The sequence below is a fragment of the Haliotis rufescens genome, unplaced genomic scaffold (assembly GCF_023055435.1).
Source record: "Haliotis rufescens isolate VD_foot unplaced genomic scaffold, xgHalRufe1.0.p SCAF_49, whole genome shotgun sequence".
Taxonomy (NCBI): domain Eukaryota; kingdom Metazoa; phylum Mollusca; class Gastropoda; order Lepetellida; family Haliotidae; genus Haliotis; species Haliotis rufescens.
The window spans coordinates 2,203,887-2,264,834 of record NW_025964212.1 but is presented as its reverse complement, the minus strand read 5'-3'; the positions used below and the strand labels follow the sequence as shown (position 1 = coordinate 2,264,834).

Genomic DNA, 60,948 nt, shown 5'->3' with positions numbered 1-60,948 from the left:
CTAGGGATCTTATCTGACTCAGAATTGCCACCTTAAAAAAAGTACTTTAAATGTTTAAAGATGCAATATCAAGCTCTTTCTTTTCTTGGTTAACCAGTCAGGCACAGTTAAGTCGAGTGAGTGAGTCAGTCAGTCAGTGAGCGAGTGAGCAAGCGACAGAGAGTATTTTTACACCGCTTATATTCCAGCAATATCACAGCTGGGGACACCAGAAATGGACTTGACACATTGTACCCATTTTTGGAATCAAACCCAGGTCTTTGTAACGCGCGAACACTTTAAACCACAAGGCTGCCCCATCACCCCTGAGGTAATAATATGACTGTTGCTTTTAATTATATATGAATTGATAAACGTCACACCAGAAAAGCATTGTCAAAGACTGTTATTATGGTTTAATCATGGAATCAATAGAATCATATATATAAATATATATAAACATATATCTTCATTAATAGCAAATTAACAAGACAACTCCAACTAAAACAGTGAGTGAGTGAGTGAGTTTAAACCCGCTTGGAAGGGCATTTCAGGTCAGAGATATACCAATTTGATTAAACCCATTAGAAATGGTATGGCAAACCAATGATAATAATCTGGGTGACTCTGCGTTTCAAACCCACCATCAGTGTGTCCTTGTCAAACTAAGGGAAGTAACTCCCCACAGGTAATTGCTGTGCCTTTAACCACTCGACTATCACAGATTCCTTCTTTGTCAAATAGGACCAAAATAAATTAACCAAAGTATTTTGTACCTAAATTTCAAACATTTCAATCCTGAATAACAGTAAATCTAAAATTAAACTGAAAGTTCCAAAATGATCCCAATGCCATAAATACATAAAAACATGTAACTTTGATTGACAATTTACCACATAGAAAAAATCTAATTCCTATATATGACCATTAAGACTCAGAAATGTAGAATTTCAGTGAGAAAAAGTAGACCAAAATAATAACGGTAAATACTTTCAAACATTTATAAAAGCAAAGAAATTGTTACAACAGATCATAAAGTGACATCGACAATGAAATGATGGAATACAGCCAGCAAAACTGACATCACAAATATAAATATGATATATTTGCAACAAATATAAATAACAATATCAACAGTCGTCCCTGTTAAACATACTTCATAGAAACAAGTCATGAAAACCAAATTGACATACAGCAGATTAGAAGACAATGAACTGCAATCACCATCTGGCAGATGGATATAGATATACCTACAATTTAAACTTTTTACAAAAATGTTCATAAAAAAGCTATGATTCTTTAAGTATAAAAGTGTATACAAATGTACATGATTGAGCAAAAAATCCCTGAAAAATCCTCCTCAATAATGTCTCCAAGAACTGGGTTGTATCAGCCTGTTCTCTTTGAGTCCAATAACTGACTCGATATGTAAATCACAATTATCTTAGCTATATATTTGGTATAGTTAGTAGAGACAAAACATTCGAAAACGTTCTTCCAATAGAATTCCATTCCCTTCTAACTCTACAAAATTATATATTCAATATATATGACAAGTTCCTCACTTGTGCGTATCTCCATTCTATTATTCTGTATCTTCAAGATAATTAAGTAAATCTTTCAAAGTCCGAATAGTAATTTGATCCACCCCAACATTATCAGTCTTGGAAGCACTTTTAATCTCAGCATCTCTCCCTTCATCTCTCAGATATTGTCTTGTATCTTTTTGCTTCAGCATCTTGCGAGCCTCATTCAGGAGTCTGTCCAGATTGTCATTTGGCTGACTGGCCATCTTACTCGTCAGCACCCAAGCTGCCTTCTGGTCTTCTTCCTGTTCCTTCTTCACCTCCTCCAGGAGTTTCTTCAGGAGTTGCTGCTGCTCCTTGTCCTCTTCCAAGTTCCTTTGTTGAGCATTCTGCTTCATCAACCTTCTCTCCAGCTGGAGTCTACGTTTGACCTCAGCCAATACATCCTCCAGATCATCTTCAGTCCTCAGAGCTTCTGAAGTCCTTTTATAGCCATCAGAACCTGTACCAAATTCCTTTTCCATTGCATCAACCAGTTCGTCCAAGACACCATCATCAAGCATCTGGTCAGGGTTGTATGATTTCTTTACTTCTGTAACATAATCTCCTCTGTTCCAATTACTGAGATATGTCTTTCCCAGTTTTCTTTTATCCGGTGACTTAGTTTTGCCTGAAGCTCCACTGCTTCCTTTGGAGTCCTGTAAAGCTTTGATGAGGTTTTCCACAAACTTACTATCTTCCAGCCCATCAGACTCGTTCCTTTTCACAGGAAATGACTCGTATGGAGTAAGGGTCACCTTGTTAGTCCTGACCTGTTCTTCGTCCATGTGAAGTTTTACCTCCTTCAGAGTTGGAACAAAGGTTTTCCTTGCTGTTTCGGAATGGGAATCCATCCTGTTGACTCTTGAATCTGCCGTGCCATAGAGAATGAGACTCCACTCCAGCAACTCCCCTTCATTGTTCCTTGTGGGTTCCCCTGGCTTGTCCTCGACAGAAAGCTGCCATATTCCTATGGGGTCCTCGGACCAGGAGTGGACGGTCATGAAGGTGAAACTTATGCCCTTGTCGCTGTCATCGTAAGGACGTGGTGACAGGAGCTTCGACCAGGTGCCAGATGGTGACCGGAGCTTTATCAGTATGTCGCCACGGCGACTGTGCGTCAGTTTGACCTTCACCTGGACATGTTCAAGGTTATGGATTCTGTTCCTTTCTCCTGTGCATCCAGTTACCTCAATCTCATCAATCACCTTCCCCTTTGATGTAATCTGTCTGAAATACACAAAAATGCTGGGTCATCATCAGAGAGAGTGAGTGAGTATGGTTTTACGCCGCTTTTAGCAATATTCCAGCAATATCACAGTGGGGGACGCCAGAAATGGGCTTCACACATTGTACCCATGTCGGGAATCGAACCCGGGTCTTCGGCGTGACGAGCAAACGCTTTAACCACTAGGCTACCCGACCGCCCCGGTCATCATCACGTGCCTGATTTTCACCCAGAATCTGAATACCTTAGATCCTGATATTATTCAGACCCTAGATGAGTTAAATGACACTATATTGTCAACATAATGAGATCTTAACAAATGTTTAGGATGTATTATGCAATAACAATTTTGCAAAATGACGAAGCCTTCTTGAAACAGCAGCATGGCCAAAGTCTCTAGGACCAATGTCCCTATTCTGGTTAAACAGTAGTGATTTTCAGTAAAATTACTTATTTGTCAGTAATGCCCCTAGCAACCCAGCAAAGTTAGTTAGTCTTTTCTGTTTCACATTTCCTTGTAATTAATTCATAAGTTGCACTGTGGGTAGTCTTGTCACTGCAATCATGATAACAAAGTCTTTTCAGAACTTTGTTTGTTTGTTGTTGTTTAATGCCGCACTAATCAATATTCCAGCTATATGTCAGCGATCTGTAAATTATCAAGTCTGGACCAGACAATCCGGTGATTGACATGCTGACATCAATCCGCACAATTGGGAAATGATGACATGCATCAACCAAATCAGCGACCACATCAATCGTGTTAGTTGCCTCTTGCAACAAGCATGGGTTGCTGAAGGCAAATTATAACCTGGATCTTCACAGGGCCCTTCCAATATAGATATGTCACGTTAACAATAGGAAACAGTTCCTATCTATGGGTGATTTAGGTTAAAACAACTGTCATGGCCAATATAATAACTGCAAAGAAATTTCAATACAGTGACAGAAAGACTTTGTATCTTTAACAACTAATGTTCATTTCAAGGCGAGTTCATGGCGTATGATTTCCTGAACAGTTCGTACACAATTTCGCTGAAATTAATGTGAACAAAATTGAATGAAATCTTGGATAAAAGTAACAATGGTTTATAGCATTAGTCCATTTACACAATAAAGACTTTGATCATGTTGATAGCCAGATAGGGTAATAACAGGACTACCGTTAACTTGCCCACTTCAGTACAGATTTGTTGAAATACTTCTTTCAGTGTTGTGTGCTCACAATTAGGTTTTCGCATGTATTATGCACTAGCTAGTAGTCCAACGGTAGTAAAATACTGTATTCCAGTATTTTACTCATCAAGGAATTCATTTATGTTGGGAGGCCCTATCCTGGGTTGATTGTACGCAACTGTTAATTTGATCAACAACAACAAAAAACAAAACAAACAAACAAAAACAACACCGCCTACCCACACTATTTTTTCAAAAGCCATTGCCTGAGAACCAATTTTCATTTTTTTAATTCTTATCATTGTTATTTTCAAACAAAACTAACCAACACAAACAACCTGATGCCAAATAAGATAAAAATATATATATATTGACCCACACACCCTTGTATATTTTTGTTTGTATTTTGAAGAACCAAACTAAATGGTTATCCAAAAGTCAGTAAACACAAATAAGTGACCATGTTCTTTACTCACTTATTGACACTCTCCTGGTGGTATCGACAGACATGCTGCTCTGGCACCGTCACCCAGTTTTGTGCCAGCTCCACCATCCGACTGGCATCAAGAACACCGAAGCCGAACTTGTGACTGACGTGGAGGCCGGCGCCGTTCACCACCCAGCTGTGGTCGACGGAGGGGATGCGTGAGCTGTGCACCACGATGTGCTGGACATCACGCCAGGTCAGGGAGGGACTGGAAGAGAACAAGAACATTTACCAAGGGAATAAGAACATTTAACAAGGGAATAGGAACATTTACCAAGGGAATGAGAACATTTAACAAGGGAATGAAAACATTTAACAAGGGAATAGGAACATTTACCAAGGGAATAGGAACATTTAACAAGGGAATAGGAACATTTAACAAGGGAATAGGAACATTCAACAAGGGAACAAGAACATTTAACAAGGGAACAAGAACATTTAACAAGGGAATAGGAACATTTAACGAGGGAATAGGAACATTTAACAACGGAATAAGAACATTTAACAAGGGAATAGGAACATTTAACAAGGGAATAGGAACATTTAACAAGGGAACAAGAACATTTAGCAAGGGAATAGGAACATTTAACAAGGGAATAACATTTAACAAGGGAACAAGAACATTTAACAAGGGAATAGGAACATTTAACAAGGTGAATATGAACATTTAACAAGGGAACAGGAACATTTAACAAGGGAACAAGAACATTTAACTAGGGAATAACAACATTTAACAAGGTGAATATGAACATTTGACAAGGGAATAACAACATTTAATTGATGGATAGGGGTGGTGGGCTAGCCCAGTGGTTGAAGTGTTCGTTCATCACGGCAAAGGTCCTAGTTTGATTCCCCACATGGATAGAATGAATAATATTTCTGGTGTACCTCTCCATGATATTGCTGGAGTATTGTTAACTCAGCCTACTCACCAATCGATGCCAAAGGCTCAAAACAAGGGATGTCTTCCTCATTGTATACAACCTGAGCTGCCTGTTTAGTGTTAGCTGCTACAAGGTTATGTATTCATGTCATCATCTCATCCTACGGGGGCGCGGTGGCCCAGTCATCTTTGCTGTGCAGAGTTGCGTCCCTTGGGCACGCCAGAAACCTATGATTGTGGGTTCGAATCCCGGTTCGCCCCGATTATGTTTCTTGGTTTGTCAGCATCATACCCATGCTCATGGGTTTCACCAAAGTGGTAAACATCTGAGACCTGTATCACTTTGGGATTTCCTCCAACATTAAGCTGACACGCCGTGATATAAGTGGAATACTGTTAAGAGCTGCATGAAACCCAACTCACTCACTCACTCATCCTACCAGGTACCAATTTGCTGCTTGATGAACAGAGGTTAATTTTTTGCAACGTTACTGCCCTGAGGAGGTATAATAAGTTTTTTAATAAACTCTGTTACAGTTTGAAGCAGGACAGAAACCTTAGAACTCAGGAGTAAATCTTGAGCAGAGTCAACCATACATTTACCCCCGCCATCTGGATTGTGATGTGTGTGCACAGAACCACATAATGTCAAACAACAACAAGGCTACAACATGATAGAACTCCACAACATTTCAAAAATATATCACCAACTGGAGATACGGAAAATATCCTCCTGGAAAGGTGGCTTGTACTAAACAACTTCAGCGCTAAGGCTGTTGTAAGTCTATGTTAAGGTATGGGAGTTACAATCACCCTAGCGCTAAGATCGCTCTGTACAACAGCACCCAGTACTGGATGGTACTCACTTTGCCTGGAGCGCCAGCGCCACACACCCTGCTGCCAGAGGGGCTGCACTCGATGTTCCTTGGAAGTTCTCGATACACCCACCATTGATGTCTGTTGTTACCTGCAACACGGCACAGCACTTACACAGCTTTTCCTATAACAGATCTTGTTGATTATCCTTCCCTTGTGTAACGGTATTTAGCAGATCTGGTGCTACCTTCATTTGTCAAACAAGAATTGCCTGGAGTAGCTTTCCACGTCACTTCTATATCTCATTCCCACCCTACAATCCTCCAACAAACCTTACACTCCCATTAATAACCCTACAATCCTCCAACAAACCCTACACTCCTATTAATAACCCTACAATCCTCCAACAAACCCTACACTCCCATTAATAACCCTACAATCCTCCAACAAACCCTACACTCCCATTAATAACCCTACAATCCTCCAACAAACCCTACACTCCTATTAATAACCCTACAATCCTCCAACAAACCCTACACTCCCATTAATAACCCTACAATCCTCCAACAAACCTTACACTCCCATTAATAACCCTACAATCCTTCAACAAACCCTACACTCCTATTAATAACCCTACAATCCTCCAACAAACCCTACACTCCCATTAAAAACCCTACAATCCTCCAACAAACCTTACACTCCCATTAATAACCCTACAATCCTCCAACAAACCTTACGCTCCCATTAATAACCCTACAATCCTCCAACAAACCCTACACTCCCATTAAAAACCCTACAATCCTCCAACAAACCCTACACTCCCATTAATAACCCTACAATCCTCCAACAAACCCTACACTCCTATTAATAACCCTACAATCCTCCAACAAACCCTAAACTCCCATTAATAACCCTACAATCCTCCAACAAACCCTACACTCCTATTAATAACCCTACAATCCTCCAACAAACCTAACACTCCCAGTAATAACCCTACAATCCACCAACAAACCTTACGCTCCCATTAATAACCCTACAATCCTCCAACAAACCTTACACTCCCATTAATAACCCTACAATCCTCCAACAAACCCTACACTCCCATTAATAACCCTACACTCCTCCAACAAACCCTACACTCCCATTAATAACCCTACAATCCTCCAACAAACCCTACACTCCCATTAATAACCCTACAATCCTCCAACAAACCCTACACTCCCATTAATAACCCTACAATCCTCCAACAAACCCTACACTCCCATTAATAACCCTACAATCCTCCAACAAACCTTACACTCCCATTAATAACCCTACAATCCTCCAACAAACCCTACACTCCCATTAATAACCCTACACTCCTCCAACAAACCCTACACTCCCATTAATAACCCTACAATCCTCCAACAAACCCTACACTCCCATTAATAACCCTACAATCCTCCAACAAACCCTACACTCCCATTAATAACCCTACAATCCTCCAACAAACCCTACACTCCCATTAATAACCCTACAATCCTCCAACAAACCTTACACTCCCATTAATAACCCTACAATCCTCCAACAAACCTTACACTCCCATTAATAACCCTACAATCCTCCAACAAACCCTACACTCCCATTAATAACCCTACAATCCTCCAACAAACCCTACACTCCTATTAATAACCCTACACTCCTCCAACAAACCTTACACTCCCATTAATAACCCTACAATCCTCCAACAAACCCTACACTCCCATTAATAACCCTACAATCCTCCAACAAACCTGACACTCCCATTAATAACCCTACAATCCTCCAACAAACCTGACACTCCCATTAATAACCCTACAATCTCCCTGAAAACGCTACAGTCCTAAAAAAATCCTAACATGCCCCTAACAACCTTACAATCCCCCTAACAACTCTGCAATCCCCGCCCCAATATCCCTACAATCCCCCTAACAACCCAAAAATCCCCCTAACATCCCTGTAATCCCCCTTTCAACCCTAAAAAAACCCCAATATCCCTACAATCCCGGTAACAAACCTACAATCCTCATAAGAACCCTATAATGACCCTAACAACCTTAAAATCCCCCGAACATCCCTGCAATCCCCCCAATATCCCTACAATCCCCCTAACAACCCTACAATCCCCCTAACAACCCTACAATGCCACTTACAACCTTACAATCCCCCTAACAACCCTACAATCCTCCTAAGAACCCTACAATGACCCTAACAACCTTACAATCCCCCTAACATCCCTACAATCCCCCAATATCCCTACAATCCCCCTAACAACCCAAAAATCCCCCTAACATCCCTGTAATCCCCCTTTCAACCCTAAAAAACCCCCAATATCCCTTCAATCCCCGTAACAAACCTACAATCCTCATAAGAACCCTACAATGACCCTAACAACCTTAAAATCCCCCGAACATCCCTGCAATCCCCCCAATATCCCTACAATCCCCCTAACAACCTTACAATCCCCCTAACAACCCTACAATGCCACTTACAACCTTACAATCCCCCTAACAACCCTACAATCCTCCTAAGAACCCTACAATGACCCTAACAACCTTACAATCCCCCTAACATCCCTACAATCCCCCAATATCCCTACAATCCCCCTAACAACCTTACAATCCCCCTAACAACCCTACAATGCCACTAACAACCCTACAATCCCCCTAACAACATACAATCCTCCTAAGAACCCTACAATCCCCCTAACAACCTTACAATCCCCCTAACAACCCTACAATGCCACTAACAACCCTACAATCCCCCTAAGAACCTTACAATCCCCCTAACAACCCTGCAATCCTCCTAAGAACCCTACAATCCCCCTAACAAACCTACAATCCTCCTAAGAACCCTACAATCCCCCCTAACAACCCTGCAATCCCCCTAACAACCCTACAATGCCACTAACAACCTAACAATACCGCTAACAACCCTACAATCCTCCTAACAACCCTACAACCCCCCTAACAAACCTACAATCCTCCTAAGAACCCTGCAATCCCCCTCACAACCCTACAATGCCACTAACAACCTTACAATACCCCTAACAACCCCCCTAACAAACCTACAATCCTCCTAACAACCCTACAATCCCCCTAACAACCTTACAATCCCCCTAACAACCCAACAATGCCCCTAATAAGCCAACAACGGCCTAACAACCCTGCAATCCCCCTAATAACCCTACAATCCCCCCTAACAACCCTTCAGTGCCCCTAATAAACCTACAATCCCTCGAACAATCCTACAATCAACTTAACAACCCTACAGTCCTAAAAGAACCATACAATCCCTTACAATACCCCTAACAATCCTACAATGCCCCTAACAACCCTACAATTCCCCTAACAACCCTGCAATCCCCCAAACAACCCAACAAGCCCCCTAACAACCCTACAACAACCCTGCAATGCCCCCAATATCCCTAAAATCCCCCTTACAACCCTACAATACCCCTAACAACCTTACAAGCCCCCTAACAACCCTACAATCCCCCCCCCCCCCAACAACCTTACAATCCTCCCTAACAACCCTCCAATGACCCTAATAACCCAACAATCCCCCTAACAACCTTGCAATCCCCCCAATATCCCTACAACCCCCCTTACAAACCTGCAATCCCCCAATGTCCCAAAAGTCCATCTCAAACATTCAACACACTCAAACTAAACTTCAAGACAATCATGCAGTCCACACTGACAGCTGTCCCATCAGACTTATCTCCCTTACACCGTCATCCAACACTATGTTACAGCAAAGTTGTTATCTAAGGTAGAGTGACAGAATTAATTCCAAAAGGTCTTGCATGAGAACAAAACCCAAAACTTTGTGATATATACTTTGACCTTCATCTGAATACATCCAATACTTTGACCTTCATCTGAATACATCTAATACTTTGACCTTCATCTGAATACATCCAATACTTTGACCTTCATCTGAATACATCCAAACTGTACTCACCACCTTGAGCTTTGTGATATATACTTTGACCTTCATCTGAATACATCCAATACTTTGACCTTCATCTGAATTCATCCAATACTTTGACCTTCATCTGAATACATCCAATACTTTGACCTTCATCTGAATACATCCAATACTTTGACCTTCATCTGAATACATCCAATACTTTGACCTTCATCTGAATACATCCAATACTTTGACCTTCATCTGAATACATCCAAACTGTACTCACCACCTTGAGCTTTGTGATATATACTTTGACCTATATCTGAATACATCTAATACTGTGACCTTCATCTGAATACATCCAAACTGTACTCACCACTTTGAGCTTTGTAATTCCCATTTCCTGCTCCTCCCCCTTCACCACCTCACCACCAGAGGGCACTACCGCCAGCGTGGACGTGCATATCTCCATGAAATAGGGCCGTTCCCCCTTATCGGTTACAGAGCCGAATGACATGCTCTCGATGCTGGAGACGTAGCCATCAGCGCTGCAGTCATCCTCATACAGGCCCCCATTGCCTGTCGCCCACACGTAGATGCTGCCCAGACCTCCACGACCCTGCAGGAAGAAGGCAGGGTTATTTGAACAGTTTACACACATTGCAAACAAACAAACCTACTGAAGCCTTTTAGGGCCATTTTCATACATATATATTTTTTTATAAATTTTAAGATACTTTAAACTTGAAATTTCAAGATACTAACCTAATATTAAATTAGTTTCTAGAAATTTCAAGAAAAAGACAAAAAAAAACAAATGGCACTAAAAGGCTTCCATACAAACCATAATTGATATTGTGAACACTGATCCTTGCCATCGGGGTATGATGACATGCAATCAACCAGGCAATCACGAGCTTACCACAGATCTGTTAATTCGACTCATATGACAAGCATAGTTCTGAATCCCTTCAAGGGCAGTCATTTAAATCTTAAATGAAAGCCTTACAGTAATCTTTTTGACTGTCATGTGATTTCCAGGAGATGTGAACAACTGCTAAGTGTTAACCAAAGCCTTTGTAAATGAATATACAGTCGAACCTCATTGAGATAAACTCGGGGACCTGGGAAAATGTTTAAGTTACCCAGGGTTCCAAGCAGACAAAAAAGGGAATTTCAAAAAAACATCATGTTATGAGGGATTAGATGTAATCGAATCATCCTTAGTTTCATACTATGTCACAACATTGGTAACAATATTGTAACAAATATTACAATACATTTATCATGTAATACTGTTTTGAATAATTTAGTCACCCATGTGTAGCATTAAATATACGTGTGATTGATTTTGTACTTAAAAAGAATTAAAAAATCATGTCCCCAATTTGAAAAGGTGGAATTTAATATGGATTTGTTAACAACTGAGAAAAATCTGACATAACAGTCTGTTTTGAGTGGCAAAAAAGCAGCAACACTCAAAAACTCAAAATCATCGACTACACTGTCTCGATCTGGATAAGCGTTGTTGTATAAGTCAAGGTTCGAATAAAAGATACATTAACTGTACTCATTTCGCGATTTTCACGTGTCAACAGCAGCCACGTGAGAACACTTCAGTAACATGCTGTGTTTACAGTAATCAGCTTGCAGCTTTGATGGAAGGTGTGCTTGGTAAAGAGGCTTGATTGGATACTGGCATGTAGGGTATAACCAATAGCACAGCAACAGGCTACAGGATATAACCAATAGCACAGCAACGGCCAAAAGGATATAACCAATCACAGCATTTGGCTTAATGATATAACCAATAGAACAGTAACAAGCTAAAGTATATAACAAATAGCACAGCAACAGGCTAAAGGATACAACCAATAGCCTAGCAACAGGCTACTGGATATAACCAACAGCACAGCAAGAGGCTAAAGGATATAACCAATAGCACAGCGACAGCTAAAATGATTTGACCAAAGGCACAGCAACATGCAAAAGGATATAACCAAAAGCACAGCAATGGCAAAAGGATATAGCCAATAGCCTAGCAACAGGCAAAAGGATATAACCAATAGAACAGCAACAGGCTACAGGATATAACCAACAGCACTGCAACAGGCTACAGGATATAACCAACAGCACAGCAACATGCAAAAGGATATAACTGATAGCCTAGCAACAGGCAAAAGGATATAACCAATAGCACAGTAACAGACAAAAGGATATAACCAATAGCACAGCAACAGGCAAAAGGATAAAACTAATAGCACAGCAACAGGCTAAAGGGTATAACCAATAGCACAGCAACAGGCTAAAGGATATAACCAATAGCACAGTAACAGGCTAAAGGGTATAACCAATAGCACAGTAACAGGCTAAAGGATATAACCAATAGCACAGTAACAGGCTAAAGGATATAACCAATAGCACAGCAACAGGCTAAAGGATATAACCAATAGCACAGTAACAGGCTAAATGATATAACCAATAGCACAGCAACAGGCTACAGGATATAACCAACAGCACATCAACAGGCTACAGGATCTAACCAATAGCACAGTGACAGGTGAACTAGACCAACAACTGTAGTGTACCTCTGTCACTCCCTTCCGGAGAGCTTCAGAGGCCATAGTGCCTGGCCGAGCCATGGTGCGGCCATCGTCCTTAGGGCCCCATGATGCACTGTAGATATCGATGTACTCGTTGTTGAAGACCAGCGCCGCAGCCTCCAGGGAGTCGGTGATGTTGCCGTCCAGAATCCTCACACCTGCAACAGTGGTTGACTTTCATCATGTATTGGTATACATATAGTTGGTACTTAAGTCATATCATACAACCAATCTCATTAAAACCAGTTCTTAGTTCTCACTACCGCTAAACAAAGATCTGAGGACATCCCAGTATGGGTCACGTCAGACCGACCTTGCGCGAACCTTGACCGACCAATGGAATGACCAATCAGAAGACTGCTTTCTTGTGCTTTACGGCACTAATTTCAAATTGGCGACTATGCTTCGAAACATATTTTGACAATTTCTCGATTTAAAATTTGAAACATGAACAAAAGAACATTGTGGAATGGCTAATAGATAGTCCAGATTGTATGGATTCAGTTGTTAAACCCGTAACTATCGTTCGGAATACCCAGTGTTAAAGTTTTCGAGGTTGCATCATTAGAAATCACATTCCAACTATCACTTTCATGATCTGGTAAGCGACGCCCTGATTGGTTGGATGAAAGGCCGTTCAGACGTGACCCCTAATGGGATATCCTCAGATCTTTGTTTAAGGGTAGCGAGAACTAAGGTCTGATTTCAATGAGATTGATCATACAACAAGGGTGTGTTCTGTCAATGGGTTCATTGTTAAAGTGCCACTTGCAAATGTCAGTGTCATTGTCAAGGTTACTAGGGGTCATGGAAGTTGTAAATAGTCCCGCCCAAGAACGAGACCACTCATAGAGGTGCTGTAGGTCCCTAAAGATGCCTTGATGTCCGATCAAGGGCTGTTTTGGCTTTGACAACCCATGGGTTACTTTTACCGACACACTGGTCACATGGGTAACAATGCATGCTAGTAATCGGTGGACAGTTTGGACCTGCTTGAACTTGCTTTGGTGTTTTCTCCCATCTTAATTGGTATAGGACAGACAAAATTTGCCTCGACCATCTTTACTGCCTCGAACCGTGTTGCTCAAACCACATCTTCTTAAAGTCAATTTTGTTTCCATGAAATGGGAAAAACTACTTTTAGCCATTGCTCCCCAAAGTATGCAGATAATTTAATGAAACATGGCTATCTACAGGGGTCTAAGATATAGATTCCAATTTAGCCCCTACTTTACCTTGTATTGCACATGACAGTATTTTTTTCTTTGGTTACAACTAAAACTGTTTTCTGTAAAGATTGACTCAAGATAAAGATTAAAAATATTGCAAAAATGAGAAAAGTTTGGAAAAGATGGCCGACCAATAGCATTAATGGGTTTTTTGATGACATGTCTTAAATCAGATTAAAATTCTGCAAGCATTTTTGAGACACTAAAGAGAGGATCAGTCATACAAAGTTTCATGCAGTTTCAGAGAAGATTTCGGAAATGAAGTACAACGCTAGAAAATTGGGGGTGCATTAAAGTCAAATGTCGTAACTACATCTTGACGAAAAATCAAAACATGCCAATAATTCATTCCGAAAACCACATACATGCTGCATATATTGATACAGAAATGGCTGAGTAATGACCAAAATATCTTTTTTTCTCCAACAGGGACATCACAAATATAATCCATAAAGAATCGGATCGGAGCAGTGAGCATGTTTAAGAAACACCATACCCGGGACCATTTTTTCAAAATTTCAGCTCTATAGGCCATGATGGTTCAGAGGAGATGTCTAACATGCAAAAGGTAGATAGATGGACAACAGCTGCAAATGTTATGTGAAAATCTGTCACAAAAATATCAGACATACAATTTTCGGCTCAACAATATCAGACATACAATTTTCGGCTCAACAATATCAGACATACAATTTTTGGCTTAACAATATCAGACATGCAATTTTCAGCTCAACAATATCAGACATACAATTTTTGGCTTAACAATATCAGACATGCAATTTTCGGCTTAACAATATCAGACATACAAATTTTGGCTCAACAATATCAGACATGCAATTTTCGGCTCAACAATATCAGACATGCAATTTTCAGCTCAACAATATCAGACATACATTTTTCAGCTCAACAATATCAGACACAATTTTCGGTTCAACAATATCAGACATGCAATTTTCGGCTCAACAATATCAGACATACATTTTTCGGTTGAACAATATCAGACACAATTTTCAGGTCAACAATAACAGACATGCAATTTTTGGTTCAACAATATCAGACATGCAATTTTCGGCTCAACAATATCAGACACAATTTTTGGCTCAACAATATCAGTCATACAATTTTCTGTTATATTCTTGGTGCAGGTGTGTTGAAAATTGGTATATTCTTACCTCCAATTTTGGCGGTGAAAGCGACCCCAACCCCACAGTTGTCATTGTGAGCAGATGAAGCGATCTCACCAGCACAGCGAGTCCCATGGCTGGAGGAGAACAACAGGAGGAGATGTGTTACTCCAGCAGAACATGGTTACAATTAGACACAACTTCTTTACTTACAGTAAAGGCGACGTTTTGGTATGGATCCTTAAACCGTTGTCAAGCAAGACTGAATAATGAACATGATACAGAACGTATTCATATAGACATGGGCTTCACTCATTGTACTCATGTTGGGAATCGAACCCAGGTCTTCGGCGTGACGAGCGAATGCTTAAACCACTAGCCTACCCGACCAACCTGACTATATTTAGTACTTAAGGCCCTAGGCTCATAATACAAAGAAGATGGAAAAATAATAATCAAATGAACATGTTGACTACGAAATATTAACGGTTAAACAACCTATTTTAAAGTCCTGACTGCCTAACTATGTATTCTCCTGTATTTCATACGAGTTATAAACTTTAATAATGAATTAACGGCTAAAAAGAGATGCCAAAAACATTATTGTCTTCCGTGAGCAATAAATTCTCAAACTCAAATTTGCTGAATCAAACAAAACACATGTAACGACTTCTTTATGACCAACAGCTCATTTTATCAAGGTTTCTCAACTAAGTTTGTTTGTTTGTTTGTTTGTTTGTTTGTTTGTTGTTTAACGCTGCAGTCAGCATATTCCAGCTATATGATGGCAGTCTGTTAATAATCAAGTCTAGACCAAACAATCCAGTGATTGACATCATGAGCATCGATCTACATATTTGGGATGAGATGACATGCATCAACCAAGTCAGTGCGCCTGACCACCCGATCCCGTTAGTTGCCTCTTACGACAAGCATAGTCACCTTTTACGGCAAGCATGAGTTGCTGAAGACCTATTCTACCCCGAATCTTCACGGGTCCCTCAACTAAGTGCCCATGGCAGGCAAATAGTCAATTTGTCAAAAAGGCCTTAAAAATGTGTTAAACCTACCTAATATATAATGGTTATAATTGTAGAAAGAATCACCAAAAATATCAACATAAAATTCAGTTGCACCTACATGGCTTCTGTATATAAAATCATAAATATATGACAGACACAAGTCATGACATTTCCAGCAATAAAACCACCAAAGTCTGCTATACCAACACAAATATACATGTCACCACCACACAAATGATATCAATATACTCCCACCTAGAACTTCTAACACAAGCCACAGTTCATGCAGGTATTTCAAAGGTGTGACCTTTGAAATCAGTGTTCTGGGCATGGATCACGCAGTTTAAACAGGAAACAGCTACTGTAGAATGGGGATTTACAGGGATGAAAAAGCAGTTTTAAAGATGGCTAAAACTCGCCTTTATTTTATATGTGTGTGTGTGTGTGCGTGTGTGTGTGTGTATGCCTGTGTGTCTGTGTGTGCACCTGTCTGTGTGCATGTGTGTATCTTTTAAAATGATCTCTTAAAATTAAAATTCATGGGTCACCATGGCTACTACTCTTGCCATATTCACATACTACTTCTAAGAATTAATTGTGTGATAAAATTAAATAAATTAACTGGAAAGGGAAAAGATTTGTTTGCAAGATGTTTATTTAATTCCTCGTTTGCAGATCTGTGAACCAAGTAAATTGAAATAAATGTCTCATTTGCCATTTGTGTGTGTGTGTGAGAGAGAAAGTGAGTGTGTGTGTGTGTGTGTCTGTGTGTGCATGCGTGCGTGCGTGCGTGCGTGCGTGCGTGAGTGAGTGTGTTTGTGTGTGTGTGCATGTGTTTGTTTGAGTGAGTGTGTTTGTTTGTGTGTGTGTGTGTGTGAGTGAGTGAGTGTGTATGAGCGAGCGAGTGAGTGAGTGAGTGAGTGAGTGAGTGAGTGAGTGAGTGAGTGAGTGTGTGTGTGTGTGTGTGTGTGTGCGTGTGCGTGTGTGCGTGTGCGTGTGTGCGTGTGCGTGCTTAACAGAGCCTTCAGCAATTTTCCAGCAATCACAGCTTGTACAAGTCTGAACCAGACAATCCAGTGATTCATTTTATTAGCAAAGATCCACACCATGTGGGTAAGCTGACACACCACCATCAACCAAGTCAGCAACCCTGACCCCCTCATTAAGCAAAGGTTGCTGGGTACCAAGTCCAACCCACCCCCAGATTCCCCCACTCAGGTAAACCAGCAGGAGACACTGCACATTAGGCTTGACTTGGAACCCCAACGAGTGGACATGCAACAGAAACCAACACATTCATCCCCACAATATGAAACTGTAAATCTTGAGATTAATGCGTCTCTAAATTAATATTACTGCTGACCCCTAGCCAAAAATGTGACTCAGGGTTTATGCTACTTCTGTTGACTGGCATTAAGGATGCTCAAAGGCAATACAGTAATTGAACCAACAACTCTTCACTGATTGGTATGTGCAGAAGGTATCAACAAACTTGAAGGCAGATGACACGACAAAGACTGTAGGTCTGAGGAGTGTAGGGCTTGGACAGGTAACTCGGGTACTCGGGTTAGGTGGGTACTGAGTAGGACCAGGGTACCCACAGGACTACCCGGACCCGTAGTAAGTCACGTGATTATATTGTTTAATGCCAAAACATATTTAGAACACTATGGTTACACAATAAGTGACAAATATCTTTCTGACTGTACATACAATCCTTCTGACTTTATATGTTTGCATTATTCTATAACTTCAGTCAACTTCAGTGTATGAATGACCAGATTGGATTATACATGTATCTAAATTTATTTTGACAGGAGTACGGGCAAATGTTTCCCAATCAGACATTTTGTACCCCTCTCTTCAGTGTATGCATGACCAGATTGGATTATACATGTATCTAAATTTATTTTGACAGGAGTACGGGCAAATGTTTCCCAATCAGACATTTTGTACCCCTCTCTTCAGTGTATGCATGACCAGATTGGATTATACATGTATCTAAATTTATTTTGACAGGAGTACGGGCAAATGTTTCCCAATCAGACATTTCGTACCCCTCTCTTCAGTGTATGCATGACCAGATTGGATTATACATGTATCTAAATTTATTTTGACAGGAGTACGGGCAAATGTTTCCCAATCAGACATTTTGTACCCCTCTCTTGTGACCTACAGCGCGTACCCGGGTAGGGTCGGGTAATAGGGGGTTGGGTACCCGGATAGTAAATTTGGACTCGTCCCAGCCCTAGAGGAGTGTGGTAAACCTATCGGTGCGCGTTGGGTCGTGTCGGCTTTCCGATGCAGAGTTGTGTGGACTGCTGGAGTGGTCAATGATGCCTAGTTTGACGCGAGGGAGTAGAATTCTTGACCCCAGCAGTGATAATTCACCGGATACTCATTGTGTAATTTCTGTTCTTTGAATGACATTGTTATATACTTGTTACAACTGCGGCAATAGACCGTGATGTGGAATATATGGTTGTTTGTGTTTATATTCAAGTTGGTATTTCCGCTATCGAAAGTGTGCAGCGAGGACGTCTTATTGTTGATAGTCATTTTGGAGACATTAATGCGAAGTTTAGTTAATGCGTGCAAAGACCACTCGCATTTTTTGCATTTAATTCACGCTCGCGTTAATTTCAAGATTTACAGTAAATAAACACAGACAAAGAATACAGTAAATTTAACTAAATCACCAGCAGACTACAACAACAAAATCACATGATGCTGAACAGCCATGTAACCATGGTAACATACCCTGATATTTCATCAATATGAAAAATAACAAAACACATGTTAACCATTAGTAACATATAAATATGTTTCATAAAAAATATCAAATCAAGAATTACGAATTATTATCACACAAAACATACTCAGAGGCTTGGAAACTGTGATCACATGTTCATAATGATCACAGTGTTTTAGAAGCCCTCAACCACCTTTCTCTCTCGTCAATATTGAAAGTTTAATTGTGTTTAATTTGGCAAAATATGACCCCATTGGCATTTTTAAGATTTTTTACTTTTAAAAACATAAATCTAAACAATTTAGAAGTCAAATTCTACCCATCAATGTTTGTGTAATGTCAATAGTTATCTAAGAACTTGGACTTTGATACATCTACAAATACATGCTTACAGATACACACATGACCTTCACATGACCTTGGTTTTACCATAGACCTCCATTATAATTACCATAGATGCCAATTTTTTTATATTATTTGGTTTTAATGTAGGTAGTCAAAAAATTTACATTTTTTGTTCAGTTTCAACTTCCAGATTAGTGCTGCTGCTATAACTGATTGTTTTCTTGCTAGAATTAATATTTCAATACTTGGTATTCACCATTTCTTACGAACAGTGGTGATAAATTCTCATGGTTTGTCTCTCATTGCATTCAGTTGTAAAACTTTCATTTTGTTAATTTCAGGGCTTTTTTCAGTCGATCTTTTAAACAACTATTAAAAAAATATAAAGCCTTAATTATCTTGGTATCACACTTCATTCTGGGAATGAAAATAAAAAAATTCTCAATACATTAGGTGCAACATATCAATAATTGGGGAAATTGCTGAACATGATTTATCATCCAAAACTGGCTCCCACAGGAGATATCGCTTGGGTGAGATCGAGCGACATCTGCAGTGTAGATATCGCTGCAATGAAATTGCATCACAATGCTTTGCAGACCATTGTGACATCATTGGTTACCATGATGTCACAATCAAATGACATCACTAATGGCTCTGCTACTGAAGCTGTCAGCAGTACTTTTTACACTTAAGACACAACTTATTACTGTCTACAAACTGAAAAAGTTGGAAGAATGATGTTGGATGATAAATAAAATCTCACCCTCGTGTCTTTTGATATCAAATATATCAACGCTTGTTGATAAAAGTGGAAAAACTCCTTGACAAGCCTCGGAGTTTTGCCACTTTTATCAACTCGTATTGATATATTTGATATCAAAAGACACTCGGGTGAGATTCTCTATTTAAAAATTGTCTCAAAACAGTATAAATCTCAATCAGTATATATCCTGTGAAGAATGAATACCTTTGATTGATAATTCTTAGCTTCAGCATAAAAATTCCTTTTTCTCACACCAAGGACATGATTAATATACCGATGACTCAGCAAATATCACGGACCCTCACCTGTTTAAAGAGTTGCTTTTGTCAGGCATGGGGTCATTCTCGAGGTCATCCAGGTCATTTAAGTCTGTGCTGGCTGCAGGATCCTGAAGATGAAATACTAAATATGTAATATGGAGTTTTTCAAGCAGATTTCCTTGGTGTAGTGAAATGGGGTTTAACATTGCATTATCATACTTATATAGAGACGTGCATTCACGTGTGTGTGTGTGTATGTGGCTGCTTGGACTAGTCTAGACTCATGCCAGATTTATAGTGCCCGCCCACTGACTTAGCAAGTTGCAGTGAAACATGGATATCCACACTAAGGCTAAAAAAAATAATGGTCTTGGTTCTCAGGCACCGCCTGCATCATCATGATGTTCGCCGTTTCGTTTGTATTTCAATTTTAAAAAACCCCAAAACAATCCTTAAATATTCCAAGTCCAATGGTAGTCAAATACAGTATTCCAGCATTTTACTGGAGGAATACATTTATGTAGGGAGGCCCTTTCCCAGGTTGATTGTACACTATTTGGTTACATCCTAGTTTGAAAAACAAAACAAATATAAAAAGACACCACCCGCCCACACTATATTTTGAAAAGCCATTGCCTGAGATCTATTTCTTTTATTTTTTTAAGCCTAAGACACAGTATACAAACTCTGAGTCGACCATGACTTGTTCAGGATAACAACAAATTGAACCACCAACCTTCTACGCTCAGGGTAGGCCTCTAACCACTAGAGCAAGGAGGTGGCTGATTCTATTAGGGAGAGAGATGCTACAAGGCGATACATACGTAGTTGTCCCTGAGGTCCTCGTGTTGGTGGTCGATGCCGTCGTCCAGGATGCAGATGATGACGTCGGTCCCAGTGAAGCCATTATTCCATGCCGGGTCAACATTCAGGTCCATCCCGACCTTGCCTGCACTTTGGCCATAGTTGCGCTGAAATAGTGTTGCAAAGTTTAAGTAACTAAGAAAACTTGTCCCCTTTCTAAAAATGTGCCTGATACATGCATACTCACACAAATAATACAAGCAACACCCAATAGCACCCTCAGTCACAATGTGGATCTGTGACATCCCAATCCTTACCCTATGACATCCCCATCCTGAACCTGTCATCCCCATCCTGAACCTGACATCCCCATCCTGACCCTGACATCCTCATCCTGAACCTGTGACACCCCCATCCTGACCCTGTGACATCCCCATCCTGACCCTGTGACACCCCATCCTGAACCTGACATCCCCATACTGAACCTGACATCCTCACCCTGAACCTGTGACATCCCCATCCTGACCTTGTGACACCCCATCCTGAACCTGACATCCCCATACTGAACCTGACATCCTCATCCTGAACCTGTGACACCCCCATCCTGACCCTGTGACATCCCCATCCTGACCTTGTGACACCCCATCCTGAACCTGACATCCCCATACTGAACCTGACATCCTCACCCTGAACCTGTGACATCCCCACCCTATCCTGTGACATCCCCATCCTGAACCTGTGACATCCCCACCCTGAACCTGACATCCCCATCCTGAACCTGTGACATCCCCATCCTGAACCTGTCATCCCCACCCTGAACCTGTGACATCCCCACCCTGAACCTGTGTCATCCCCATCCTGAACCTGTGACATCCCCATCCTGAACCTGTCATCCCCATCCTGAACCTGACATCCCCACCCTGAACCTGTGACATCCCCATCCTGACCCTGTGACATCCCCATCCTGAACCTGTGTCATCCACATCCTGAACCTGACATCCCCATCCTGAACCTGTGACACCCCCATCCTGAACCAGACATCCCCACCCTGAACCTGTGTCATCCACATCCTGAACCTGACATCCCCATCCTGAACCTGTGACACCCCCATCCTGAACCAGACATCCCCACCCTGAACCTGTGACATCCCCACCCTGAACCTGTGTCATCCACATCCTGAACCTGACATCCCCATCCTGAACCTGTGACATCCCCACCCTGAACCTGTGTCATCCACATCCTGAACCTGACATCCCCATCCTGACCTTGTGACATCCCCATCCTGAACCAGACATCCCCATCCTGAACCTGTGACATCCCCACCCTGAACCTGTGTCATCCACATCCTGAACCTGACATCCCCATCCTGACCTTGTGACATCCCCATCCTGAACCTGACATCCCAATCCTGACCCTGACATCCTCATCCTGAACCTGTGACACCCCCATCCTGACCCTGTGACATCCCCATTCTGACCCTGTGACACCCCATCCTGAACCTGACATCCCCATACTGAACCTGACATCCTCATCCTGAACCTGTGACACCCCCATCCTGACCCTGTGACATCCCCATCCTGACCTTGTGACACCCCATCCTGAACCTGACATCCCCATACTGAACCTGACATCCTCACCCTGAACCTGTGACATCCCCACCCTGAACCTGTGACATCCCCATCCTGAACCTGACATCCCCATCCTGAACCTGTGACATCCCCATCCTGAACCTGACATCCCCATCCTGAACCTGTGACATCCCCACCCTGAACCTGTGTCATCCACATCCTGAACCTGACATCCCAATCCTGACCCTGTGACATCCCCGCCCTGAACCTGTGACATCCCCACCCTGGACCTTTGACATCCCAATCCTGAACCTGACATCCCCACCCTGAACCTGACATCCCCACCCTGAACCTGTGACATCCCCACCCTGAACCTGTAACATCCCCATCCTGAACCTGTGACATCCCCATCCTGAACCTGACATCCCCATCCTGACCCTGACATCCCCACCCTGAACCTGTGACATCCCCAACCTGGACCTTTGACATCCCAATCCTGTACCTGACATCCCCACCCTGAACCTGACATCCCCACCCTGAACCTGTGACATCCCCACCCTGAACCTGACATCCCCACCCTGAACCTGACATCCCCACCCTGAACCTGTGACATCCCCACCCTGAACCTGTGACACCCAATCCTGAACCTGTGACATCCCCATCCTGACCCTGACATCCCCAGCCTGACTCTGTGACATCCACATCCTGAACCTGTGACATCCCCACCCTGAACCTGACATCCACATCCTGAACCTGTGACATCCCCATCCTGACCCCGTGACATCCCATCCTGAACCTGACATCCCCAGCCTGACCCTGTGACATCCACATCCTGAACCTGTGACATCCCCACCCTGAACCTGTGACATCCTGAACCTGTGACATCCCCACCCTGAACCTGACATCCCCACCCTGAACCTGTGACATCCCCGCCCTGAACCTGACATCCCCATCCTGAACCTGTGACATCCCCATCCTGAACCTGACATCCCCATCCTGAACCTGTGACATCCCCACCCTGAACCTGACATCCCCATCCTGAACCTGACATCCCCACCCTGAACCTGACATCCCCATCCTGACCCTTTGACATCCCCATCCTGAACCTCACATCCCCACCCTGAACCTGACATCCCCATCCTGAACCTGACATCCCCAGCCTGACCCTGTGACATCCACATCCTGAACCTCACATCCCCACCCTGAACCTGACATCCCCATCCTGAACCTGACATCCCCAGCCTGACCCTGTGACATCCACATCCTGAACCTGACATCCCCACCCTGAACCTGTGACATCCCTACCCTGAACCTGTGACATCCCCACCCTGAACCTGACATCCCCACCCTGAACCTGAGACATACCCACCCTGAACCTGTGACATCCCCATCCTGACCCTGTGACATCCCCATCTTGACCCTGTGACATCCCCACCCTGGACCTGTGACATCCCTACCCTGACCCCATGACATCGCCATCCCGACCCTGTGACATCACCATCCTGAACCTGTGACATCCCCACCCTGAACCTGTGACATCCCCACCCTTAACCTGTGACATCCCTACCCTGACCCCATGACATCACTATCCTGACCCTGTGACATCACCATCCCGACCCTGTGATATCACCATCCCGACCCCGTGACATCACCATCCAGAACCTGTGATATACTCATCTGGTCGTCTAGTCGGTAATCATCCCCCAGACACATCCTTAATTCACTAGTCATGTAATAACGCCAGTTTCCACAGATCTATCTGCAAGCCTCATTATCTAACACAACCAAAGTCACCCCCTTGAGTGTTCCATCTTGCCACTTGACTGTTGTAATGCATGACTTCATATAGCCCAGCACTTGTGAGTCCCTGTCCAATCAGCCCAGAGGCAAAGAGTACCAAGTACACCAACCACATAGGAATTCAATGAATGCTTTTACACATACAATAAGACTTATCTACATATGTAGGTAACAGCTTTTACAGTTGTTGAGTGCAGCTTCTGCGTTTATTTTAAAATGTGTTCACTGAGTGTCATAACCTGAACAAAATTTATCCTCAAAGAGAAACAAAATAGTTTCATGAATTGATTTTGCTGATTTGGGGCTGAACATTTTATATTCCGGGGGCTAGAGATGTTTGTTTGAGGGAGATCATTTCAACAATCACTGCTCCAAAACACACAAAAAGAATTCTGTGAAAAAGAACAACATATTTACCCATGACACAATTTATTTTTTGGGTCCGGTGTACGGTTTATTTTGTTGGTAAATCGTAAAAAAAAAAAGAAGAAGATTTTTTTCAAGCATTCTCAAGAACAGATTGTTTTTAAAAAAAATCTCAGGCTCTTCCCCCACCAGAATATCAAATGTTTATACCCTTTGTGGCAGCTGAGAATCTAGAAAATGTTTTTACCTTCCCATGCTTACCATTCCATAAAATAAATATTTAATCCAACACATCTTTATAACAATAATAATTTGAGATATTAACAACAATAAAACTCACCAAATACCACTGGTCATGGAATTTGGGGTCAGTGAACTGTTCCACGTACTCCAAGCTTCCACTGCGTTCACTGAGTCGCGCCTCTTGTACGCGGTGGTAGACCGAGTCGTCCGTGATCTCGCGGATCGGCAGTTCAATTTGCTTGTCGTGTATTATCTCTCTCTTCTCTCGGATCAGCAGCTGCTCTTGCTGAGCATACAAAACCTGAACAACCACAAATTATATTTATATACACATATATCTATATTGTTTGATTAAATCTTTGCATTAAATCAGCATCAATCTATGCAATTGGGATACAATGACATGCATCAACCAAGTCAGCGAGCCTCGCCATCCAAATCTGTTAGTCACCTCTTACGCCATTAGCATGGGATGCTGAAGATCAACTCTTTCCACATCTCCACAGGGGGTAATTCAAAAATGGAGTCATCCCTTTCAAGACCCACCCTAACCAATCTGATGTGGCTTACCTTGGGGTGAGCGTTGAGAATGTCCACATGCGTGTCGGCGCTGCGTTTAGATCGATGATCCACTTCAGGGTGGCTCATCAGGAAGGCTTTGATGCTGCGCAGCTGCAAGGGAAAACAGAAAATAGTTTCCATGAACCAGTCAAACTCTGTTATCACGACACATCATTGAAGGGTGAGTTTGGTTTTACGCCGCTTTTAGCAATATTCCAGCAATATCACGGCGAGGGACACCAGAAATGGGCTTCACACATTGTACCCATGTCGGGATTCGAACCCGGGTCTTCGGCGTGACGAGCGAACGCTTAAACCACTAGGCTACCCGACATCATTGAAGATGTAAGCTGGTGTGTATAAAGAGTACTCCAAGATGTATATATACTCACCACCAAAAGAAACGCAAAGAAGAGAATCTTTAATTGATTCTCCAGAGATGAATGGCTTACCTCATGTTCCACCTTGAATCCCAGGCTTTTGGCGATCTCTTCAACTTCCTGTCTGTTTCCATTGACCTTGACAGCAAACTGGTTGATGAAGTCACTAGCATCAGACACACAGACACACGCACAGACAAGAAGGGCCAAGGTCACGACGACCCCTACACTCCAACTCATAACTACCTGGAACATAATGAACAAATATACAGCATACACGTCGTTTGTTTGTTTGTTTGTTTGCTTTTGGTTTAACGCTGCACTCAGCAATATTCCAGCTATATTATGGCAGTCTATAAATCATCACCAGTACCATTAGATGAATCTTTCAACAAGCATGGGTTGCTGAAGACCAATTCAAAGCCTGATTGTAATAGGCGTAAATAATCGAGTCTGGATCAGACAATCCAGTGATTGACAACAAGAGCATCAATCTACTCAGCTAGGATATGATGACATGCATCAACCAAGCCAGTGAGCCTGACCACCCAATCCTGCTAGTCACCTCTTACGACAAGCACAATTGCCTATTACAGCAAGCATGGGTTGCTAAAGACCTATTCAGCCCTAAGAAATATGTTTCTTAAACAGTATATCAAGTTTCAAACTGTAACATCTTTTACTGAAATTATTTCATCAGAAAACTTTGATGTTGTATATAACACATGTTTATATCTATATAAAGTCCAACGGCTAAGGGAAACTTAAATCGACTACTTCCTTGGCATGCGTAGTTCATGCAACCAACCATTGTCTGTATTATGGGCCTATGGCCTTCTTACTGAATAAACTGTCTGTCTGTCTGTCTGTCTATTCTACGCCGCATCGTCACAGGTCCGGTTGCATTTGAGATTGTACGCAGAGGGTAGGGCTGGGATGGGTTCTCGGGTACTCGGGTCGGGTGGATACTGAATAGAAGCCCAGTACCCACAGGACTTCCCTGTTCAATCGTTTAATGACAAAAATTCACTATGATACACTACAAGTCACTAATGTTTGCATTTCTTTCCGACAATGCACACATTCCTTCTGACTTTTGACTTTTATAGCTTTGAATAAAGATATAGCTTCTGTCAACTTCAAGGGGGCACGGGTGGTCCAGTCGTCTAAGGCGCCGCGATTCGCTGTGCAGAGTTGCGTCCCTTGGGCACGCCAGAAACCTATGATTGTGGGTTTGAATCCCGGTTCGCCCCGATTATGTTTCTAGGTTTGTCAGCACCATACCCGTGCTCGTGGGTTTCACCGAAGTGGTAAACGTCTGAGACCTGCATCACTTCGGGCTTTCCTCCCACATTAAGCTGACACGCCGTGATATAACTGGAATACTGTTAAAAGCGGCGTAAAACCCAACTCACTCACTCACTTTGGAGAATACATAGAAGAGCCGAATTCAGAAGTAGTATTGTATTATAATCTGCATCACAAACACATGTCAAGGAAACAACAACATGTCTTGAAAGATCCTTAATTTCATAGTATGTCTCCATTCCATTGAGCTAAATACCCTGGGGCCATTTGCCACGACAGCTTAGTTTTGAGTCTTGTTATACCCACACATCGCTGACAAACCTAGAAACATAATCGGGGCGAACCGGGATTCGAACAGGTTTCTGTCGTGCCCAAGGGACGCAACTCTGCACCATGAATCGCGGCGCCTTAGATGACTGGGCCATGTAACTATTAATAAAAACAAACAAACTCGCAGACGAGGTTGAAGTCGATGATTTTTTTGCGAGTTTGCTTATTATTATTATTATTAGTTACAAGGTCCTGTGGTATTCTCACTTCAGGGATACATCTCAGATTCCAAACCTTTCACCAAATTGGGCAACAAAATCATTATTTTCTTCCAAAATTGGGATTTTATAAAGTTCAATTTTCTTAATATCAGATGTATTTTAACACCGAGTCTTGAGATTGCATTTAATGCAAAATATAAAATAATTCTCAGTCCTGTAATCACTGAATTATAAGGTTACTTCTACAAAGCTTTACATATTAACATGAATTGGGAACTTCTTAATTACAATTTGGGAATATCTAAAGACACTTGATGCAGACAGGGCTGAATATCAGCCTCTGAGCAAGTCTAGATAAATCCGGGGCTATAGTCTGGGAGTTAATTTAAGGTACCGACGTTTACTACAATATCTGAAAAACTATTGGACCTACTCCAGTCAAAGTTGGTATGAGATTATTAAACAGTCATACATAACTGGATATTACATTTAAAGACAATCGGTGCATGAATAAAAAATCTGTCTATTTAGCTATCACTATATTTCATCAACAACCAGACCTGTTGGTCACGGGTGGAACGTGCATTCATTGTAACAGCCATCTGCATAATGCTACCCCTGCGTCACAGGGCCATATGACACAGTTGAACCAATCAACTCAACTCGAAAGGGTGCACGGGAATCATGCACGCACGAATACGGTGTTAGCATTAGATTTCATGATGTCTCAGCGCAAGCATCTTTCCGCTGACTATATATTTTCTTATTTGTAAGAAAGAATTCTATAATCATAAGCTTTTTCTAGTTTCATTCATGTCAGATCACTAATCAATCATTGATTGCTTTTTCAAACCAATGATCAATTTGAGATTTTACTTACTTCCCCACACTCAGTTGATCACACACTCAATCAGTTTAAGATGATCAGTACAATGACAATCTATGTTTAAATTACACGCTGAACAAGAACGCCCTCATATATCGATGTGCAGTGTACCACAATGACTGTCTCCCATGCTGAATGCAGGCCATCTCATACAAGCTAGTGATGGGGGAGCAGTATGACGTCATCATGTGAAAAAAAAATTCACAAGCTTTTCCAGTTAAGCTGTTTATTGCCAATACACCGGATGGTGTCAATAATTGCTCTTTTTTCACATGCAACAAATATCTAGACTGCTATGTCTCAAAACTTAAGGAATTAATTTTTTATCCAACACCGAATTTTGAACTGGTTGCTAAACTGACAAAAGTAAATTTCGATTTCATGTCAAACATTTTCATGTAACAAAACTAAAATCTCAAATAGACAGTTTTGCCAAATATATCATACTATATAATTCAAAGAGTTTGTCTCTCTGTCAAGATATTTTAACAATCAATATTTAAATCTGTTGATACCAATCAGTGGCAGAACCGTACGCACTGGTTGAAGGAGCACACTACCCGGCCCGACGTCCAGCGGTACTCCCAGTTTGGCTTCCAAGTCACTGTCGGGTGGTCGGGTAGCCTAGTGGTTAAAGCGTTCGCTCGTCACGCTGAAGACCCGGGTTCGATTCCCGACATGGGTACAATGTGTGAAGCCCATTTCTGGTTTCCCCCGCCGTGATATTGCTGGAATATTGCTAAAAGCGGCGTAAAAACCATATTCACTCACTCCAAGTCACTGTCAGGCATGCCTAGCTTGGTGTAGACAGTATCTGAGGTTCTGATGACAACACTTGGACAGTATTCTGTCAATTGATGAGTCAGGTTTCATCTGGACAGTTCTGGGGGTCGTGCAGAGCCCAGGAGAATGTTTTATCCACCCCTGTATCTCAATGTCGTCAGTTTTGCGGTGGAAGTGTAAAATATAGTATGGGGTGGCATCACAGCTCATGGGAGAACACAACTCATCCTTGTCAATGGCAATTTGAATGGGGTACGCTACCGGGATGACATTCGAGATCCTGTTCTACCCTTTGTGCAAATGCAGGGATGAAATTCACACTGAAGCTGGTTAATGCCCGCCCACACCTTGCACGTGTTGTAACAGACTTCTTGAGGCAGCATAACATTGCTGTACTGCCATGGCTGGCTGTTTCTCCAGACCTCTACCCCAGAGAACATGTCTGGGATGAGATGGATCGACACCTACGACAGGATCAGAACCAGCCGGTAACACTAGCTCAGTTGGACCAATCTTTGGTTGACATTTGGAACATCATCCCAGGCTGTTTTCAATCATCTGGTGTCTTCAATGTGCTGCTGCCTCGCCTGTATCAACGCAAATGGTGGTCACACCCAGACCAACGCAAATGGTGGTCACAACCAGATCAACGCAAATGGTGGTCACACCCAGACCAACGCAAATGGTGGTCACACCCTGTTTTGACATTGTTAATTGAGTTGTTACACCACCTCTCTTTTAGTGGGTGTAACTCTGTCTCCAGCATTACCAGGTATAGGGTTTGTCAATGAACTTGTTATAATAAACATTGATTAGACACATGACCAATTTGTAGGCTTAAAAAAGAAGAACTGGTTCTCAGGTAATGGCTTTTGAAAATATAGTGCAGGTGGGCAGTGTCTTTTTTTTTTTAATTTTTTTTTTTAGTGTCACTAAATAAGCAGTTATGTAATCAAATAAACAGTTGTGTACAACGAACCTTAATAAGGGCCTCCCTACATAAATGAATTCCTTGATGAGTAAAATACTGGAATACAGTATTTGACTACCATTGGAATATTTAAGGATTGTTTTGTTGTTGTTTTAAATGGAAATATAAACGAAACGTGCGGCAACCTTTATGATGACGGCGGTGCCTGAGAACCAAGACTATTATGTTTTTAGCCTTATGTTGATAATTTCTGTAACATTACATTTAAACCACTTTGTATGAAGTACAGTTATTTTTTTCTGCTAGTATATATACCAAACAACAAAAGTTCCTGTGACATTGAATAAGATTTAATGCAAAGTTATGTTTTTTACCAAATCTGAAACAATTTCGGTTTGCAACAGATAAAAGACTCCTGTAAGTGTTCAAATGGTTTAATTTGCCATACTGACTTCAGAAAATGCATGATTTTATAAAAAAAAACATGAACATGACAAAACGTCAATTTACAAATCAATAGCGTGTGTGCAAGCAACACATCTTCGTCTCATGGAATGGACCAGGCGCCCCAATGGCTCGCAGACGCTCATTTTTGGACAGGCGTGGCATTTCATAATGTTGAATAATTGTGTAATTTTGTTGTTTTTCTGAGTGGTTGTTGTCGGCACGATGGTAAACAATGCATATGGAATCCTGTTAATGCACATGTTTTTATACCCATTCTTTGGTAGTGAATTGCATGGGGCTTGCATAAAAGTCAACTTTTGCTTGGAATGCATGCTTTTCGGTAGCAGTTGCGTTTTTGTGACTTGATTCCATACATGTACTACAATTTTGAAAACCAAACTTTACTTGCTTAAAAAATACACTAAAATATTGGTGTCACAGGAACTTTTGTTGTTGAGTATATTAATAAAATGGTCTGTAGTCAGGCTGTTGGCCAGACCTCAACCCCTGACATGTACAAACTAGATCTTGTTTATTGTCACAAGGAATAAATGTTGTTTATCAGATCGAACCATGATAAATCCCACCATAAGCTTCACTGAGTTCTCCCAAAAGTGGCTATAATTAAAAGTCCCCAAATACACTTAACAACAGTCTCTGATCGTCAGCCTCCATTGATGTGCGTTGGCGTGTGACAACTCGGGGTCAGATGTTCTGACGCCATGGGTGACTGATCGGCTGAAGGTGGCTGGCCATACACTTATTGCCAGGTTACCAGATAAATAAACAAACATATAGATACAATATTGTTAAAATAGTTGGCGTAACATGTTTATATATTGCTACCTTAATCAACACGGAGAAAGATTATTAAAATCTATTCAATATATGTCAGTTAAGATGACATAGCCTCTTTTTATTGGTATGTTTTTGTTTAATGACTTACAATATTCCAGCTATATCATGTGTATATGAGACCCGTGAAGATCCGGGGGAAAAATATGTAATCAGCAACCCATGCTTGCTGTAAAAGGCGACTATGCTTGTTGTAAAAGGCGACTAACGGGATTAGGTAGTCAGACTCGCTGACTTGGTTGAAGCATGTCATCGATCCCAATTGCGTGGATCGATGCTCATGATATCAATCACTGGATTGTCTGGTAAAGACTCAATTATTTACAGACCGCCGTCATGTAGCTGGAATATTGCTAAGTGCGGCGTAAAACAACAAACCAATCAACATCTGTAATTATTTGTGTATGGACCAGACAATCCAGTGATTGATATCATGAGCATTGATCTACTCAATTGGGATATGATGACATGCATCAGCCAAGACAGCAAGCCTGACCACCAAATCCTGCTGGTCACCTCTTACGAAAAGCATGGGTTGCTGAAGACCAGTTCTACCCGGATCTTCACTGGGAACATCTTTTATCATAAATCAATCAGTGTCGAACAAATGGGTATTTAGTATACTAGTCAGAATGAGACATATACACAAGTGTTTTAGGTTTTTCACAGGACATTTTGAAGAAAGACTAAACTCTACAGCCTTGTACTCATTTCACAATCTGATCGCAGCACTATGACTGTCGTTACTATCCTTGTCAATATACACATATCATAGCCCTGTGATCACTTTACAAACTAGGTCAAGACGTTGTAAGCTTCCTGTGCGAAACTAAGATCTTAGCTCTGCGTACTGAGCAGGGATTTATCTAAGATTCCAAACAACGTGCCCCTGGCAGACAAATGAGGAAAAACATGTTATTTTCTTCAAAATTGATATTCGGTCCACAATCTGCAGTAAATGTCAGCAAAAATTCCCAAATTGGAATTATACCCTCCCCAGTTCATGCTGTTATAGTTACAACTAATGTTATGTCTTTGTAGATGTTCATTGATAACAGGATCAATTAGAGGATCAGCCTTAATGCCAAGTTCAATATTATTGCATTGAATGCAATGTTAAAACACAATGTTACCATGGTTAAAACACAATGTTACCATGGTTAAAACACAATGTTACCATGGTTAAAACACCTCTGAATGCAGGAACATAAGAAATCAGAAAAAAACAATTTTGAACAAAATATAGATTTTTCCCATTTTGTACTTAGTTTAGAAATTGGAATCCTAGAAAAATCCCTGTAGACACACATCCCTCAGTTTGTTGGTTTTTTTCATAATTTTTTCATAATAAAGAAGTTGACATCCATATATTCTCTTCCTTAAAACATATGTACATATCATAGAAAAAAGTCTAAACCACCTTATTTTGGACACAGATCTCCAAGGGGTATTATGAAAATGAAATCTAGAATATTTGTTATCAATTATTAATATATTGGTATTTTGTAGACTGGCTTACAGTCTATCTTGATATTTCATTTAACCTATTAACATGATTAACACACAAAAACAAAAGTGTTGAGTCTTCAACATGTTCAAGTAAACATATATTATGATATATATTGCAAATCTTTAAACATGTTCCACAAATAAATCTGTGAAAGGGTAATTCAGCTTAAACATGTTTTCAAATGTATAAAAAGAAGAAAATAATAAGAAAGGGAGACATCTATCAACACTAATACAACTAAAAACTGAGAAACACCCACACCAATTTCAAGCAAACGAGTGGGTACAATGTGTGAAGCCCATTTCTGGTGTCCCCCGCTGTGATATTGCTAAAAGCGGCATAAAACCATACTCACTCACTCACTCAAGCAAATGAGACAGAACCTAGTGTGACATATTGATTCCATATGCTTTAAGACATGATAATTCCCTAAGTGCACTTTGGGGATGGTTGATTGATATATTCTCCTGTCTTTAATAAAACCTCACCATCCCATATCCTCTGTCCCCATAGACTCTTACAGATCAAACACCAAGTAATGTCCAAGTGGGAGCTGTATACACAATGTTACACTACGATACTTTGGTTGATACAAAGCAATGTCATTAAAATCACATCTTTTACTCCCATATGACACCTCTGTGTGACATTCAGACAAGCATATCTATATCTGTATCTAGAAAACGAACTTAATGGACAGTTCTGAATGTAAGTAAGGGTTGTGTCATCATATTGATGGGGATAGCTAATACTCCCTGTTGGTTTTGAACGCCATGAATTCCACACAAAAAAGGAATACCATTGAAGGAAATTTGTGTCCTATATGGATTTTCTTTTGAAAAAATACCTCTCTAATAATCGCATTGGTAAAGAAATAAACTGAATTGTTTCACAAAGCTCACATCTGATTTGCACAAGAACCAATGCATCCTTCATATTGGGTGATCATCGTCACTCTGGGTTCAAAAGATGTGAGGGCCTACAGAGAGGTTGTCATATTACCTTTACATACAGAGGTATCATATCAAACCTGATTTTAAAGAGATGGAATCTATGATCTTTATATAATACATTAAAATACCTTCACAAGTTTAAGAAGCATGACGATGAAAGACTAGAGAATTTAAACTTTAATTAAATTTTAAACTTTAATTAAACTAGTCAATTTAACTAATAAGGGAAAATGTAGATTACAATATTTACATTTGTTATCCATGTAACATGACCTCTGTATATAAACTTTTGTATCACTATTTGGTAATACGCCCATATCCCCCCTAAAAAATATATTTAACTAAAAGGATTGAGCAGCTATGCATACATATACAACTTTAGGAGGGGGATACGGGCGGAACTCTTTAAAAAAATGAACAAAATATATATACTACGACCAGAAAAGTATTATTGTTATGAAAAAGAGTCGTGTTTTTAATTTCCAAATTAACTGATTAATATTCGTAGTCAGCGTTGTTATGTACGGACCGAGTTCGTTTCCTCAATTTCAACTTTTAACACTAACGTGAATCATAGACTGTACTTTTGATAAACAGAAGTTTTGCAACTATGTTTAAAGCGCTGTACGTTCCCACACACCCGACCGGTCTTACCTTGACAAACGTTCACGTTCACTGCATTGTAAACACGTCGTCCCTCCACGACAATAATCGTCCGTTAGTACACCTACACCTGGTAGAGCTGACCAAGCGAGCTGTTTCGACATAAATAAATCCACCCGGAACTTACGTCAAACTTCGTACGGGTACACTGACCTGAATAAGCCTTCAGAAAATATAACGAATCGAAAAATCCCGTTCAAAGGGAAGTAATTGGTGTTTGATGTCAATCAAATTAGCACTCCTTTGTAGAACATGTTTTGACAGGCGGGAGTTATGTCGAAATATACTCCGGTCAGCCGTTTTACCTACTCAACGGGTAGCCACATTTTAGGAGAATTACAGAGGTTTAATTTTAATTGCAACACCACCCGGAGAGTCACAAAATTAAAGTTACCTAGAGACAATGAGGGTGTCATTTTGTTCTTGTGTAAACACGTTTTCATGTTGTGTCAAGAATTTGTTTGTTTGTTGTTTAACGCCGCACGCAGCAATATTCCAGCTGTATGACGGCGGTCTGTAAATAATCGAGTTTGGACCAGACGATCCAGTGATTGACATCATGAGCATCGATCTAGGCAAATGGGATACGATGACATGTATCAACATATATATATGTATATGACATATATTTACAGATATATATTTATAACATACTGGCGCTTTTATAAAATATGCAATTTTGTGCAATATTCCACACGCACTTACGCACGAAAGAGATAATTATAATGTAAAGGGTATGAGAGACCTTTTTTTACATGAATAATAATATATTACATATACAACTACAATATTAAACCATCAATTCATACAAATACATGTAAACACACACACACACACACACACACACACACAGCAAACGCGCGCACGCACGCGCACACACACACACACACACACACACACACATACACAGCAAACGCGCGCGCGCAGGAGATGTAGTTGTATCGGAGACTCTTTGTGTATATATATTCCTTAATCGTTATGAAAACATGATTATCTAATGCTTCTTTGGTCAAATCATCTGTGTATTTGTGTTTAACTCAGTAGATCCGCGTTAGAATAGGCGTTCATCAACTCATGCTTGCCGTTTAAGGCGACTATGCTTGCCGTTTAAGGCGACTATGCTCGGGTGGTCAGGCTCCCTGACTTGGTTTATGCATGTCATCGTATCCCAATGACGAGGTTCGATGCTCATGATTTCAGTCACAGGATTGTCTGGTCCAGACTCGATTATTTACAGACCGCCGTCATATAGCTGGAATATTGCCGAATGCGGCGTTAAGCAACAAACAAACAAACAAACAAACATTATATAGATCATGCAGAAACTTTGAAGACAACATTTAATCTTAATTTCATGATGATAAAAAATCCCTTCGAAAAAGATAAGAAAAACAACGCAGTACCAGATGCAACTTTTACACATCTTCGCATCATACCGTAGTGTGCTGTATCAACGTTATCACATCGTTAGGATTTGCGTGGTCAAACTATATAATCGGATTATCAGATTAAACCAGCCAACATGGTTTTTGGTATAAAGGTGTTTTGTTGTACATGTAGTATCATCTGAACAATCAAAAACGAAAAAAGCTTATCCCCTTAACTAATGCCGATTTTATAGTGCTAGCCTCAAGATTATTGCACTTATATAGCGACGTGCATGCACGTGTGTGTGCAGGGTATGAAACTCCCAAAAAAATCAGCCAGACCACAGGACTGGCTAGCTGAAATACTTGCCAGCCCTGACCAAAACCTGCCTTCCCACTATAATCATATGTTTCTCAGGATAATTTAATTAAAAATATGAAAACTGATTGCTTGTAGCATAAGCGCTTCGCTAAATGTTAGGTTGTCTAATAGCTAACGGCGTTTCCTTTTGGTTACATTTTATGACTCATCTTTACATGTGAATTAATGCTTATCATCAGGAAATATTTAGAATATTTTCACCTATGAAATATAACCCGACCGTCGGGCAGGGGGATTTGAAAATCTGACAGCCCGAGTTGAAATCAACCCGTCTCGGACGGTCGGGCAGGCAGGTATTTCGAAAACTGGTGTGTGCCGATAATAGTGCTAGCCACTGAGATACCACGCCGCAGTTTACCATGGATACCCTTCTCAGACACAATATACCGTACAGTCCCGTCATTGTTTTAGCTCCTGTTTAATGTTGAACGCCAGGCAGAGTAACAACAAGTACCATCTTTCAAATTTTGGCATGACGCGGCCGGGGATCGAATCCCCGACCACTCTCCAAACAGACACGAGACCACGGAGGCTGTCTCCACTTATAGGAAAGTACCGTTTGCAACTTGCTTACTGCATTTCTTCATGGCTTAAGAAACAAAACAACTTATATCATATTACTTTATATGCGATTACAGACAATAAGTGTTTTCTTGCTTTATATTGGACACTCTTGCCTCGGAAAGATGATTGTACCCATATGGTGATTCGAACCAGTAACTTAAAACATATACAATGTACTTATATATTGTCTTAAACAATATACATGTACTAATATAATGGCCAATGTTGACATTCCTGTATCAAAATATGAATTTGATACGCAGCTAGTATGTGGTATAAGGTCCGGGGTTCGATCCCCAGCCGCGTCATACCAAAAGACGTTAAAAGATGGTACTTGTTGTTACCCTGTCTGACGCGCGGCATTAAGGGGGTAAAACAAGGACTGGTCGGCTCGGAGTCAGTGCACTGTGTCTGAGTGGGGTATTCATGTTAAACTGCGGCATGGTATCTCAATGTGCTAGCACTATAAATCGGCATCAGTCCGTACTAGTACAAGCAGCCACACACACATGTGCATGCACGTCGCTATATAAGTGCAATAATCTGGGTCGCGACGTTAAACCCAATTTCACCTCACCTCACCTTAAACAATATACATGTACAAATATAATGGACAATGTTGACATTCCTGTATCAAAATATGAATTTGATACGCAGCTTGTATGTGGTATATGCGCCATATATTTCTTTGACATTGCGATCCGCCGGTCAACTTTAAACGTGTTCCTTTTGAACATTTTACTTGAATTTTACGCCCCATTCCGCCATATTAAGGGAAGAGTTTGAACACCTAAACTGGTTCCATTGTTGGTTCGAGCAGCAAGCTTTGCGCTTCGTGTAGACAGGAGCCCAGTCACGGACCCGCCATAATTTTACGTCAACGCATTAAAACCATGAAATCACACCAAACACAAATGAGACATGATGAATATTATGGGATGAAATATACGCCCTACAAGTACAATAATTTACACAGACAAACATGAAATATATAAATAATTTTAATTGCGGATCTCCTATTACTTCGCTGCATGTATCGTGGAAACAGTTCACTGTCATGTCTAAAGGATTGGCCGATTAAATGATGTTACAGACACGAATACGCACATACGTTATGCTCTGAAGCCAACCACCGTCGCCGACAGACGTTTAATATAGCTCTCTGATTCCTTGGTGCCATGTCCTCTCGCGGGCAACACGATTGATGCATGTGGGCATATATAATCAATCATTTATCTGAATGTTTCAAGCGGGGAGTGGAAGTGGGAGGTCGGTTGCACGATAGCTATCAGTTTAACGGGGGAGGCTGAGCGACTGTCATTGATGAAATTGACGACTCTTCATCAGGTCTGCGAGTGGGGATATATACGGCAGAAGCATTAGAAGTTGAAATACGTTACATTTCGTCCCCACTATAAGCCCAGGTAAGCGTATTTGAAAATTACTTATATTTAATACTGTTTTGGAATAATGTTTATATATATTACAACACTCATTTGGTGCGTACATGATTTTGTCCATTTTTTCGATCAATCTTTAATACATTTTACAACCTCTACATATTTATATTATTTTTTTTTAAATGTTTCTTTTATGTTGTATATGAACTGCGGGCAAAATATAGTATACACCCATGTTCGATGATGGTTAAATGGGTTATTTGACGGTGGTGTACTTGAAACGGGTATCAATTGTGTTTTGAACCTTTGCAGTGTTTCGATGACTGTTTTCAGTCTTGCAACGTTTTGAAACCGTTTGGAATTTTTTGGTCACATTCAGTTTTCAAGTGTATACTCTTGCCCAACAGTTTATATAATCGAACTTCCGATTTGTATTAATTTGGAAAAATATGCTTGTTTCGTTTGTGTATCAGATTATGTGTATAGCGAGATTGATGCTTTCATGTCTATATTTAAACGCATTTTCATAAAACATGTACGTTTTCTTATGAATCAATTTGTTGCTTTTTTAATAATTCGAAGTGACAGACTACCCGTGGACTCTATGTATCTCTGTTAGTGTCTGCTTTCTTTAACGGTTTTTTTCTGACACTGATAAAACTATATTCATAGAGCCGCTCTTGTAAGGGCGTGTTTGGCAAAGCTCGATTAAGAAGAACCTGTATATACACTTCTACAGAAAAATATGCAATGATAATTAACAATAAGCTTATACTTTGTGTGAGATCAACGTGAGAACCTTCACAGAGTGAGGAACAAAATGAATAAACATCTGAGTTGAATTGAGTAATAACACAGGAATTTGAAAGTGCCGATTTTAATGATATTTGAAAGTAAATTCAGAATTTTAATTCATGTATAAATTCAACAAATATGTATGGTGTAAGTGAGTATGGTTTTACGCCGTTTTTAGCAACATTCAAGCAATATCATGGCGGGGCACACTAGAAATGGGCTTCACACATTGTACCCATGTCGGAAATCGAACCCAGGTCTTCGGCGTGACGAGCGAACGCTTTAACAACTAAGCTACCCGACCGCCCCTGTATGGTGAAAAGCAACCGCGGTTCTATGTCACTCAGGGGGCGGTCGGGTAGCCTAGTGGTTAAAGCGTTCGCTCGTCACGCCGAAGACCCGGGTTCGATTCCCGACATGGGTAAAATGTGTGAAGCCCATTTCTGGTGTCCCCAGCCGTGGAATTGCTGAAAATTGCTAAAAGCGGCGTAAAACCATACTCACTCACTCACTCACTCTCTGTCACTCAGACATCATAACGTGATGATCTCGGTGAATATATACTGCTTTAAGATAAAGGGTCCAGTGGCTGAACTATTCGTGCATGGCAATTGTCCATAGCCTAATATCAAAATACATCGAATAGCAAGGATCACAATCAGTGTCGCACTGTACTATCGATATATGTAATAAGACTATGTCCTACATGGGAGAATGGGGAACAACATAATATTTAATGAATTAAAAGTCATAAATTGTTCCACGGTCTGACAGACAGAAATGGTACATGCTCAAGGACATGTAATTGTCCACTGAAGTGAGTGGGGTTTAACGCCGCTTTTAACAGTATTCCAGTTATATCGCGGCGTGTCAGCCTAATGTGGGAGAAAAGCCCGAAGTGATGCAGGTCTAAGACGTTTACCACTTCGGTGAAACCCACGAGCACGGGTATGGTGCTGACAAACCTAGAAACATAATCGAGGCGAACCGGGATTCGAACCCACAATCATAGATTTCTGACGTGCCCAAGGGACGCAACTCTGCACAGCGAAACGCGGCGCCTTAGACGACTGGGCCACCCGTGCCCCCTAACCGACCCGTGAAGACTCGGGATAGAATAGACCTTCAGCAACCCACGCTTGCCGTAACGGGCAACTATGTATGCATCTTCCCGAGGCAAGAGAGTAAACTGCCTACAAAAGTCCACTTTCCACGCAAGGGTGGAAAGTGGACTTTTAAAGGGCAAGTTCACACGGAAATGAACCAATTTTTCTTGTACTTTTTCCACATTAAAAGTGTTAACATAGAAGTGTCATAGACAAAAATATAAAAACATCATATTTAATTAACATATTTTTTGCATTAAAACGATTTATATTTTTCACATTTACCAAGTGTTCTATTTCCATAACAAAAACACCATGGCTTATGCCCCTTGCAATATGACGTCATTGGTGCCAATTGATAAACATTATGACGTCATCATGCTTTGTTAGAGCCGCTTCACGTGGTGTAGGTACAGTTTTGTGATTCTAGCGTCTCAGATGCCAGCCAGAATTGTGTTATGCTGAGTCACCACTGCGCCGGAGTGTGTCGTAGACCATGTTGTTTTACCGCAAACTGGTCCTTGATATCTTTTGCGTTGAGAATAGACAGGGACCCAGTTGAATTGGCACCAATTACGTCATAATCTAAGGGGGATAACTCAGGCCTATTTCGCTCGTAAAACGAAGGCCTCATAACGACATATCATTTTAACACTATTGTGAGCTTCCTACTTTCACTGTGAAAAAAAATGAGCGTATATTTTCAAACACAGATACTAACTAATTCTAAAATTGCGTTTTGTTTTAGAAAAAGAAAGAAAGTGATTTTTGCGTGTACACTTCCCCTTTAAAGTCAGTTAACGTCTTGCCTTGGGAACATGGTATGCATGTCGTAAAAGGCGAATAACGGGATCGGGTGGTCAGGCTCTCTGACTAGGTTGATGCATGTCATCGTATCCCAAAAATTGCGTGGATCGATGCTCATGATGTAAATCACTGGATTGTCTGGTTCAGACTCGATTATTTACAGACCGCCGTCATATAGCTGGAATATTTCCGAGTGCGGCGTTAAACAACAAACAAACAAACATATCTCAACCTTACTCCAAGCAAGCTCTTTGTTCCACTGTTAACACTATACATCTTTAACATTTCACAAAAATGTCGAAAGCAAAATAGAGAAATTGATTTTTTTCTCATCCTACCGTACAAAATATTGAATCAAAGGTTTTGAGGAAAACAATCCTTAACCCAACGCATAAAAAGATCTAATCATGGAGCATATTGTATGGAGTTCATCAGAACGAGATCCGTAACCAGTCGGAAGGGAAATAGTACCATCTCTATGGCGCTCCCAGGACCGGTAATCTATCGCGCTGTATGTTCCAAATAGGGCCAAACACAAAGAAACGTCTACATAATACAGAAATAACTAGTTTGATGTGATACAAATCTACGTCTGTGAACCAAAACATTCATTCTGATGTCTGAACTGTGTCGTTAACATCCATCCATCTGATAAACCCTCGAGGGAGTCTGGAGTACTTCACGCACCCTTTACGGATCTACCCGACATACACAGGGTAGGTTATAATGTTAGGTACCCGGCACCATATCTTTGTTTTTTTTTAATGCAATAGAAGCCCTTTTTAAATATGAATTTGTTAAACGCGTTGATCGAAAATGATTTCGGATTATGCACCTTGTCGAATCTTTAAAATCATGCACTGTTGAAATTATTGTAAGAAGTACGGTATCCTGAAACGTTGTCGAGTTGGTAATATATTTACAATAGTTAGCTTAAATGTTTGAAATATATTTGTATCACATGTTATACACATATTTTGTTACAATGTAATTTCCAAATTGAAATGGTTCGGGTGGTCCAGTCGTCTAAGGCACAGCGATTCGCTGTGCAGAGTTGCGTCCCTTGGGCACGCCAGAAACCTATGATTGTGGGTTCAAATCCCGGTTCGCCCCGATTATGTTTCTAGGTTTGTCAGCACCATACCCGTGCTCGTGGGTTTCACCAAAGTGGTAAACGTCTGAGACCTGCATCACTTGGGGCTTTCCTCCTACATTAAGCTGACACGCCGTGATATAACTGGAATACTGTTAAAAGCGGCGTTAAACCTAACTCACTCACTCCAAATTGAAATGTAAACCAAGAAATCGGTTCGTACATAACTAAATTGATAAATCAGTATATGACCACATACGATCAATGAATAAGCTGTAAACACACAATATCAGGTTTACAGTCTCAAAAGCAATAAATTGGGTCATATACCTGGCAGTAGAAATAAATAGCATGCCACATATTGTTTATACATGTGCACTGCCGAATGCTAAGAATTCTGTCACTGTCGAACATCTTGAAACTGGCCTGTGTCCGTTCTTGAATAGTGTTGGAAGCTGACATGTTTTTGGGGGTTTTATTTGTTGTTTAACGCCGAAATCGGAAATATTCCAGCTATATGACGGCGGTCTGTAAATAATCGAGTCTGAACAAGACAATCCAGTGATTGATATCATGACCATGGATCCACGCAATTGTGATCGATGACATGCATCAACCAAGTCAACGAGCCTGACCACACATTGGTTCGACATGACATGTAAAACCACATCAAAATATTCCGTCAGCAAAATTGTTTCAGATTTCTCTTAGCAGGGAGGGAGCAATATTGCTTATTGGAATATAATTACTAGCATCCAAAAGAAAAAAATATCCCTGTCACATGTTCAGTGCAAAAGGTTGTTCAAATTTACAAAGTCTGTACTTGGAAAATAATAGATCCTCAACCAGTTTTGGAAGGATTACAAACTGGAACTAGTTTCGTCCACGTGACTATCACACGGTGGAACCCTGGCAACAAGTGATTCAAATATAAGTGTTCAAATTGTCCCCGTGTAGTTTTGTCTTCAAATCAAAGTGTAATCTTATGTCATATATTCTGCGGTGGGATATGGCGTTAAACGGTTTGCAGAGAATTCATGAAATATCACTCCTCCATTGCTCCACGAGGCCAGTCGTAACCACTCGCACCTTTCCGTAACCTCCGGAATGGCACGAGTTGGTTACGAATGGCCCGAGGTATTGTAGGTAGCGGAATAATCCGAGTTTATCCGAGTCATCCGTGGGCGGATCGAATGCCGTTGACCACTGTTATCCCTCTTGTTCTTCATAGAAAATGTTTATCACATCAAAAACACAAATGTTGTTTTAAGCAGATGTTGTTTGTTTACTAACAAGACACGGGACTCAGGAAAACACGTATCCCAGTGAGCGCTGTGCCATGAAAAGCGAAATAGACATTCACGAGTGAGTGAGTGAATGAGTTAGGTTAACGCCGCTTTTATCATAATTCCAGTTATATCACGGCGTGTCAGCTTAATGTGGGAGGAAAGCCCGAAGTGATGCAGGTCTTAGACGTTTACCACTTCGGTGAAACCCACGAGCACGGGTATGGTGCTGACAAACTAGAAACATAATCGGGGCGAACCGGGATTCGAACCAACAATCATAGGTTTCTGGCGTGCCCAAGGTTGCAACTTAGACGACTAACCCCCCCCCCCCCCCCACACACACACACACATATTCACGAGGCTGGATATGGAATTAAGGCTTTGATGCATGGGCTCGCGTCTACAGCTGAAACCTTTTACTATTTGATTTAAACGTTATCTCATTTCATAATTAGGAATGTGGGGGGAGGGGAGAATGTGGTTCTTAAAAACACGCCGTGATAGAAGTGGAATACTGTTTAAAGCGGCGTTAAACCCAACTCACTCACTCACTCACTCCACCTATCGGCACTAGGTGGTGTGTCAACCAGTGCAATCTTTTAACGTCTTCTGGCACGACGTACAATCCTGCAGCTTCCAATAAACTGCCATAAATAGGTTTGTGCGCAGAGACATCAGCAACCGACTCTACAAATTGCAACGATGGCAATGAAGCGTTCGCCCAATTGGATACAGAATTAAACCGCTGATTCTATATTTCTGTCCGCGAGTCCATTTCTGAAGTGTTGTTACCTCAATCAGGAATACTCCAGGATGCCTCGTGCAGTCATAATAGTGCAACAGTAATGGACGATATTTATATTTATTGCCAAATTGCGTGTAGCACAGTAGCTCGAGGGTCGGATGTACATATAGGATGATGATAGGTGGTAAACAAGAATGTAGAGTATTGAACCTACGGGTTTTTACTTGCCGTTAACGGCAATGTCAGAATCGTCAGAATTTGCAAAAAAAATTCTTGAAATACAAATATATACATAAATAGTAAACATTACTCCATTTTTTTCTAATATATATAGTTTTTTATATTTCTTTACAAGATAAGAACAAAATGCGAGTCGATCATCTTCGAAATAGTAGGCCGTCGGATAGCCTAGTGGTTAAAGCGTTCGCTCTTCACGCCGAAGACACGAGTTCGATTCCCGACATTTGTGCAATGTGTGAAGCCCATTTCTGGTGTCCCCCGCCGTGCTATTGCTGGAATATTGCTAAAAGCGGCGTAAAACCATACTCACTCACTCGAAATAGGACGCTCGCTGTAACGTACATTGCAGCATAATGCTTTTGCTGGTTTACGTCCAATATCTGTATATTCTGCGCGTCAACGTATGCCAGCTGCCGTGATCCGAGTAGGAAGACCTACAGCTGTGATGAGTGGGGATCTCCCCGATCCCAGGCGATCTGAAGTGGTGCCATGTTACCCAATACGTGCCCAAAGTCAGGAAGCTGCCCCTGACGAGAGGGACAACGTTAAAAAGCCATCCACTGATGATGATTGTTGGTTGGTTTGGTGTTGAGCGCTGCACTCAGCAATATTACAGCTATATGACGGCGGTCTGTACATAATCGAGTCTGGACCAGACCATCCAGTGATTAATATCATGAGCATCGATCCACGCAATTGGGATCGATGACATGATGCATCAACCAAGTCAGCGAGCCTGACCACCCGATCCCGTTAGTCGCCTCTTACGACAAGCATAGTCGCCTTTTACGGTAAGCATGGGTTACCGAAGACCTATTCTACCCCGGATCTTCATGGGTCTCTTGATGATTGTGATTCACCAGCTTCAAGTCAACAAATAGCGTTATTTCATGAATTATAACTGAGTATTGGCATAACGATTTACTTAATTTGTGAATAGAATTGCACAAGAAACCTATCACAAATTCCATGACTTCCAAGTGAAAAGTTTTTTTTCAGTTTCCAAAGAAACCGAATCATGCTTACACATGTCAAATGTCATCGATATTAACTTACCAAAACAACAACATTCGACTTTATTTTGTTTTTCAGCAGTGTAACATTGAAATTCTTTCCAACCATGAAATTTTCTTTTGAAAATATTGTTACAACTTGAGAGGTGAGGTGAAATCGGGTTTAACGTCGCGTCCAAGATTATTGCACTTATACAGCGACATGCATGCACGTGTATGTGTGTGTGGCTGCTTGTACTAGTCTGGACTGATGCCGATTTATAGTGCTAGCTCACTGAGATACCATGCCGCAGTTTAACATGAAAACCCCACTCAGACACAGTAAACTGACTCCGAGCCGACCAGCCCTTGTTTTAGCCCCTTAATACCGAGCGCCAGACAGGGAAACAACAAGTACCATCTTTTAACGTCTTTTGGTATGATCGAACCCCGGACCTTCCGCTCTCCGGGCGGACGCTCTACCATTATACCACGGAGGCGGTCTACAACTTGAGATTATTGAGAACTTGAAGAGTATATTTACCACAAAATGTTTGCGTCCAACAGTTAGTCAAGTATCCCCATTATCTAATTAATACCTTTTGTGTCATTAGTGGTGTCCATAACGTTGGCATAGCTTTCGGTTTAGTGACGAACCGCGTTCCTTCTTCAAGAGAGAGAGGGGCGGATGCGTGTGTATCGGCGTCAGAAAGACCGTTACATACCGGCTGTTGTGCACCAAAAGTAGACGGATTCGGCGAAGGAAGTGTCATGAGTGAGTGAGTGAGTGAGTATGGTTTTTTACGCCGCTTTTAGCAATATTCCAGCAATATCACGGCGGGGGACACCGGAAATGGGCTTCACACATTGTACCCATGTCGGGATTCGAACCCGGGTCTTTGGCGTGACGGGCGAACGCTTTAACCTCTAGGCTACCCGACCGCCCCAAGTGTCATGATGTGGGGAGCCATTTAATAGGTCGATGAACATATCTTGTTCATGTTCATGCAGCTTATAGTAACAGGTTCTCTATTTTGCTTTCGACATTTTTGTGAAGTGTTTAAGTTGTATAGTGTTAACAATGGAACAAAGAACTTGCTTGGAGTAATGGTTAAGATATGTTTGGTTGGTTTGTTTGTTGTTTAACGCCGCACACAGCAATATTCCAGCCATATGACGGCGGTCTGAAAATAATCGAGTCTGGACTAGACAATCCAGTGATTAATATCATGAGCATCAACCCACGCAATTGGGATTGATGACATGCATCAACCAATTTAGCGAGCCTGACCACCCGATCCCGTTAGTCGCCTTTTACGACAAGCATAGTCACCTTTTACGGCAAGCATGGGTTGCTGAAGACCTATTCTTCCCCGGAATCTTCACGGGTCCTTAGTAACCGGTGTGCGTCATCGTGGCGAGATCTTAAATCCTCACGTTGTCCCGTTTCTGAAAGCATCAGGATCCATTTTTCAGTAATGCTTGTCCCCAGATAGCTTAGAACATGAACGCACTGCCGTTGTCCGCCAAGGTCACCGAATCTTTATCCAAATTTAATTAGCATCTGTGGGATGAGGTAGACAGACGTTAACGTCAGCTTCAACTAGGGCTACTGGATATGCAGCAATTACGCTACTCTTTAGGACGAATAGGCTGTCATTTCACAAGGTGTCATCTTCCCGAGGCAAGGGAGTTAACTGACTATAAAAGTCCAGTTTCCACCCTTGCCGTACTAGGCTGGAATTCCGGAGTTGCATTTTGGCCGGACTAACGAGTCTATGCAAAGTCAAATTAAAATCGCGTAACGAACGACATGGATTTCAACGTGCAGAATTCGGTCGATTGCAGGATTTGCAAAGCGTGTGTACCGCCAACTGGGCGTCGAAAGATATTTTGCAATTTTTAAAATGTTTTTAATCAAGGTGCTCAAGTGATATGATTCACTTCGCGGGGTAAGACCCGTTTTACTACACTATAGATCTTGATCATCGATCAGATCATGACTGGGCGCCGCCATTTTGTTTGAAACAAATGCAAGTGATATGAGAGATGGAATCTGATTGGTCAGTAGGAGGGACATAGAAGGGACATAACTCGTAATAGCCATTGGTTGCGCTACGATGGAGGCTGGAAATTCCAGGCTAGTTCGGCAAGGGTAGAAACTGGTCTTTTCTAGTTAGTTAACTCCCTTGCCCTGGGAAGATGCAAGGTGTGGTCTGCAAGCTTCTTGGTTCCGGGGACAGGAGGGGTTTTTCGTCTACACGTAAAACGGAGCGAAAAATCCAGGTTCGATTCCCCACAAAGATACAATGTGAAAAGACCATTTCTGGTGACCCTACCGTGATATTGCTGAAATATTGCTAAAATCGGCGTAAAACCGAAGTCATTCACAAACTCACTCAGACAAATAGCTCGTGAATTCTAATTATCCCCCGCCCAACAAAGTTGGCGGGGGATATAGAAACGGGCTCCGTCCGTCCGTCCGTCCGTCACGTTTCGTTTCCGGAGCATAACTCAGAAACCGTTCAATATATTTTCATGAAACTTTGCAGGTCTGTCAAGTACATGCTGAACTGGTGCCTTTTGCTATTTATAAATGTTTTTATTTGTTATTTTTTACGTTTCCATGGCAACAAGATGGACTTAGGTTATGTGAGGGTAGGTTTGGTTTCTGGAGCATAACTCATAAACCGTTCAATATTGTTTCATTAAACTTTGCAGGTATGCCATGGTACATGCTGAACTGGTGCCTTTTGCTATTTAGAAATTTTAGAAATTTGTATTTTTTACGTTTCCATGGCAACAAGATGGACTCTTTTACAATTTCCATGACAAGTTCCACCTCGGTTAAAAAAGGTTAGGGTTTGTTTAGATTTAATTATGTCATAAATTCTGCAACAGGGGCGGGGGATATAGCCACGTTAGTGGCAAACTCTTGTTATTTTCATTTTTGCATAGGATCCTGTTGACGCTGACACTTCGTATTCCCGATCCTCCAACATCAAGTTGACACCCCGCCATAACTGAAATAATGTTAAAAGCGGCGTAAACTCGCTCAATCGTATTCAGGTCACCGTTAACACACCAATTGACTGCAGATTTGTTGTAAAGTATCATTTTTAAAGAAACCCATAAAGATAAAATATCAAAAATGTCACTTTCACAAAAATGTGTCATATTCCCTCCAATTTCATGTTCGTTTGGAAAATTCATTCCCTGTATAATCACAACACGCAGTCCGCTCAACTTAAAATGTCTAAAACAAAACATACTGAAACACGTGAACGATCTCCATTAACGGTCAAGAACATTAGTTGATGTCAGTCAGTGATCAATGCCTTCCCACCATCCATCTGTATCAATCTCTGATTAGCCGACCAGAAGCTATGGTTTGAGACCAAGTCACAAATCTCGTGAAATTTACAACTCTCGTGAGACCTTAATACGTGATAACGTCGATGGGTTCGCATGGAATTATGGTTAATTTCCCACGAAGGATATGACCGCTTGGCCAACATGTTAACTGCACGAACTAGTAAGAAATAGTTCATCTCTTATTCTGATTCAACGACGAGTAAATATATTTTACTCAAAAGGCGTCAAAGAACACCCACTCTTTCATAACATGTCATCGCATGACAGATTAACAGTAGTAATATGAAATACTCGATTATTTTTTAACTTCTTTTGAGTAATGTAATTAATATATATTGTCCAGTGGCTTTTATTAAGACGTAAACTGTTTGTTGTTTTAACCCGTTCTTTAAAACGTTATTAAAAACTAGAAAATAAAATACAGTAATCAGCTTTGCTGACATTTAAAGTGATATTATTGGAAAACTCCCTGAGTCTTGAAATTTCTCATATCTCAAAGTTACAATGTCAGTACAGTCATTGTGGCATTGAAACGTTGTCGTGTTTACATATTATGATATACTTTGAAACTAAATCAATGATATTTTGCTTTTTCAGACATTGCAAGACCGGACTCAACCACTATGACAATTACCTCCCCTTTTTTGGTGCTATCGGCTGTTGTGGTTATCCTGACTGGTCACGTGACGCATGGCCGATACTGGAAACCGTCGGCGTTGATGAACCCCTCAGAAACCGTTGTGAGTTCTTCTTGCTTTGTACCACCCCGCCCCCCCCACCCCCACCCCCCACCCCCACCCCACCCCACCCCCACCCCCACCCCCCACGCCAGCAGTGCCCACCCTTTGGTGTTTCCGCACTCTCGACTTTTGGTACAGAGTAAAACTGTCTAAAGAACGCGACAATGTCCCTATCAGTATTCCATATGGAATGTTCCTGACTCTAGCGTATAATAACATTCACTCCATCTTCTGGAGGCAAGCCAGTTAACTGACTGCAAAAAGTCCAGTTTCCATCCTTGCCGGCTGCAAATTCTGGGTTCGATCGAAGCGCCACCAGTGGCTATTACGAGTTATGGCCCTTCCATGTCACTCCTATTGCCCAATTAGACACACCCCCCCCCCCCCCCCCCCCCCCCCCCCCCTCCCTCATATCACTTACATCTGCTTCAAACAAAATGACGGCGCCAAGTCAAGTCGATCTGATCAATAATCAAGATCTATATTGTGATGAATCTGAAGCCCCATTCACATGGACAGTCACTTTTACTTACGTGAGTATATACACTTACATAAGTAAATTTACTTATGGTGGCATGTGAACGCATTTGCTTACGTGAGTAAATATACTCCAGGAGTAAAGAGACATGAGTAAAAGTATATTTGCTACACCTGATGAGGTCTAGTAAAAGTATATCTACTCATAAGTATAAATGCTCCTGGAGTATTTCTGGTCATGTGAACAGATTCTCTATTTGCTTACGTAAGCATATTAAATTGTTATGGCCACCTTGTGATCCAGCTCCAATGGTTCCCTCACATACATATCCTGTGCAGGAAAATACGGCTGTAGTTCCTTGCAAAGAACATAAAATGTTTCGTGTGTCATGCGAAAGTTATCGATCCACAGTTTATCATCAAATGATCGTTTGACGATCGTTTTTACAAACCGGATGTCGATTTCGGTTCGCGATTTTGATTGGACTGTGCATAGACTCGTTAGTCCAGCCAAAACATAACTCTCTAATTCCAGCCTAGTTCGGCAAGGGTGGAAAATGGACTTTTACAGTCAGTTAACTCCCTTGAAGATTCATTCACTCACTCCGAGATGTTTTCGTTTCAGTGCCTGGCGTATATGAACAGGTGTGTACCGTGGACCAACAAGTGCTGTGACGGACTGTCCTGCACCAACTTACGGAAAGGATTCTGTGTGTACCCGCTAGAGATCTGTGTATGCCAGCTCAAGGATTCCTACAATGTCGATCAGGATTCCTATGACTACAAATAAATACTCGGATGATTAAAAGGATTTATCTTTGTTTTTCCTGACCTTGTATGGGTAAAGGATCGGCAAAAAACCCATATACGGAGAATTGTTATGTTGCCAAGTGGCGTAGATTCGTGGAGCCTAGTAAAATGAAGATGTAGACTGTTTTAGGTTTAGAGGTGAGGTTATCATTTTCTTAGGCAATCAAAAACTCACGTTCTATTTATTAAAACAACATTTATAAATCCAGGCGTACTAAAAGTAGTTCCGGCATGCAACGTTTTTGTTTGTTTGTTTGTTGTTTAACGCCGCACTCAGCAATATTCCAGCTGCATGACGGCGGTCTGTAAAATAATCGAGTCTGGACCAGACAATCCAGTGATTGACATCATGAGCATCGACCCACGCAATTGCAATGTTATTTGATTAAGTGCAGATATTGATTTTTTTCAGACGAACATAGTATTTCATCACCCAATACGTGATAAATAGTTGTTTTTGTTACTTTTGTGTACAGAGCGTATTTGTGTAAATAACAACAACGGTGCAATATCTTAAATGTCCAATATTTATTGAACCGATGAAATCCTAAGGCCACGGCGACTTAATAATAGATGAATGACAGCACCCATCGTTTAATTAAGTGCAGTTAATGAGTCGGTTCGTCAAAGGGTTCTGATAAACTACGAAAGGGGGATGGGTAGTAGCTTCTCTTGGAGAGCGTGATTCCCTTGATCAGAAAATTTATAAATAATTATCATCACCCGACGACGAACCGATCTAATTTAATTCGGTTCTTGCAACAAGCGTATGGTGCTGGGAACATATCCGGCTACCAAATCTTCAAGGAATTGGCGTAACGCTAGCCCAAAGGCTGCTGATCAAATAATACATTCTTGGCGAAGTCGCCTATATACCTTTGAAAGTGTGCGTTGTCATTGTCCGTCTTAAAATCATACGGGGAACTGGTTAACTTGAGTTAATATCTTGGTCTGTCGGTTTGTTAGTTTGTTTCTCAAACGAATCGGGGCGGTAGGATGGCCTAGTGGTTAAGGTGTTCGCTCGTCACGCCGAAGGCCCGGGTTCGATTCCCCACATGGCTACTATGTGTTAAGCCCATTTCTGGGTTCTCCGCCGCTTGAATATTGCTGAAAGTGTCGTAAAAGCATACTCACTCAGTCAAATCATACACCATATAATTATGTTTAAGGGGGAACGTGGTTTCACTCCTTACAGGAACAATTACTACCAGACATTTTGCCACAAGGGGCTCTAGATTACACGCTCCTTTGAAATGTCTAACATGGTACCAGGCAACCAATTTGTCTGGCCGTTGAAAACCCTAAAATCTCTAAGAATGATATTTTCGCAGGTAATTACATTGGGACTCTTTGAGTTCCAAAGCAAGCCCCTGGAAGACAGTAAAACATTTAATTATATCTTTCATCCCAAACTGGAATGTCTTTGATAAACTTCGCTTCCAATTCTTACAAATTCATGAAGCCTTACGAATATCGCTGTCAGAAGTATATAAATGTATTATGCGCGTTCTACACCTCAAGGCCACGGGTGGGTAAAGATAGCGTTTAGTAAAGATTAGATTACCTTTCTGTCGTATATAATCATGTTGCTTTTATCTGACAGTACTTTTTGATCAGTCGCCCGAAGCACACTTGACATAATCCTTAAGACATCTTTACAGTGCAAGAGTGAGTGAGTGAGTTTGGTTTAACGCCGCTTTTAACAATATTCCAGTTATATCGCGGCGTGTCAGCTTAATGTGGGAGGAAAGCCCGAAGTGATGCAGGTCTCAGACGTTTACCACTTCGGTGAAACCCACGAGCACGGGTATGGTGCTGACAAACCTAGAAACATAATTGGGGCGAACCGGGATTCGAACCCACAATCATAGGTTTCTGGCGTGCCCAAGGGACGCAACTCTGCACAGCGAATCGCGGCGCCTTAGACGACTGGGCCACCCGTGCCCCCTACAGTGCAAGAATACAGGTATACTGCCTTATCTCATTCGTACGGACACCCTATTTTTAAAGTCCAGAATTCTCGCTTTCCTCTTCTTGTTGGTAACGCCCACATACATTCAAAGCAACATTACTCCGCGCGTATGATTCCTTAATCGATCGTAGGTTCGAATCCCGGGCTCGTGGTTTTCTCCAAAGTAGTATTTGTCTACGACCTGTACTTCGGGCTTTCCCCCTTCATCAAACAGACACACCCTGATATCTGTGAAGTACTGTAACTAGTTGTTAAAGATGGTATCACCTACGGGAACGATGACAATATTAGCCACGTCAACATTGCAACCAACCCATCCTTTACGGCGGCCCCGAAGACCAGCGTGGGGTCAGAGTCAATATATAGGGACCTGTTCTCTCCAGATACACTCCCTGAGGATATGAGTGAGTTGGGTTTAACGCCGCTTTTAACAGTATTCCAATTATATAACGGCGTGTCAGCTTAATGTGGGAGGAAAGCCCGAAGTAATGCAGGTCTCAGACGTTTACCACTTCGGTGAAACCCAAGAGCATGGGTATGGTGCTGACAAACCTAGAAACATAATCGGGGCGAACCGGGATTCGAACCCACAATCATAGGTTTCTGGCATGCCCAAGGGACGCAACTCTGCACAGCGAATCGCGGCTCCTTAGACTGGGCCCCCGTGCCCTGCACAGGGCAGAATCCATTCTGTATAACACTATTTTTCAAATATTTGAAAATTGAACTAAGAAAAAAAAAATTATCAGAAGAAACCTGCTAGCCAGGAACCTTCCTCACTCAAGCAGTATCAAAGGAGAATATATTAATGTGCATGCAAATAGGCAAAGCTGTTTTCCCTGCAAAGGTCTGTATCTAGTTTACCAGGAGTCACAGGGTCACATACCCTTGAAGTAGTCCATCTCTGTATTTGATTGTTGTTAGACACTCACCCAGTAATATTCCATCTATATGACTGCAACCTGTAAATGATCGAGTCTGGACCAGACAAACCAGTGATTGATAACGGTCCTTGCAATTGGTATACCATGAGTAAGTGAGTGAGTATGGTTTTACGTTGTTTTAAGCAATATTCAAGCAATATCACGGCGGGGGGCACCAGAAATGGGCTTCACACATTGTGCCCATGTCGGCAATCGAACCCGGGTCTTCGGCGTGACGAGCTTACGCTTAAACCACTAGGCTACCCGACCGTCCCTGGTATACCATGACATGCAATCAACCAAGTCACCATGACACTGACCACCCAATCCATAGTCACCTCTTACAACAAGCAGAGGTTGCTAGGACCTATATTGTAACTAGAATTACGCACACAGGTCACAGATAAGGTGGAGTTAAGCATTATTGTTGAGAGTCTTGGATGGGTGATCGTGTTCGGCAGCTTGGCTCCTGAGAGGCTCCCGTGCTTCTGTTCACCCAGCAGTGCATGGGTACCTGGTAGGTTGAGATGGCAATGTGGTCGTTAACCTTCTAGCGCCTCACAGGCAGCTTGGGTTGTATAATCCCTAGGGAGCTGAGAATGATTGTTGAGTGCACACTGATCCATTGACCGGGATAAGAATAGCACTTTGAGCATGATCTTGTGGTGAGGATAATAATAATCCTCCTCCTCCTCCTCATCATCATCATTATTCCCACAGGTTTGTATGATATTCCCAAACCAATGATCATGATCAGGATGAATCTCAGATTCAAACCTAAGGACCATTGGATCCAGGCACAGCTAGGGGATGCAAATCAACATAGGTACATGTGACACCTTAGACGACTGTGCCATCCTCGCATAGAAATAACAACAAATACCATCTGACAGTGAATCTTCTTTATACATCTGATGGTAGCACCAGTGAAGTGGACATCTAGAACTGTAATACTAACATATAACAAGCATGAAATACTCATATCCCCCGCCAATATGGCATACCCGGTTGTGTGCAAGGCATTAGTCCTCCTGAAATGAGCACTACCGCCACTTTTTAGTCAAAGTCAAAGTCGTTGCAATGGAAACTGGAAAAATAATTTGTTTAAAAATCTCAAACTATCAAAAGGCACCAAATTACCACTAGGCGTATCTATGTGCCAAGTTTAGTGAAGAAATAATGTACGGTTGTCAAGATCTGCTCCAGAAAGGAGCATTACAGCCATTTTCACAGTCGTCACCATGGAAACTCTAACAATATTTTTTTTGAAAAAAACCCAAACTATTAAAAAGCACCAGTTCACCACTAGACCTATCTATGTGACATTTACAACGGATATTGCCCAGGCAGAGGTAATGTCATGAAAAGAATTTGTTTGTTTGTTTGTTTGTTGTTCAATTCTGCACTCAGCAATATTCCAGATATATGATGGCATTCTGTAAATAATCAAGTCTGGACCAGACAATCCAGTGATTGACATTACAAGCATCGCTCTACGCAATTGGGATCGATGACATGCAACAACCAAGTCAGCGAGCCTGACCACCCGATTCCGTTAGTCGCCTCTTACGACAAGCATTGTTGCCTTTTATGGCAAGCATGGGTTGCTGAAGACATATTCTACCCCGGATCTTCACGGGTAAGAACCAACAAACATTGCTATCAATCAATGATGTACATACAACCATGTACATACATATATACATCAGCTGATTGTATCAACATCAATGCTTAAGCAAAAAAAATGAAGAAATTAATCAATTGCCAAATAATTTATTATAAATTACTTGGTTCACAGGTCTGCAAACAAGGAATTAAATAAACATCTTGCAAAAAAATTGTTTTCCCTTCCAGTTCATTAATTTAATTTAATCACACAATTAATTCTTAAAAGTATTATGTGAATATGGCAAGGGCATTAGCCATGGTGACCCTTTAAGTTTTCATTAAAAAAACGTTTTCATTTCGTCTTTTCTTTTTACAAAGGCTGTTATTTCACAGCGAAAAAACAAAACAATCTGAAAATCAAGTATTTAAAAGGAGAGGCCAAACACACACACTCCAAACAGGCAGCTGTATTCTCTGAACAATACTGAACCAAACTAACGTCAGCGCTACCTCTAGTATTGCTTGAACCCTCAGCTGATTGTATCAGTATAAATGCATATGAAAAGAATATGAATAGAATTACAACCAGCAGCCAAGTTGGACCTCTGGTTAATTTTTAATCTCAAGGAGCAACAGAGCGGTAATAGTCAGGAGTGAGTGAGTATAGTTTTACGCCGCTTTTAGCAATATTCCAGCAATATCATGGCGGGGGACACCAGAAATGGGCTTCACACATTGTATGTCGGGATTCGAACCCGGGTCTTTGGTGTGACGAGCGAACGCTTTAACCACTAGGCTACCCGACCACCCCAGTAATAGTCAGGACAAAACCTTGTAGTGTCTTCAACTAAGAGATATTGATACCCCAAAAATAATTCAAAATGAAACACCAGTTTCATATAAGAATAAGTAACAATTATTCCCACAAACGCCATTATCTGGAAAACATTAATTTGCTGATAAAATCAAATAGAAACAAGTCATTTACTTTTCAAAAAATCAAACAATAGCACAAAATACAACTTAAAAAAATAAACCGACAACTCTGTCAAAAATATATACACAATAAAAGATGAAAACAACAACCCAAAACAAATATTACATGATTATCAATCTCATTAAAATCAGATCTTAGTTCTCACTACCTCAAAACAAAGATCTGAAGACATCCCATTAGGGTTCACGTCAGAACGACCCTTCATCCGACCAATCAGAGCGTCGCTTACCAGATCATGAAAGTGACAGTCGGAATGTGATTTCTAATCATGCAGCCCCGAAAAACTTTATAACAAGATATTCCGAACGATAGTTAAGGGCTTAACGACTGAATCTATTCAATCTAGACTATATATTAGCCATTCAAGAATGTTCTTTTGTTCAGGTTTCAAATTTAGCGAGAATTTGTCAAAATATGTTTCGAAGCGTAGTCGCCAATTTGAAATTAGTGCTGTAAAGCACGAAAAAGCTGCCTTCTGATTGGCTGATATGAACTTCTTGTCAGTAATTCCATTGGTCAGTCAGAGTTTGCGAAAGGTCGGTCTGATGTGACCCGTAATGGGATGTCCTCAGATCTTTGTTTAGCGGCAGCGAGAACTAAGATTTTAATGAGATTGCATGATTATTTTAAGCACCGCCATGTAATCTTGATGGCATATTCCACAGTTGTCATACAACTAGTTTAATACAGCATTTGGAAATAAATATAACAGGCACATAATATCCACATGTAAGGAAAACCTTCACAGCATTTCTAGTTCATATATTAACTAATATTTATCTTTCACACATATTTTACACAGAGACGAGGCACAAAAAACTGAGACCTACTGGCAGTCAAGTCATCCACACACCACTCTGTATAGCTGCTTAACTAGGTTCAGATTTCATCCAAATTATGTCTGATGACACTGAATAAATGATTAAGTGTCACACTAATCATGATGTCCAGTTGTTTGTTTGTTTGTTGTTTAACGCCGCACTCAGCAATATTCCAGCTATATGACGGCGGTCTGTAAATAATCGAGTCTGGACCAGACAATCCAGTGATTGACATCATGAGCGTCAATCCACGCAGTTGGGATATGATGACATGCATGAACCAAGTCAGCAAGTCTGACCACCTGTTCCCGTTAGTTGCCTCCTACAAGCGTAGATGTCCAGATGTACAAAAATGGGGACACCATCAAGAAAAACTTCCTGAGGTGAGATGGGCATTAACGTCATGTTCATGATTACAGTACATTTATGGGAGACCTGCATGCATATATGCATGAGTGTGTCTCTTAATGTCTTTTTGATTGATGCGGCCAGGGATGAAAGCAACCTTTATCTCTATGGGCAGAGGTTGACCACGGAGGCGGTCAGTCATTAAAGCATGTCCATGTAAACCTGTTACAAGTGTCTTTAGCACCCTTTTGGATTCTACATGGAGTGTCTGTGACACTTATTTTTTAATTACCTTGTTTATTTCTAGTTGGAAATATAACTGCTGACACTTACAAATATGTCATACCAACCCAGTTGGAAACACAAAGCATGCAAAGAAACAGAAATATGAAGAAAACAAAAAGTGAACTGGGCTCACTAAATGCTCCTGACCTCGACTCCATCATCTGAAGAATATTTTACATATTCGAGATATATTGATATCTAAACTTTTGATCTGGACTCTCTTATAAAGCATAATAATATAAAGTAATAAGGGCATGATGCAGAGATGCACAAGTTTTGCAAGGTAGGTACACTTGACATGAAAAAGCAATATTTTCTCAGAAAAGCCACTTACTGCAATCAAACTTTACACTGCACTTCTCCCACTGGTATAGAAACTGTACCCTCAATTGGAAAAGAATCCATGTAATTGTTTTCAAGTCATAGTTCAGACAAATGTTAAAGTAAAACCAAATATAAGTAAAAAATAAGTAAAATAGCTGTATTTTTTCAGAAAATCAAAATCCTGAAATCAAACTTTGCACTTCATCTCTCCTATTGGAATAGAAACTGTTCCCCCCAATTGGAAAAAAATCCATGAAGTAGTTTTCAAGTTAAAGGTCACACAAATGTTGAAGTCAAAAAATAAAATCAAAGTTAAAAAATTAAAAAAATTAACATTTTTCCAAAAAATACACATATCATATTCAAACTTTGTACTGCACCTTTCCTATCAGTATAAAAATTTTCCTTAAATTTGAAAAGAATCCATGCAGTAGTATTCAAAGTATAAATCAATCCTCTTCAATCTAATCTTCCATGTTGTTAAGTAGCTAAGTATTATCATGATCGTGTATCCAACAACTTGAGGATTATCATATTATCATACATTTATATACCGCATGTATCCAGGTACTAGTATCTGCTCAAATGCGGTTTTATTTGCACCCCGACCAGTGGATTAGTTCACATTCCAGTTATCATTCTCAACTCCCTAGGGAGTATGTAATAAACTTCATACCCAATACCTTCAGCCAAAACAGTAGGGACTATGGTATTTTGTTGCAAATAGCTTCCTCAGCTATGGTAGTACTTGTCATTGACTGGTGTAATATCACTTCATAATGCTCTAGCCCTGGGATGTGTCCACAGCAACCCACTGCTAGATTTAGGAGGAGACAAAATTGGGAACCTATCTGGATTCTGGTTGAGAAGTGGTCCTGTGCTTGTCGTAAGATGTCATGTAATTGATTGAGTGGTCTGTTGAGGCTTGGCGATGACTTGGTGAATGACGTGTTAACACAGCATGACTGTGTAGACTGTCGCTCGTAACATCAATCATTGGACTGTTTAGTCCAGACTCGATTATTTACAGGCCACCATCAAAAAGTTTAGAAACCCTAGATAAATACCTGTAAGGGCGCTTAGTTAGAAACCCTACATACACCATGCAAGAGCACTTAGTTTGAGACCCTAGATAAATCCCTCAAAGGCACTTAGTTAGAAACCCTACATACACCATGCAAGAGCACTTAGTTTGAGACCCTAGATAAATACCTGTAAGGGCGCTTAGTTTGAAACCCTAAATACACCATGCAAGAGCACTTAGTTTGAGACCCTAGATAAATACCTGTAAGGGCGCATAGTTTGAAACCCTACATAAATCGCTGCAAGGGCGCTTAGATTGAAACCCTACATACACCATGCAAGAGCACTTAGTTTGAGACCCTAGATAAATACCTGTAAGGGCGCATAGTTTGAAACCCTAGATAAATCCCTGCAAGGGCACTTAGTTTGAAACCCTAGATGAATCCCTGCAAATTCAATTGATTTGAAACTCTAGAAACACCCATGCAAAAGCACCCACTCCCAACTTTGGAGACAAATAAAGAATCGAGAACAGAAGAACAAGGACACCATCCTACTCTGGAAACATCATCAATAACACAATGCATGCAGTAAACTGCAGCAGCACCAGCAGCCATTGAGATACAACCAACTTTCACTCCATCAGTTTTGCTGAAGGGGCCCTTGTTGCATCGGGTACTCCAGGAAGCTACCCCAGCAAGTTTGAATTAAAAAAATAATACAGAAATATATCCAAAGCTAGCCACTGAATAGCACTGGAGCCACTTGACGGTTTCATTTAAGGGCAATCTAGTTAAAATCAGATCTTAGTGCTCACTTCCACCACACAAAGATCTGAGGACATCCCATTACAATACACGTCAGGACAATTTTTCATGAACTTTTGACTGACCAATGAAATGACTGAAAGAAAGTCGGCATTGGCCAATCCGAAAGCAGCTTTCTCAAGTCTTACGGCACCAGTTTCAAACTGGTGACTTCCACTCCAGACTACACCTGAAAAATATTTCTACAAAGTTCTTGATACAAATTTGAAAACTTAACAAAAGGAAATCCTGGAATGCCTAATAGAGGACTGACACTGTATGGCAGTGGTTCCCATGGTCAATGGAAAGTCTTATTTATCCCTTTGAAGCGAGAGATAGATGATGATTTTGACGGAATCAGTCGAACTGCCCATAACTGTTGTTCGGAACACCCCTTGTTAACCTTTATGAGTGCATAATTAGAGAATAACCTTTAGACTTACACATGGCGATCTCGTACCTGATGCTTTGATTGGTTGGATGAAAAGTCGGTCTGACGTGACCTGTAATGGGATGTCCTCAGATCTAAGTGTAGCAGCATGCACAGGGATCTGATTTTAATGAGATTAATTTAATGGTGAACGAAAACAGTTCCTCAATCTCATTCAAATCAGATCTTAGTTCTCGCTATCGCTAAACAAAGATCTGAGGACATCCCATTATGGGTCACGTCAGAATGACCTTTCATCCAACCAATCAGAGCGTCGCTTACCAGATCATGAAAGTGACAGACGGAATGTGTTTTCTGATCATGCAACCTCGAAATATTTAACAGAGGGTATTCCGAACGACAGTTACGGGTTTTATGATTATATCCATACGATCTAGGCCACCTGTAAGCCATTCCAGAATGTTCTTTTTGTCAGTTTTAAATTTTTTTAACCGAGAATACGTCAAAATATGTTTCGAAGCATAGACGCCAGTTTGAAACTATTGTCGAAA

At 41.1% G+C, this 60,948-nt stretch overlaps 1 protein-coding gene across 1 annotated transcript; it reads right to left on the bottom strand.

Moving 5' to 3' along the window:
• Window positions 1-380: 380 nt before the first annotated feature.
• Window positions 381-34,858, bottom strand: LOC124115669 (PC3-like endoprotease variant B). The gene is made up of 12 exons (XM_046476729.2): window positions 34,709-34,858; window positions 25,963-26,136; window positions 25,520-25,621; window positions 25,047-25,250; window positions 20,993-21,139; window positions 20,214-20,296; window positions 15,072-15,160; window positions 12,656-12,828; window positions 10,444-10,686; window positions 6,185-6,285; window positions 4,425-4,643; window positions 381-2,774 (listed from the first exon to the last, which is right to left on the bottom strand). The coding sequence occupies exons 2-12, from the start codon at window positions 26,128-26,130 to the stop codon at window positions 1,565-1,567; spliced, it is 2,739 nt and encodes a 912-aa protein (XP_046332685.2). The 5' UTR covers window positions 26,131-26,136; window positions 34,709-34,858; the 3' UTR covers window positions 381-1,564.
• Window positions 34,859-60,948: the final 26,090 nt, after the last annotated feature.

Coding starts and splice junctions, on each gene's coding strand:
- LOC124115669 (XM_046476729.2), bottom strand. CDS start 26,130: ATGAGTTGGAGTGTAGGGGTCGTCGTGACCTTGGCCCTTCTTGTCTGT. Junction 21,140..25,046: donor TCCATGACCAGTGGTATTTG/GTGAGTTTTATT, acceptor ACACTATTTCAG/CGCAACTATGGCCAAAGTGC. Junction 4,644..6,184: donor GCGCTGGCGCTCCAGGCAAA/GTGAGTACCATC, acceptor GTTCTCTTCCAG/TCCCTCCCTGACCTGGCGTG.